A 72,089-nucleotide genomic window follows, 5' to 3' on the forward strand; every position below is an offset into this window, starting at 1 on the left:
AACCACTGCTTCCACTATATGCTTTTTCCCCATAATTCAATAATGACTAGCACCAACATCCCTATGCACTCACCTCACCTTCACCAGTGGTGCATGTCCCAATGCCCTGCATTAAACCAGTCTTTTATAGATGGGGGTCTAGTTAAACCCTGAGACACAAGGCCTGGTGTGTACTGTCTTGTATACTCACACTGACACATGGTGTGTTTATGCTCAATTAGGAAGGCCTGTAGTGCATCAGGGATCAGGATCAGCAGCGTTCCTGCTTCTATACGGGAATGTTGATCCTGCAAATTCCTGGCAGAAGGTTTTACATTTTTAGAGACAAAGACAGTGAAGATGTCAGACGTGAAGGAGAAGCTGCAGGAGGAACAGCTGGGAGGTAAACAGGTTTAAAGGGCTGGTTTGAAGGGAACCGTACCTCAGTGCTGGGAAGCTGGGATCAAGTAGGAGGAAAGAGTAGGATAGTGAGAGAGTGAGAGAGTAAGGGAAATGAGAGATGCCTGTAGCAGTGATTGCTGTCACGTGATCCTCCATCCACTGAATGGCTTTGTCCAAGGGCCAGCTCAGTGACCTGAGATTGGAATTTATGGCAGGTATAAATTATTTTATACCTGCCACTAGTTCATAAACAGTGCATTTGGGATTCAGCCAAATGTCTGAGTATTTCAGGCAATGAAATTTTCATTTCGTTAAAATATAGTGCATTTGCTCTTATTGATCAGTAGGAATTTATTTGGTTGTTCTGCTCATGTGGCTTTTATTTGTCATATTCTGTGATGAGGTCTGTGAGAGATGATGTAATGCATATTTAAATAAGCAGCTAAAGCAGGAAACCCTTTCGCTAGCTTTCTGTGAAGAAACAAATTAACATAACTCCCACACAAAGGCTTAGCTTGAAACTTAAATGAAACATACCGAGCACCGTGAATACCAAATCTGTTCTAGTGCATTTACAGTATAGAGGAATTCCGTGCATTTAACCAGGGAGCCATTATTTGTGGCTTAGTCTCTACTGTAGTCTCTACAGTTATTTAAAAAGGCCAGCTTTGAGGTAGCGCTCCCATAGAAGAATAACGCTTCAATGACTTAGGCATTGCTCAGGCCTGTTCTTTTTGAGACTGTTTGCTCAAAGTAATTATTATACACACAGTAAAGTGACAGTGTGTTATTTATGTGATAAGATATTCACAGTAGCAGTAAGTGGGTTGAGGCTAAAAGCTTCAATGTTCTTAAAAGAGAAGGAGGTTCGAAACTCACTATGGAGGATTAATATGGGGCCAGTAGTTCTGGACATCTCTAGGTACTAAGTGTGTAATGTTATACATGAAGTCTGATTTAGAACGAACATTTTTCTGTGAAGCTCCAAATCGCAGGTTTATAAAAATATGTACTCAATCTAATATGTTATCGTTTCTATAGCAACAGTGATTACTATGACTGGAGCAGTGATTTAACAGTGATTTTTAACTAATTTCTCTTCCATAAAAAAGATGAAGGGCTTCATGGATTCTCTGTAACATGACAAGCTGCATATTTGAAGTTGCTCTGCAATATTGAACATCTATAAATGGCTAAAAGTGTTGTTTTTATTATGTAGCATTCATTCTTCACATGTAAAATTGGCAGTAATGGTAAGAAACCTCAAAGAGAAGCATTGGTATTTATCTCCATTTAACGCTGATCATGTTTATTGATCTGAACACCAATGCATTAAATATTAATCACTGAAAAGCACATTGTAGCCTCCTAAGCATTAAATATTCTATTTTCCAGGCACACCAGTGACCCTACACAGGATTATCACACTACAAATCATGTATGTGTTTAATCACAGACTATCCTTCTGCTCTGATACGAAATCCACAAACTGGGAAATGGCACAGTTCCAGGAAGGTCTTTTGTTTCCTTTAACACGGATCACAGTTTGTCTCCAAATCAGCACTGTCTGGGCTTCACATAAAGGCTATTGATGTGCCCATAAAGCAGATAGACAGACAGGACACAAAGTGGCAGAAGATAACGAGGTGGTCTGGATGCCATGTGATGCAACTACCATTTCTCGTGATTAAACACGTATATTATAGTTCCAATATGTCCACAGATCATAAGTTTGCTTTTCTGTCTTTTGCTGCACAAAGTGTGTGTGTGTGTATGAGAGAGAGAGAGAGAGAGAGAGAGAGAGAGACAGAGAGAGACAGAGACAAACAGAGAGAGAGATAGAGAGAGAATTATTTCCACAGTAAAATGGCCAAGATTTGTGACGTGAATGGTTGTCATTGTTGGTCAGGGTTAAGTATAATGGTTTACAGAAGCTGACTAAGTGGATGAGTCTCAATTTTGTCATGAAGCATACAGAAAAGTGTATGCATACAGGAAAGTGTACACACTACAGGCACTGTATTTGGACCATCCATGATATGGAAATTATTTACTGTACATTCAAATAATATGAATATTAGAGAAGCTTGTTGGTTTCTGAGTTCAGGAGATGTCGTGCTGGTATAATGGAGTCTCATTAGTAAGCGATGGTGTGTGTTAAAAGGAGAAGCACTAAGCCATGCTGTCATTACAGTTCTGTTTAACTCCTGTCCATCATGTGTGTGTGTGTGTGTGTGAGAGAGAAAGAGAGAGCTGCACACTGCCAAAGTAAAAGTACGCTCATGTAACTTACACAATGGCAGGAACAGTATTAGACTACCAAAGAAGGGAAAAGATGATGGAATGAGGAAAGAAGGTTGAATGAGAAGAATTTACACAAGGACAAATCAGTAAAAGTCAGGAGAGCATTTTCTGCCCATTCATCTGTCAGGACTCAGGGCATGGTTTCATTTTCATAAGTAACCTACCAAAGGAATTGGCTGGCTGTAAAAAGATGTAAATCTCTCACACACATATTTCTCTCTCTCTCGTTCTCGCTCTCTCTCTCTCCCTCATATATATATATATATATATATATATATATATATATATATATATATATATGTGTATATATATATATATATATATATATATATATATATATATATATATATATATATATATATATATATATATGTATACCACCTGCCTAATATTGTGTTCGTCAGCCCTGACCCATCATGCACTGTGTATTCTGACACCTTTTTATCAGAACCAGCATTAACTTTTTCAGCAATTTGAGCAACAGTAGCTTGTCTCCCCACTAACCTTCACTACCCATGCATCAGTAAGCCTTGGCCACCCATGACCCTGTTGCCGGTTCACCACTGTTCCTTTTTAGACCACTTTTGATAGATACTGACCACTGCAGACCGGGAACACCCCACAAGAGCTGCAGTTTTGGAGATGCTCTGATCCAGACGTCTAGCCATCACAATTTGGCCCTTCGCCAAACTCGCTCAAATCCTTACACTTGTCCATTTTTCCTGCTTCTAACACATCAACTTTGAGGACAAAAAGTTCATTTGCTGCCTAATATATCCCGCCCACTAACAGGTACCATGATGAGGAGATCATCAGTCTTATTCATTTCACCTGTCACTGCTCATAATGTTATGGCTGACCGGTGTATATACACATACACTACTCACAAAAAGTTAAGGATATTTGGCTTTTTGGTGAAATTTATGGAAAATGTAAAAAGCTCACGCTACAGTGATATTATATCATGAAAGTAGGGCATTTAAGTAGAAGCATGCAATGGTGATTTCCTCATCTCAAACAATTTATTAAAAGCCAACAACAGTGGTGGGTATACCACAACAAAAAATGTCAATGTCTCAATAATTTGTTGACTTATTGTCTGCTGAGGCATGGCATTCCACTCTTCTTGAAGGGCGGCCCTCAGTTCATTGAGGTTCTGGGGTGCAGGGTTATGAGCCTCTACACGGCGACTCAGCTGATCCCATAGGTTTTTTATGGGATTCAGGTCTGGAGAAAGTGCAGGCCACTCCATTTGAGCCTCCAGCAGTCGTTCCCTAATGATGCAACCTCGATGAGCTGGAGCATTGTCGTCCATGAAGATGAAATTAGGCCAGTGTTGTTCATGCAGGGGCACAATGACTGGATTAATGATGTTATTCAGGTAGTATTGGCTTGTCACTGTACCATTCACAAGATGTAGGGCATTTCTGTATTGAGTAGACACACCTGCCCAGACTGTAACACCACCACAACAGTGGCTGATGCATAGCGCTCTCCTTGACGTCTCCAACATCATTGGTGGCCATCATTTCTGCGCAACATGAATCGACATTCATCAGAGAACAGCACTGAGGCCCACTGGTCCCTCGTCCAGCGTAAATGCTCCCTGGTGGTGCCTGTGCCTGGTGGTGTGGTCAGGTACCCTTGCAGGTCGTCTAGCACGCAGACCATGCTGATGTAAATGGTTTCGAATGGTCTGATGTGACACTTGGGTGCCTCTCACCTCCTTTAAATGTGCCTGGAGTTGAGTGGCATTCATCATCCGGTTCCACAGGGCACTGTTCACAATGAAGCGGTCATCAGCGTGGGATGTGGCCAAAGGACGTCCACTTCTATGCCTTTCTGTGACTCTTCCAGTCTCTGTATCTCTGTCGCAACCTGCTGATGACACTCTGTGACACTCTAAGCTCAGTGGCCACTTCCCTCTGAGAACATCCTGTTTGAAGCCTCACAATGGCGAGGTACTGTTGATCAATTGTTAGGTGTGGTCTTGGTCTCATGATGTCAAAATGTGAACAGCATGATGAAGAGACTGTTTAAATACCAATTCTAATTCAACCAGAAAATTTATTGGTCGATTCATGGATCAAACACCAGTTGTGAATTTTGCCGTTAAGCACCTTGTTAGAGAACAGCAAGTTATGCAAAAAGTACTGAAACACTGAACAGTTGGACATGTGCATTCAAAAGTGTATAGTTTATAGTGCATTTTAGGTGCATCATGAATTTTCACCTGAAAGCCAAATTTCCTTAACTTTTTGTGAGTAGAGTAGTTTTCTTAACCTTCTTGTAGGAAATCTCCACAACAAAATATTTCTAGTGTAATAGAGCTGGATAAATCAATAAAGCACCAAAGCACTGCTGCAGCTCTCTCTTTAGGTAGAGAGGTAGAGCTAAATCCTACTGCACTGTCAGCAGGAAGCTGAAAAGCATTCTGGGTAATGTAGGAAAATGTTAACCAAAGTGAAAATGGTCTGATTTGACAATCAAAGGAGTTTAAACAAAAAAAAGTCATCTTAAAATTTTTAAAACAAAACAGATATTACTCATAAATGATCACAGATGAATTAGAAACATAGACATGTAAGTCATTCAGGGTGGATTTTTCCTTTAATATCAACTAAGACACACCATCGGCTTTGAATGAAAATCTGGCGCCACCAACTGGTAAAACCTTGCTTCTGAACCTTCAGCTTAGAAGCGTGCTGTAGAAATGTATAGAAATGACAGTTCTATGATGATTCTTTATTGTATTTATTCTAGAATCAGATCTACAATTTATTATAAATTTATTATTTACTATTAAAAAATTAAAAGTAAGAAATGGACAGATGTCCATTAGCGAAGTCGTAAAGTCGCTAGTGTCATTTTATTTGTAAGAGATATTTCTCTGATTATGATTTTTAAAGTCTCGAGATTTAATAAATAAGAAGCTTTAGCCTCAAAAAGACTGAAAAACAAACATTCCCACCTTTATTATGACCACAGTTTAAATTAAGAAATATTTCTTATATGACTTTCTTCTTCTTCTTCTTCTTTTGGCTTATCCTTTCAGGATTTGCCACAGCGATTCATCTCTCTCCACCTATCCTTATCTCTGCATCCTCAACACTTGCAACCACTAGCGTCACACCCTAATTTATTACATCCATATACCTCCTCTTTGGCCTTCCTCTTTGCCTCCTGCCTGGCAGCTCCATGTCCAACATTCTCCTACCAATATACTCACTTTCCCTCCTCTGAACATGTCCAAACCATCTTAATCTGGCCTCTCTAACTTTGTCCCCCAATGTACTCGTTCCTAATCCTGTCCAACCTTGTCACTGCCAAAGAGAACCTCAACATCTTCAGCTCTGCTACCTCCAGGTCTGACTCCTGTCTCTTCCTCAGTGACACTGTCTCTAAACCATACAGCATGGCTAGTCATGTCACTGTCCTGTACACCTTCCCCTTGATTCTTGCTGAAATTTTCTTCATATTGCTGAAAAATCACACAGAACTCCCGACACCTTTCTCCACCCATTCCAACCTGCCTGCACTCGCTACTTTATCTCTTTCCCACACTCTCTATTACTCTGGACTGTTGACCCCAAGTACTTAAACTCACTTCTTCACCTCTTCACCCTGTAATCTTACTGTTCCACTTCCCTCCCTTTCATTCACACACATGTACTCAGTCTTACTACGACTGACTTTCATTCCTCTTCTCTCCAGCACAAACCTCCACCTCTCCAGCTTTTCTTTCACCTGCTCCCTGCTCTCACTACAGATCACAGTGTCATCTGCAAACATCATTGTCCAAAGAGACTCCTGTCTGACCTCCTCTGACAACTGGTCCATCACCATAGCAAACAGGAAGGGGCTCAGAGCCGATCCCTGATGCAGTCCCACCTCCACTTTGAACTCTTCTGTCTGACCTACAGCACACCTCACCACTGTCCTGCTCCTCTCATACATGTCCTGCACCACTCTGACATACTTCTCTGCTACTCCTGACTTCCTCATACAGTACCACAGCTCTTCTCTTGGCACCCTGTCATACGCTTTCTCCAAGTCTACAAACACACAGTGCAACTCTCTCTGACCATCCCTATACTTCTCCATCAACATTCTCAGAGCAAACATTGCATCTGTTGTGCTCTTTCTGGGCATGAAGCCATACTGCTGCTCACAAATTTCCACTACCTTCCTTAACCTAGCTTCCACTACTCTTTCCCATAGCTTCATTGTATGGCTCATCAACTATCCCCCTATAGTTGCTGCATCTCTGCACATCACCCTTATTCTTAAAGATCGGCACTAATACACTTCTTCTCCATTCCTCAGGCATCTTCTCCCTCTCTAAAACCCTGTTAAACAAACTAGTTAAAAAATTCCACTGCTGCCTCTCCTAGACACTTCCAGACCTCCACCGGGATGTCGTCAGGACCAACTGCCTTTCCACTTTTCATCCTCTTCAAAGCCTTTCTGACTTCATCCTTTCTAATCTTATCTACTTTCTGTTCCACAGAGTTCACCCCTTCTACTCTTTCTTCCCTCTCATTTTCCTCATTCATCAGCTCTTCAAAGTACTCCTTCCATCTCCTCCGTACACTCTCCTCACTTGTGAGCACCTTTCCATCTCTATCCTTAATAACTCTAACTTGCCGCACATCCTTCCCATCTCGATCCCTCTGCCTAGCTAACCTGTACAAGTCCTTCTCTCCATCTCTAGTGTCTAACCTAGTGTACAACTTGTCATATGCTTTCTGCTTGGCCTTAGACACCTCCCTCTTCACTCTGCACTGTAACTCCTCCTCTATTCTCTTCAGTCCTGTCCACGCCCCACTTCTTCTTGGCTAACCTCTTCCTCTGAATTACTATCCTGAACTTCCTCTTTCCACCACCAAGTCTCCTTTCTTCCTGTCTCCCTGATCACTTCTGCTGTAGTTTCCCAACATTCCTCCTTTTTCAGCTTCCACCACTTGGTTTTCTTTGACCTCTTCTTCTTACAGACCATCAAGGTCTACGCACTCTCCTCCCTCCTCTACTTCTTCGACCAACAGTAGCCCAATTGGGTCGTTGTTAACCCAGGCCTCGACCGATCCAGTATGAAATTCGGAGTACTGACGATTCGTGTGATTAAATTTGCCAATGTTTTACACTGGATGTCCTTTCTGACACAACCCTCTCTATTTATCCGGGCTTGGGACCGGCACAGAAGTCATTGGAATGTGACCCCCATGGCTAGATTTCTTATATGAATATGCATCTTTTTAAAATTCCATATCATATTAAGAGTCATAATAAGTCTCTCTCTCTCTCTCTCTGTGAGGAAGGGAAATAATGTTCCAGAGTCTCAGTATAGAACGGCACCTGTTTGCTCTCATAACATGGAAAGGTCAGGTGCAAATGCTATTTTGGAATGTGCACTTTGTGTGTGTGTGTGTGTGTGTGTATGCTTTGTTATGACTTATACATGTTCACTGTGAATCAGTGGAATAAATGTCACAGATGTTTGCACATTTTTTCGTTTTCTCATCACACGCCATTCATTTTAGTGCATCTCTCTCTCTCTGAATGTTATTGTTAGGGAAGAATTTAAATAATTCTCTGTTTAGAAAGTCTAAATTCACAGAAATCTTTAAGTATTTAATATTAAATGTAGGAGTAATGCGTTTTCTAGTTCATAAAGCAAAGCAATCTTCATCTATTGAGTGTAGTGCAGCAGGCAGTGGGATGTGAGACCAAAACTAGTCCAGGTAAAAACTTCAGTCCTGTTATTTAGTTGCCCTTAGACATGACTGTATAATGTTATTTATATCACCAAGATAATAGATATAATGTTATATATACACCAAGACTGCAGTTCATAAGAAAAGTATTTTAGTCTGTCTGTCTGTCTGTCTGTCTGTCTATCTATCTATCTATCTATCTATCTATCTATCTATCTATCTATCTATCTATCTATCTATCTATCTATCTATCTATCTATCTGTCTGTCTGTCTGTCTGTCTGTCTGTTTGTCTGTCTGTCTGTCTAAAATTAACACACAGATGTTTATGTATCCAGTCCAGTCTGATCACTGAAGTGAAAAAAGGGAGAAAATTTCACACCCAAAGTAGATTATTTAATGACAGTTTTTGTGCGGTAATTAAATTCCTGTCATCTGTATCATTATTAATTCAGGAAGAAATATAATGAATTTTAATAGTTCTGCATAGTTATAGCATTTTTTTTTAAAACATGGCATGCATACAGTGTACACACACACAAATGACAAAACCACCTCATAATTCTACCATTTATTAATTCTATTAAAATCTGGTTAAATATTTAGTCAGTGGCTTTTTTTTACTTCTTATTCTACTACATACAGACATCATGGTTAAAGAAAATCATTTGGATCGCATGTTCAGCATGGCGTATTCTGCTTTTTGCATGATTCCAGTTGCAAATCTGTGCAGCAGAGTGCATCTTACAATATCAGGATTTTTTCAGGACATGTCCAGCAAACTGCACGAGTGTTTCCCTTCGAGACATAGATCATACTTGAATATACAAATACATTGTGTTTTATGACTAAACACACACACACACACCATCATATCATGTCTTAATACTCTGAAAGACGTTTACACTGTAATATTATTGGTGTAAAATTTTTCATATAAAGGCACATCTTCAGTTGAGTGTAGATTGGCCATGTGACTACCCTTCCTGCTACGTGATGCTGAGTCCAGTCCGGTGTCCATCAGCTGTGAAAGCAGAAGGAATTTGTTTAGGATCTGCTTTATGACTGGATTAGTAACAACTCAAGCATGCTGCAGGAAAGCAGTGCGGCTTAGAAATTAATGTACCATGCATCAAATGCCTCTCTCTCTCTCACACACACACACACACACAAACACAATTTGCTTTGCTACAACCAAACCTCCCAAAACTAACATTAAAACAGATTAAAAGGGATAATCCAGATCTCTGTAACCCAGACAGTGTGTGACACAGACAAGAACTGCTTACTCATTAGAAATAAATACAAATAATTGTAAAAAAATATATATTTTTTTAATTTAAAAAAATGAAGAAAAAAAAATGTGTTTGTATATTTGTATATCTATAAATATACAAATAAACTGAAAAATAAATCTGAACTTTTTGTTCTATATTTCTTATATTTCTATAAAGCTGCTTTGAGACAGTGTCCATTTGTTAAAAGCCCTATACAAATAAAATATAATCGAATTGAATTATTTGTTTGAAATTCAGCCATAATGGCAGGGGAGATGATAATATTTCACACACCAATGTAGTGCAAACTGTAAGTACAACATTTATGTCAAAGGTCTGAGAATGAAACAGAGAAGACTTTTGTGAAGGATTGGTGACATTTAAGGCAACTGAAGCAACAGAGGAAAATATAATTCTATAATTATTCACACTTTATTAAGATTTTTTTTTATTATTCTTGTTTGTTCAGGGTTAATTCTACAGGTTTATAAAGATAAGCCACACAAGTGATGAGTGACGTCCTAATAACTGCCCCTGGAGATCTGTTGAACTTTTTAAGTTTCACTCATCCTGACTTTTCTCTTTTTTCAAGAAAATGTCGAGTGAAATTGGAAATTCTTGTCAATGCACTAAGAAAAAAAATTCCAGTACATTACATTAAAATACACTGGATTATCCCTTTGTCTTCTATATGAACCATGCCATTAACTTATTAGTATTCCACAATCTCTAACAGGACACTTTCACATGTCTGAACCCACCACAGGAGAACACACACACACCGAGCTGTAAGCCAACGCATGGTTAACGAGACACAGTGGTTACCCTGCGGTCTCCCACATCTTCAGAAGTCAAACACTTCATCATCATCATCATCATCATCATCATCATCATCATCATCATGAAGAGCCCAACCCCAGGCCTTCAGGTCAAACTCTATCACGCTGGAACAGGAGCAGGGGAACGTGGGTTATGGAAAAGCTCCTTTCTTTATCTTGCATTAAATAATCTGCTGCTGAATTTTTATCATTTTATTTATTTACTTTTTATTTAATACTCTGTGTGGGTGGGGTTTTTCAGTGAAGGTCGTTTATTTTATTTTAATACAATGGGTTTAATGATGCTTAAAGAGGATGTTTTAAACTAAGCCAGTGAATAAATACAGATGTTTTGGGATTAATTTTACTCAGCCCAGTGTCTGCAGGTGATGTTAGTGAATTCAGTTCGTCAGGCAACATGGACAAGCAAGCAGCCAGGTGGCACTGCAGTTTGCAGCATACTTACTGTCCAAACACACATACACAGCGCCACAGAGTGAAGGTGAAAGGTCAGTGGAGTCAGAGGTCAGTGGAGAATGATTCGGAGCATGGGGCCAGAGCTATAAGGAGGTTTGCAGCACAGAGAGTGAATCAAATGGCACCGATTCAAAATCATCCAAAAAATTTTTTCTTTTACAATCTAACAATCGTTGTGTTAATAGTTTGGATAAATGTGTTCCAATTTGGATGTATACAGAAATGATGGTGATTGACTTTCAGGGCAAAACATCTGTACACATCAGGAGAAAAAATCGATTTTAATTTTAAAAATTCACATCGGATCACAGTTACTTGATTTTGTCTTTAATTTCTACATTTAATTTTCCCTATTTTTCTCTATATATTTTTAACTATATCCCTTTACTTTTCATGTCCACATACTTTAATTTTTACTCTTTTCTTTCTTCAAATGTAAGACAGTCATAAAAAGCATTTCACTACATGTCATACTGTGTGTGATTTTGTATGTGATGAATAAAATTTGAATTTGAATTTGTCTTACACCGGTCAGCCATAACATTATGAGCAGTGACAGGTGAAGTGAATAACACTGATGATCTCCTCATCATGGCACCTGTTAGTGGGTGGGATATATTAAGCAGCAAGTGAACATTTTGTCCTCAAAGTTGATGTGTTAGAAACAGGAAAAATGGGCAAGTGTAAGGATTTGAGCGAGTTTGATGAAGGGCCAAATTGTGATGGCTAGACGACTGGATCAGAGCATCTCCAAAACTGCAGCTCTTGTGGGGTGTTCCTGGTCTGCAGTGGTCAGTATCTATCAAAAGTGGTCCAAGGAAGGAACAGTGGTGAACCGGCGACAGGGTCATAGGCGGCCAAGGCTCATTGATGCACGTGGGGAGTGAAGGCTGGCCCGTGTGATCCGATCCAACAGACGAGCTACTGTTGCTCAGATTGGTGAAGAAGTTAATGTTGGTTCTGATAGAAAGGTGTCAGAATACACAGTGCATGATGGGTCAGGACTGTTTTGGCAGCAAAAGGGGGACCAACACAATATTAGGCAGGTGGTCATAATGTTATGCCTGGTCGGTGTATTGATCTCTGATATCTGTATAAATAATTTAAATGTAAAAACTACCATCTCTCCAGTTTACCATAAATAACACAAACTTTTATAAAAACTAAAGTAATTTAATCAGTTGTAATTATTCCTGGTTCTTTTTCTACCTGTAAATTTGCTAAATGATTCAGATTCCTTTTTAAAGATATAGATACACGTGAAATTTGCACATTTGGAGTTTAAAGAAAATATGACTCTACATTAGAAGGTAAATATTAGATGTTGGCTTAATAAGGTGAGATGAAAATCTGCTGCATATTTTTTTCTGTGAAGATGAAGCATCCAGCCAAGTGTTATTAAGCAGATGCATGACATTAGGAGCTAATACTGTAGAGAAAGGAAAAAGCAGTTCACCTTGGATTTAAGCTTTAACATGAAATACTCTACAGCTGCTGGTGATTACACATCAAGTGACTGCTGCTATGTGTAGAAGTAACTATTTACTATAACTACAGTGAGGGGGAAAAAAGTATTTGGTCCCCTGCTGATTTTGTACGTTTGCCCACTGACAAAGAAATGATCAGTCTGTAATATTAATGGTAGGTTTATCTGAACAGTGAGAGACAGAATAACAACAAAAAAATCCAGAAAAACACATTTCAAAAAAGTTATACATTGATTTGCATTTTATTGAGTGAAATAAGTATTTGACCCCTTTGCAAAACATGACTTAGTACTTGGTGCCAAACCCTTGTTGGCAATCACAGACATCAGACATTTCTTGTAGTTGGCCACCAGGTTTGCACACATCTCACATCTCAAGGAATTTGGGCCCACTCCTCTTTGCATCCACGACCCATTTTCAATGCCCTGGCTGAGGGAAGGAGGTTCTCACTCAAGATTTGACGGTACATGGCTCCGTCCATCGTCCCTTTGATGTGGTGCGGTTGTCCTGTCCCCTTAGCAGAAAAACACCCCCGAAGCATAATGTTTCCACCTCCATGTTTAACGGTGGGGATGGTCTTCTTGGAGTCATAGGCAGCATTCCTCCTCCTCCAAACACGGTGAGTTGAGTTGATGCCAAAGAGCTGGATTTTGCTCTCATTTGACCACATGACCTCTGAATCATTCAGATGTTCACTGGCAAACTTCAGATGAGCCTGTACATGTGCTTTCTTTAGCAGGGGGACCTTGCGGGCGCTACTGGATTTCAGTCTTTCATGGCGTAGTGTGTTACCAATTGTTTTCTTGGTGACTGTGGTCCCAGCTGCCTTGAGATCATTGACAAAATCCTCCAGTGTAATTCTGGGCTGATTCCTCGCCATTCTCATGATGATTGAAACTCCATGAGGTGAGATCTTGCATGGAGCCCCAGACCGAGGAAGATTGACAGTCCTTTTGTGTTTCTTCCATTTGGAATAATCGCAATAATCGGGAATAAACTGTTGTCACCTTCTCACCAAGCTGCTTGGCGATGGTCTTGTAGCTCATTCCAGCCTTGTGTAGGTCTACAATCTTGTCCCTGACATCCATGGACACCTCTTTGGTCTTGGCCATGATGGAGAGTTTGGAATCTGATTGATTGCTTCCTTCTGTGGACAGGGTGTCTTTCATACAGGTAACGAGCTGAGATTAAGAGCACTCCCCGAGCATTAAGAGCTCCTTACCTGTATAAAAGACACCTGGGAGCCAGAAATCTTTCTGATTGATAGGGGATCAAATACTTATTTCACTCATTAAAATGCAAATCAATGTAGAACTTTTCTGAAATGTGTTTTTCTGGATTTTTTTGTTGTTCTTCTGCCTCTCACTGTTCAAATACACCTACCATTAAAATTACAGACTGATCATTTCATTGTCAGTAGGCAAACGAACAAAATCAGCAGGGGATCAAATACTTTTTTCCCTCACTGTATTTTTTATTCATTTAGTTAAAAGAAAAGGAAAACGTTCATGGATTTCTGGAATTGCTGGGATTTCTGCACTTGTAGTCTTCATGCTCAAACACAACTCTATGTCTGAAGAGGAAAAGAGAACTGCATGTCTTTGGAGCAGCAAAAAGCATGACGGCTGGGGTCAGCTTTTACAGCCTCAGGACCTGGACAACTGCATGATGCAACAAGACATAACTCAAAACACGCATGAAGTGATGCAAGATATTCCAGAAATACTGATGAAATGGAGAAATGCTCTATAAGTGAATGTAAATGTAATGATCTATAAGTGGTCATATGCTCGGTAATGGAAAATATTTTCTATAAATTTCGAATTTTTCCTCTCTTACCATTTACTTCTTTCCTCAGACTGGAACCTAGATTCAGTTTATCATCTTACTGATACATCACTTACATAAACTAAGGCATTTTTTTATGTAAATTAGATGTCTATGAGTAAACAGGGGGATGTCATGTGTATCAGTAATGAAAAAACGTAAATAACGGGTTAATGAAAGCGTCCATGCAACTGAAGCTCATCGGTTATTCTTCGTTATCAGTTGAATGGCAATGTTGATGTCGTAGCACTGATTTGTACATCATTCAGTGTGCTTCAATAAACACGACAGCTTGTCTATCATTTTGAATTAGTATGAAATGAGTGCAGTTGGTAATTAATGGAGAAATCAAGGTAATTACTATAAGATTCCTCACTACTGCATGCCGACATGATCACCCAGGACCGTAAATACTGATCACTATACTGTACTCCTGGGTGTTAGATAAAGCTAAAAACTCTCCCTGACTTATCATGTAGTTTCAACAAAACCCTGTGGAAAACATAAGGGTGGAAAAATACACTAAAACATCACAGCCACACAACATGAAGAGAGAACCAGACAACTGAGGGAAGTTACTCTATGGCTACAAAGCATTAATCAATTACTCTAATAATAGTTGGAGATTATCGTTTAATGTTCTAATAATTAAAATTTGAGGCAAAGCTTCAACAGCACAAAAATACAGGACTAACAGTAAAACAACAAATAATAAATGTACACAGAAATACCAAAGATGTGCTTTGAAAGTGTTTATTATTGCTAATAATGTTGATGAAGTTAAGGTATATTGGGTGTTTTAACATACATTTTCTACATCTCATATAGGAAGAAGACTGACCTGGGCTTGCTGTTGGGTGGTGGGCCTCTGCTGTGCACTCTGATGGCTCCTCTGGAGGTGAGTTTGGGTGAGTTTCGTGGAGAGAGATGGGGCGAGGGAAGCGGTGAGGGCAGTGTCACCACTGGAGACTCTTGAGGGGCTGCTGCACTCTGGGTAGGAGGTTTGCGTGGGATTCTCTTGAGAAGACGAGTGATCCATTTCTGCTGCTCAGCTGAAGAGCTAGCCAGCAGTAGCAACTCTTTTGCCGTGCCATAGTTCACTGCAAATGACAAGGAAAAAGAATTACACATCATTTTAAATCCACATGTATCTGATGGTAGTGGCTGAACCATTGCTGTTCCTTGTTGACGTTGTTGTGAATTAAAGGCCTTGAGAAGCTTGTGAAGCTTCCACACCATGGTGACCTTGAGGATGCCTTGACACCAAACCCATCCATATATGTGCCAAGAAGAATCATTTACAGTATTATTGAATCATTTAGCAGATGTTTTTATCCAAAGTGACTTAGAAATGAGGATAGGTCAAAACCTGCATTCTTTGGGTGTGAACAAGGAATCCTGACCACTAGACCATATTGAGTTCTGATGAAACCCTCATAAATACAGAGGTATACTTTCTGATTAATGACTAAAACAAAAGATGACATAACAGCCATCTGAGCAGGTCACCTATGGTCACAGAAGATCCAGGAACAATTAACAAAGCAAACACTATGGGAGTAAAGTCACTAATCAACCTGAAACTAGTGATGCTTCACTTCATGATTTGGCTTTGAGCAATGCATCACTCAACACATCAGCTACCAAGCCTGCATCTCTTCCAGGTGAACAGCCACTATCTGTTGACAGCAACAGATGTAATCAGAACTCTGCAGAGGGTCAATCCATTTACGGCTGCTGGACCAAACAACATACCAGTCCAGGTACTCAGAGAATGTGCATGCCAGTTCTGACATCCTGATGGATATATTCAACCCCTTACTTGCTCAGGCTTCATGTTTCATATCAACAAATCATCATCATCACTGTTCCAAAGTCCTAAAGTCATGGCACCCATTAACAATATGCACTATTCCAGCCAAACTGGATATTCATCACTCTGCATCCAGACCAAACCAATCAACCTCAGATGCCATTGCAGCAGTTATGCAGAAAGATCTCCCCTGGAAAAGTCCCAATACAGGAGCTCCTCAAGGTTCTAACTACTTTAATAAGCTGCAGGTCACACATGACTGCATGGCCAACACCCAAATTTGTTAGGTTTGCTGATCCTAAATCTTAAAAACGATGAGAAAGCCAATGAGGAGGAGGTGAGAGAACCAAAGAAAGGGGGCAGATACAAAGTAAACTAACTCAGGACGACTTCACAAACCACCACGACTTCACAATCCTCAGTATCAGCAGCAATGGAGGTTGAAATGCTCAGCAGCTTCAGAGTCCTGGTGGTCCCAGAAAAAGGCCCACATCAAGTTATTATATTGTCTTGTGGATTGTATGTAAAGATCTATTATGTGAAATAGATTATTCAGGGCATTTTGCAGCAGATTAAACACCATGCACATTTTCCCCCCACATGTACACTGTACACACCCGTGTATGCAGTTTGACTGATTCAATCTTTCTAAATCACAGTCCATAGCTATTATGGCTTTCTGACCTTTGCAGGGTGCAAGCACTTCCTCCTTGAGGTCTAGGTGGTCTTTGTGGCATTTGACGTGACAGCGACGGCACTCCACAGCTGGTGGGGGCTTGAAGACATTCCAGAGGGGTCGAGTACATGCCTCACAGTTGGAGGGGAAGTGGTAGAGCGTGGTCACAAGCTCATGGCCTTTGTAAGAGATGTAGGCTGACCTCTCGGCTGCCAAAAGCTCCACGCCTGCTTCCTGATTCTTGCTCTCACCCTCGTTGGCATATAGGATCTAAACAGAAAGGGACAAAAGATGTTAGAGATCAAAAAGTCAATCAAATATATACATACAATTAGGCCTGTTTACTGTTGACACTGCATAATGCATAATTTCACTAGCCAATTTAATAGGAACACTTATACTCCTGCTGTTTCATGCAATTATCCAATGTGGCTGTAGCATAAGATCACCTAGAGACAGGTCAAGAGCTTCAGGAACAAATATGTTCATTAGAGAGAGAAAGAGAGGTTTGTCTTTTTTTGACTGAGAATGATACCAACTTTGGAAGTTCGGGTTGGAGCACAGGGTCAGCCATGACACAGCCTTCCTGGAGCAGATAGGGTTAATTGATAGGCCTTGCTTAGGGGCCCAACGGTGGCAGTTTGGTGGTGATCTTCCAATCAACCACCCATAGACTTAACCACTTGAGCTACCACTGTTCATGCACTAGTGATTAATGCAGTAGTGCAAGATATATAATCGTGTAGAGACAGGTAAAAAGCTTCAGTTAATGTTTAAACACCAGACATGGGAGATTATTGTAATCTCAGTGACTGGAATATTTCATAAAATTGCTGATGGTTCCTGGAGTTCACACAAACTGTTGCGTAAAACAAAAAACATCCAGTGAGCAGCAGCTGTGTGGACAACACTGGTTCCAGGTATAAATAAAAGCTAAAGACCTAAATGGTCATCAGCAAGTAACAGGTCATCTGTCACTTTGAAAAGAGAAGATGCAATACTGTAAACTGTCGACCAATACCTGGAAAATGCGAGGGATCTCTTTAATATCTGCACGATAAACATCTGTTTGAGTCACAGGTCGGACATGGAAGAGTTTACTGAGAGAAAACAAAAGGAAAAGGATTAAATAACGCAATATTTATGGTAATGCTCACATCAATATAACACAGCACGCAACAGAACAAGTTGGTAGAACAGAAGCTATGGGTCATATTCAACAATTATATTAGAGTGAGTGAGACACAAGTTCATACTAAACACATGAAGAGGTGTGAAGACATGATGCGTGTAAAACTGCTGCAATTTACAGTTTGATTCAAGAAAAAACACAGCTCTGTTTTATTTAAAATGAAAAATCAAGTGATAGGCAAGACCTCATTAACAGCATTCAGTTTTACCTTCATTACCTTCACCACATCAATTTTGACTATTTCATCGATAAAACTTGCTATAAATTGCATTATATTATTGGCATAACTCTTTGTGCTAATAGAGAAATAAATGATACGGATATGAAATACTGATCCTAGCACATGGACCTGGTATTTATTTGATTTTTACATGACAGTGATGTGTGCACACTCACTCGATGTCCAGGATCATGAAGGGTTTGGCCAGATCCCGGTCTTCCTCTGAGTCATAGAACAGGATCTTCTTACTGCTCATCACCACGAACTACGAGTGACACATGAATAACACACACTCAGAGAGGTCAAGAGGATAGAAATACATTTATAGTTAAGATGTTTATGATGTTTTTTACCTTCTTATCCCATCCAAACCTCTTGGTGTTCTTGCTTGGAAGAGACAACCAGCCCTGCAGACTATTGTCTGTAATCGACACGAAGAATAATGTGTGGATTTAGGAATCATTACAGATCACAATCTGAGGTAAAAACACACCTGTGAAGGATTTTAGTCAGCTCCAGATTATGGGATAAGGTTTGTCCCAAATTGCAGGACATGAAATTAGATGCGAGAGCTGAAAGCTAATATTTTATCTCATAGCTCAGTAATGAAGCTATTAAACAATTCACTATATGACAAGATTTCTGTGATGGCATAATAAGAGTGATGTAGTGCAACTTACGGTTCTGTCTCTCTGAACAAATAGTTTGTTGATACAACAATAAAATAAATATTTGAAAATATAAAGTCAGTATACTTTTCCAAACACATTTGTGGGGGATGAGTAAATATTTCACATTGTTCATACGTTTATCTTTTAAATTTATTCATGTGTTATAAATTTTTAATGGGGCTGAAAAATACTAAAAATTAAAATAAGTTGTGTTTCAACTTTGTGAGATCAACTAACATGACTGTTCCAAATCTACAGTCTTTAAGGATATCAGCCCCAGCCTCGCTTCATTGTAGAGTATTGTGTGTTTTGTCTATAATATAATTTATGGATGTCTGTTTGGGGTTGTGTAGATATAAAGGTATGCAGTAAGGACTAGGAAGTCAAGAAAAAAGCAAGTCTACTTTACAGCAGAAATGATATAGTTTTTAAAATTGAAGACAACACCATTCTGTTCTCATGTTAGTGGTTGTTAGTCATGGGGACTGGAGTGTGATCTTAAAGGCATTTGCACACGTGCACAACTCCATGCAGGGTCACCTGCAGGTTCAACGTCCGCCGGCCTCTCGTAACACAAAGCCAGCCGAGGCTGCCCCCTCTCTTCCTCATCATCCTCTTCATCAAGCTCAGAAGGGAAGAGGGGGCACATGAGACTCGGCCGGGTGTCTATACACACCCGCTTGGAGCTTCGCTGGTATGTGAACGACATGGACTCTGAGGATTGTGTTTGTGTGATGCGCACTGCCGTGCAACCACAGGGACAGGAGAAGAGATAGAGAAGATGTTTTAAATAAAAGAAACAGGAAACATCATAATTAGAGCTTCAGTGTGGCTAGGTAGAAGATGGAAAGACTCGGAGAGAAAGACAGAGGAGCAAAGAGGGGAATTGTGAATCATGTGTTTAGTGTGTGTGTGTGTTAACTGATACCTGGGTAAGGCTCATCAGTGTCCGGCTCATTGCTCATGCTGCTGATGCTGGTTGTGTCTAAGGAATGGATGCTAAGTGAAGTTAACTGACTGCGCAGACGCTCGATATCGCTGTCCTTGCTGTGCAAAGCCATCTGCAGCTCCACACGGGTCTGCGACTCCTCTGTTATTGTCTACAACAGGAACACAAACACACACACATTCAGAATTCTACTGAACGCACAGATCCACAGGAAATGAGCCCTTGGCCCATATTTTATATATAAAACCATGTTCTGAGATATTTTTACTTACAGCCTGCATCTCACTGATCTCTTTCTGGTATTTGATGATGGTACTGTTGAGCTTTTCTCGCTCAGATCGCAGTTCTAGCTGCAACTTCCTGTTTTCCTTCTCCTTCCTTCTCAGACTGCCGTCATCTGCATGGTGAACGCCGCGCACCAGATCCTTCCTGTTCATTATCTCTGCTAGCTTGTTAACAGCCTGAACGGGGTGAGGAGAGAGTAGAGCATCAAACATGCTAACATTACACAGCTTCAGCAACATGACACAGAAAGCAAGGTGATCCTGACTGCCACTGCGGAGAGAGTGACTCATTTATGCATGTTTCTCAAATCCAGTTACCTTTAAAAGTGAGAAAACAGCTGGATTGATTAGGCTTTGTCCATTTTACTAAAGCACATAACTATCCAACAACATGACCTAAACTGGACATTCACTTCCTTACATTTTGTTAGCGAGGATTTCGTTTATTTACATGTGTTTTATTGTGACTGTTTTTACCACAGTGTTTGTTAAGCTGGTTTCCAACATGAGCTCAGCAGGAAGCTTATAAAATATTTCCACATTATTTCTGTGTTTCTTTATGTATGTTTTCTTAAAACAGACGTCAAAATAAAGAAACAAATTCACCAACACCTAATTTTTCACCTTTTTTTTTTTTCATTCAGCCATAATCAGATCTGATGTATTTTCCAGGCTACAGACAACAAAACCGAAGTATTTAATCTTTTGAGTGTGTTAGGTTTCACCTGATCACAGAATCACCTGATCACAGAAAGCCAGGCTGCTGTGAGGAGTTCAGATTGATGCCTTTGAGTTTTGATAGGGATATTATTTTAAAAATCTAAAAATACAAATGTTAATAAAAAAAAATGGTCTGTCCACCTTTATTAAAGATGGACACTGACTGCTCACTTGAATTACACAGGTTTTAAAATTAAATCTATTAGAGTTATTGTTGGTTCTGAAGTAAAAAAGCTCCAGTAAATAAACAAACTTTCTGTACACATTTAAATATGTTTTTGAGATAAATCTGTTTATGTCACTTGCATATTATTACAGGGGAATAAATCAGACCCACCTGGATCTTGAGTGTTCGCTCAGTCTGAAGTTGCTTCTCGAAGGACAGTTTCATGATGCTAAGCTGCTTCTCATCATCTTTGGCTTTTTCCAGCTCTGTTTTCCAAAAAAACATCTTAACATTAGCCAGAAGAATATGTTTATTATTTATGTTTATTATATCCTTTAATGCACAATCAACCTTTCTACAACAAACCACCACTTATTACTTTCTTAAAAAGGTTATTTGGGGATAGATGATATTATGTATGGAAAGAAAAGCACTTCTATTGTATGGGTATTTTCCTGATATAGCACACACTAAAAAAAGAGTCACTGGGCTCAAACTGCTAAGAGTACTGTTCTATATTTTGGACCAATTTTGGACCTTTTAGAATAAAGTGCTGGTCCTTAAGGTTGAATTATGTATCTTAAATGTATAAAGATCCACACAAAACATCTGTATAAATAAACATCTATAGAAATAAACACAAAAAGTTGAAAGCTGATAAATCAGAGAATTCTGTATTTGTTTCAATTTCCCTTTATTTCTATAGCGTTTCTAACAATGTATAACATCTCAAAGTAGCTTTAAAGAAGTATAAAAACATAGAATAAAATTATAAAATTTAAAATTAAGCTGCATTTATCTCTAATATTTATCCCGAATGTCCTATGTGTTGGATAAAATGCTGCACTCACGCTGTTGAAGATCTTTGAGTTGGTTATTGAGCTCCTCTTTCTCATTGGCCAGGTTGGCTACATCCACTGTCAGAGTGCGGTTCGACTCCTCTAGCTACACACACACACACACACACACAGAGAGAAAGAGAGGTCCGGATCAGTTCCTCCATTTAATCTCTTTCTCTTCTGTTAAACTGCAGTCCACTGCAGTCCTCCACTTCTCAACAGAAAGTGCAGACCTATGTGCACTAGAAACATTTGGGACATGAACCTGCTGCGTCATTACTCATTCATCTGCTTGTACCGACGAATTGTGATAGTCAGTTCCACTTAAAGACAAACGGAGAAAATGTTTTTATATTTTTCAGAAATGTTTTTCTCAGACATGGTTTTCTGTATGCCACTCAACATCCATTTCTCTATCATTTCATTTGATGTCATTGCATCCACCATAAGACTGCTAACTCAGAACGAAACCAATGCTTTACATGACGCCTTTATCACCTCAGAGTTTCATTTCTATTTAAACAGAACATAAATGGTTTGTCCACTAATATAGCCCCACCCACAAGGACCTGGGAAAAGCCTGGGCTGTGCAGCAGGGAACCTGTGTATTTCCAGGATCAGCATTCCCTCCTGAAGTAGGAATACTGATCCAGATCCACTGAACCGTCTGAACAGGAATAATGTGACACCATGTTCTTTTTCAATCACAAAGAATTAATAAAATAAAAAAAATAACTATATTTACATTTATTAAATCTTTATGAGATTACAAAACAAATATAAGCTTGTTTAACTTTAAACTTAAATTTCTTGAGATTTGATCAGATGTTGTGCTTGTGATTGTCTGTTATTTACGGATAAGTATTTATTTGAGTGAATAAAGCTGTATTTTAACATATTTTTATGTGCAAAAAAAACCCACAAAACTTTTTAAGACAGTGTTTATCTCTCTCTTTGTCTCACCGAACTGATAGTGTTATCCTTTTCACTGAGCTCCTGCCGGTGTCTGGCCATCATGTCTTTAATCTCCAGCTCTTTCATGATCTTCTCTTTCTCCAGGTCTGAGTACTGCTCCTCAGCAATGGAGCGTGCCAGCTGCTCCGAGTCGGCTTTTGTCAGGCTCGCCTCCAGCTGTGAGGCCAGAGAGTCCCTGCAGAAATCCACACACTTCATTACAGCTTGTCTTAGGGAGGATTTTCCCGACTTCCTGATTACTACCCAATGGATTAGATTCATTAGTAGACTGTATCTCTGCTGATTAACGCTGAAAGCCACTAGATGGAGTCAAGGGAGTTGTGTTACATTCAGCAAATAAGTGTGATACATTTTGCAATCAAACCAACACAAAACTACTGTGGAATTTGACTGGATGAAACTAATAACACATCTAATAAACTAATAACATAGTATTAAGTATTTAAATATTTTCACATAATTTCAATTTCTACTAAGAGATGGTAAATATAACCAAATTTTTATTCAAATAAATGTTAAAATACTCGTCTGAATAAATACTCGGTTAATCAAATGAGTAAAAATATAATTCCTGTACCATTTGGAATAAGTTCAATTAAAGGAAAAACTCCCGGAGACGACATGAGGAAGAAACCTTGAGAGGACCCAGACTCAAAAGGAAACCTCATCCTCATCTAAGTGGCTTGAACCTTTGTAGTCTGCAGTACCTGAGGACCCACAAGCCTTTACAGTGCTTTCCCTGATCGAATTATTACTAACCCTAACCCTCATGGCACATTATATGTCAGTTAGGACAAAAGGGACCTTCTAACAACAAAAATATAATTCAGTATGTACTGGATCTTAAGTCAACTGTCAGAGGAGAATTTGCATCAGGCTCAGGAACATCAGTCCTGACTATATAACAGGGATACTTTTGTGATATTAGAGCCAGATGTATAAAATTATGGCATAAATATGATAGGACGTGTTTCAAGAAATAAATAAATAAATAAGTACAGATAAACACACCTTTCTTCCTGAAGGTCCTCCAGTCTCCGCTGTGTGTCCTGGTAGAGTTTAGTCTTTTCATCACAGTCTTCCTTCAGCTCTAGGATCTGAGTTTTGTATAGTTTCTGTAAGAACAGAGATGTTACAGACAGCAGTAGTGTAACAGTCCAATTATTTCAGATTTATTTACATCTGTTATTGGACTACATCTGGACTATAGGAATTTGTTTGGTTTGCCACAGCACTCTTGAATACTGGATCCTGATTGGTCAGAAGCCTTTGGTGAATTTTTTTTATTACAGTTTAATAATAAATCAAACTGCAGATTTATTGAATGCATTAAAGCATTACAACAGGGGTCCCCTACCACCGGGCCGCGGACTGGTACCTTGGCTGTGAATCATTTGGTACCAGGCTGCAAAGAATCAATAAACTTATCATTTTCTATATATAACTTACGATTATATGTGTTTTATTTCAAAAAAATTGCCACTTCCAACCGCACCACACTTCTGAATTTGACTCAGTTGGGGGTTTTTCCATACATCAGTCTGCAAGCTAACCCACGCTAAAATGACCCAAAAACAAATGTCAGCCCCTTGACCCCCCCGCCCCCTGGAAAAATGGTCCAGTATCAAACCGATCCATGGTACAAAAAAGGTTGGGGACCGCTGCATTACAACATAAAGAGGACACAAAACATGCCAAACATACTGTGAAATACTGTTCTGTCTCCAGCTGGTCCTTTAACTCCTTCACATGAGTCTCAGCAACTTCTCTCTCCCTGATTGGACAAGGACAAAAACTACAGTTAGCAGCATTTATAGTCTTTCAATATTTAAAACAAAAATACTTTACATGTAAAGGAAGTAAAGGAAGGTGTGTGTCTTGCTTTAATCAGATTTCAGATTAAAAAATTAACTTCTGTGTACACATTCATCCATGGCTGAATGGCATGATTATGAATCATGTGATTCTGTGTCCAAGTTAAGATGAAGCATCCATTAGATTTAGTGTTTTATAAATCTCCTGGTTTATGATGATAATAGAGATAAGACACTAAAGATATCGTGACTAAATCTGAGCATTTCTCATATAACATCATTAAATTTGATGATGGGATAATAATGAAGCTTGAAGCTTTGGAAACTGATCTGCTGATCTGCTGCCGTGATTAAAGCAGAGGTCAATACATGCTAACATGAGACAGGTCAGGTGTGACATCAGTAACATGTCTCTTGTCATTTGTGTTTCTGCTTCTATCCCATTTCTGATGCCAGCACATGAAAAGCTATGTTGGGTCTACACACACACATACACACACACCTGCGTAGCTCCTGGTTCTGTTTCTCCATGCTGAGTTTGAGCTCCAGCAGGTGGTTGAGTTCTTGTTTGAGTTGTTTTTCAGAGGTGCGTAACTTGCTGACTTCTTGATTCTGAGCCTTCAGATCAGCTTGAGACAGATTCCGCCGCTGCATTTCCTGCTCCACTCTCACAGACAGCAAATCCACCTGTACCCCCCCCCATACACACACATGCACACACACACACATTAAGACTATTTGACATGAGGATGCTGTATATCAGTGAACACTGATTCCTCTGTCACTTTGCAATAACATTACATTACTACTAAACTCTTCCAACCAGGTAAAGTAAACAGACTGAGTGCTCACATCATCCAAAAAAAACACACATTACTCAAAATGACTAGTGCCATAGTGACATGTTTTTGTTTGATTTGTTTTCGCAACTTAGAATGAATTGCTCAACTTTAATATTTTTATTGTCAAGCTAATGATAAATCTTACAAATTATTAGCCTTTGCATATATCATAACTGGCCATAACATATAAGTACACTGGAAATAATCTGATTACAGTCAACATATTACAGTCAAACAGACAGACAGTCAGACAGACAGACAGACAGTCAGACAGACAGAGAGATAGACAGTCACACAGACAGACAGTCATACAGACAGATAGACAGACAGTCAGACAAACAGTCAGATAGACAGACAGTCAGTCAGACAGACAGAGAGTCAGTCAGATAGACAGATAGTTAGACAGACAGTCAGTCAGACAGACAGACAGACAGACAGACAGGCATTCAGACAGATAGATAGATAGACGGACAGACAGACAGAGAGTCAGACAGACAGACAGACGGACAGACCTCCTCCGTGAGCTTGTTCTTGTGTGAGCGCAGCTCGTGGAGCTCGTGCTGTGCCTGCTTATAATCACAGTCCAGGGCTGAGTGATGTTTCTCCAGCTGCATCAGCTTACTCTCTAGCTGCTGTTTAGCCGAGCGTTCGTCCTGTAGCTTACGCTCCATGTCTGACACACACATACACACATTATTGTACCTTTAAAACGCACCAACACCCATCACACTGCACGTCGTACACTTACTGCTCTACAGTTTATTCAAGGATTTCAATCACATGCCTCCACATACATATGATTTCTAATGTTTTCTCATTCACTTTTATTCATCATTGTAAGTGTAGTGTGTCTGAGGTAAAATACTACACCAGCATCCAGTGACTGGGAAATACAGAGAGAGATTCTCCTTTTTTTGTCCTATGTATTGTATCCTAAAGCATCTACATCTGTTATAACGTGTATTGAATTATATAGAAGGAGCATAACTGTCTTTTTTAATAAATTAAAAAAATTTAATTAAAATTAAAAGCTATTCAAAAATTTATTTGATTTAATTTATTTTGCTCTGATTTAATTTATTTTGCAATTTATTTTGCTCTGAATTTTCAAAATACAGATAAATTAGTGTGATAATGTCATATCTCGTGTGATTCATGTGGAATTTATTTTTTTATAGCTTTTAATTTTAATTAAATTTTTAAAATTCATTCATTCATTCATTCATTTATTTATTTATTCATTCATTTATTCATTTATTCATTTATTCATTTATTTTATTTATTTATTTTTCTATTTTTTTACACCACAAATGTAAAACATTATTAAATATTTGGAAGTAATCACAACCTCTGCAGCCACAAACCACATTAAAAGAAAAAATATTAATACACGGTTAATTTATATTGAATAAAAAAAATTAAATAAATAAATGTCAATACCTAGTAATGTCATCTTTGGCAGAAATGACAGGCAGCAAATGCTTTTTGTAGCCAAATAGAAATATTTCTGTTCTTGTTTAAGGAATTTTTTCAACCACACGTCCTTCTAGACTGCCTCTAGTCCTGCAATATCCTCAGGCCATCTTGTATGCACACCATTTAAGATTTACCCACATATACTGTATTTAATAATGTTCATGACCCAAAGAAAATACAGGAATGAGTAGGAATGAGTATGATCCAAGAGAAATGATCCAAGCCAAAACCTGTGGAGATATTTGTGTTTCTTATCTCAGCATCCGAGTCATCCGCTAGCTGTCTGAGCTCAACTATGGAGTATGAAAGTCTTGTATTAAACTTAAGATGTCACTTCAGTGTTTGAAATAAATCTAAATGCTGCTATATCCTGAGGCAAAGCTCAGGATAATGTGACGTGACATCCTAGCTAGATAGCTAATAATGTAGCTGTAGGAGTCAGTTAGCCAATATACAGTATCTCACAAAAGTGAGTACACCCCTCACATTTTTGTAAATATTTTATTATATCTTTTCATGTGACAACACTGAAGAACTGACACTCTGCTAAAACATAAAGTAGTGAGTGTACAGCCTGTATAACAGTGTAAATTTGCTGTCCCCTCAAAATAACTCAACACACAGCCATTAATGTCTAAACCGTTTGCAACAAAAGTGAGTACACCCCTAAGTGGAAATGTCCAAATTGGGCCCAAAGTGTCAATATTTTGTGTGACCACCACATGGAGGTCACCAGAGCTTCACAGGTTGCCACTGGAGTCCTCTTCCACTCCTCCATGATGACATCACAGAGCTGGTGGATGTTAGAGACCTTGCACTCCCCCACCTTCTGTTTGAGGATGCCCCACAGATGCTCAATAGGGTTTAGGTCTGGAGACATGCTTGGCCAGTCCATCACCTTTACCCTCAGCTTCTTTAGCAAGGCAGTGGTAGTCTTGGAGGTGTGTTTGGGGTTGTTATCATGTTGGAATACTGCCCTGCGGCCCAGTCTCCGAAGGGAGGGGATCATGCTCTGCTTTAGTATGTCACAGTACATGTTGGCATTCATGGTCCCTCAATGAACTGTAGCTCCCCAGTGCCGGCAGCACTCATGCAGGCCCAGACCATGACACTCCCACCACCATATTTGACTGTAGGCAAGGCACACTTATCTTTGTACTCCTCACCTGGTTGCCACCACACACGCTTGACACCATATGAACCAAATAAATTTATCTTGGTCTCATCAGACCACAGGTCATGGTTCCAGTAATCCATGTCCTTAGTCTGCTTGTCTTCAGCAAACTGTATGCGGGCTTTCTTGTGCATCATCTTTAGTAGAGGCTTCCGGGACGACAGCCATGCAGACCAATTTGATGCAGTGTGCGGCGTGTGGTCTGAGCACTGACAGGCTGACCCCCCACCCCTTCAACCTCTGCAGTAATGCTGCCATCACTCATACGTCTATTTCCCAAAGACAACCTTTGAATATGACGCTGAGCATCTGCACTCAACTTCTTTGGTGGACCATGGCGAGGCCTGTTCTGAGTGGAACCTGTCCTGTAAAACCGCTGTATGGTCTTGCCCACCATGCTGCAGCTCAGTTTCAGGGTCTTGGCAATCTTCTTATAGCCTAGGCCATCTTTATGTACAGCAACAATTCTTTTTTTCAGATCCTCAGACAGTTCTGATGCCATGAGGTGCCATTTTGAACTTCCAGTGACCAGTATGAGAGAGTGAGAGAGCAATAACACCAAATTTAACACACCTGCTCCTCATTCACACCTGAGACCTTGTAACACTAACAAGTCACATGACACTGGAGAGGGTAAATGGCTAATTGGGCCCAGTTTGGACATTTCCACTTAGGGGTGTAGTCACTTTTGTTGCCAATGGTTTATACATTAATGGCTGTGTGTTGAGTTATTTTGAGGGGACAGCAAATTTACACTGTCACATGAAAAGTTATAATAAAATATTTACAAAAATGTGAGGGGTGTACTCACTTTTGTGAGATACTCTATATCAGTGGCCTTCTCTGCTGGCCTAACCAGCAGTTATCTGAATCACTAACTTGCATTTTAATATATTTAATATATTTTTCCATGAATGTGCATTAAATTATTCCCAATAGTCTATTCTCTACATTTCATAGCTTTTCTCTTGGTTCCACTGCTTCCAGTAGTGTATATTTATGATAAGAGTATTTATCCAATCATATTTCAGCCAGTGGCTGACATTATGTGTTTCCAGAGTGAAAATCTGCCTTAAGGCCTTCAGAATCAATAGTGCAGGCGCCCGTAGCTTAAAATAAGTGGCAATGAAATTGTTACATTAACCAATCAGATTTCGAGCTGGTGTCACTGGGGCCATCTAGCAGGCATATGATTATGTCAGTGATTTCCCGTCCTATGATTGGATAATTGGAGTAGTCAGAGGCAGCGACCCGCCCATATACATTGTTTCTATATTCTCTGCGCCTCATTTCGGATGCTGCGTCCTCTCGAGAATGTCTTTATTGAGAAAAGTAACCGTAATAAAATGGACTATTCCTTGTGAGGTGTGAAATACTTTAGCCTAATTTCTTTTTTATTTTGCTATTTAACAGTTGATTAGTATCTATTGCCATGGCGTCCAGGGGAGATTCTAGAATTTTCATTTAAGGGGGGCTCAGCCCCCAGTAAGGATACGGGTATAATAGTAAAAAATAAATAAATAAATAAAATAAAGTTTTGACTAACAGGGTAGGATGGTAAACTTATTGCAGCATTTCACTGTATTGCCTAGATGTGTATAACATATACATATATATGTATATATATATATATATATATATATATATATATATATATATATATAGTGATGATAATGGAGGGGCTGTTTATTTCAGCATGCACCTATGGAACATTTTCTGTTTATTAATAAATTTGAAAAGACTCAAGTAGATTATGAGGTTCACATGGTTTCTTGAACACTCAAGTGGATTTTTATAACAGTGCATTTATGTGAAAGTGTTGTGTTTTCTTTACCTCTCAGCACTTCAGACTTGGCTTCTTCGATGGACTCGTTGAGTTTGCTGTGGTCAGCAAGTCGGGTTTTGGCAGCATTGTGCTCCTCTACCTCTTGCTCTAATCGCTGCTGAACAGATTTGAGCTTGAAGGTAAAGTCAATCTCTTGCTGACTCCTGACCTGTATACAGAGAACACACACACACACACCCCACACACACACACAGAGTAAATATACACAGGGCAGCCTGATTATCTCTACAACACCTTAATGTAGATGTACACACACACACACACACACAGAGTACACATACACAGAGCAGCCTGATTATCTCTACAACACCTTAATGTAGATGTACACATACACACACACATACACACAGAGTACATATACACAGAGCAGCCTGATTATCTCTACAACACCTTAATGTAGATGTACACATACACACACACACATACACACAGAGTACATATACACAGAGCAGCCTGATTATCTCTACAACACCTTAATGTAGATGTACACACACACACACACACATACACACAGAGTACATATACACAGAGCAGCCTGATTATGTCTACAACACCTTAATGTAGATGTACACACACACACACACACACACACACACCTTCTCCAAGTCAATCAGTTCCTCCTGTAGCTGTCTCTTCTCTCCCTCAGCCTTAGAGAGCAAGTTTTTCGTTTGCTTCAGCTCTTCCTCCAGACCCGAGACGTGCACTGAAAGAGACAGAGAGAGAAAAACCTTTACTAGGTACGTGAAAAAATTCTCCAGCCTTTGAGACGTAACGTCAGATACCTGCCAGGACCAGGCACCCAAAATAGCAGTGTTTATTCTCCACATGAGACACTCCACCCAAACACAACAGCACTACACAGCACGGAGAAACAAGGGCCCAGTGTGTGTGTGTGTGTGTGTGTGTGTGTCACAGGCAGAGGAAAAGAGGAGGAACACATTACACACTCATTTCTACACACCAACCATAGCACACAGTTACAGCCGTGTGGTTTATTCTCATTCAACCTCCTCTGCATTTATACTCACAAATCCCTTTATTTTATCATCAATCTCATTTACCTTCTCACTTCCTTCTTCCTTTTCCCAAACTCAGTGTTTCTCACATATTCCTTCATTTTATCACTTTATGTAACTTCCTCTTTAATTTCCTTTCCAACTCTTACTCTTTTCCTACCTCTGTGCCCCTTTCTCATTCACTCACACTCTCTTACTCACTCACTTACCCACTCACTCTCACACTCTCTCATTCACTCGCTCACTGACTCACATACTCACTCACTCACTCACTCTCACCCACCCACTCACTCTCTCACCCACCCACTCACTCTCTCACCCACCCACTCACTCTCTCACCCACTCACTCACTCTCTCACCCACCCACTCACTCACTCTCTCACTCACTCTCTCACCCACCCACTCACTCACTCTCTCACTCACCCACTCACTCTCTCACCCACCCACTCACTCTCTCACCCACCCACTCACTCTCTCACCCACTCACTCACTCTCTCACCCACTCACTCTCTCACCCACCCACTCACTCACTCTCTCACTCACCCACTCACTCTCTCACCCACCCACTCACTCTCTCACCCACTCACTCTCTCACCCACTCACTCACTCTCTCACCCACCCACTCACTCACTCACTCACTCTCTCTCTCACTCACTCTCTCACTCACCAACTCACTCTCTCACTCACCCACTCACTCTCTCACTCTCTCTCTCACTCTCTCACTCACTCACTCTCTCACCCACTCACTCACTCTCTCACCCACTCACTCTCTCACTCACTCACTCTCTCTCTCACTCACTCACTCTCTCACTCACTCACTCACTCACTCACTCACTCTCTCTCTCACTCACTCACTCACTCACTCACTCTCTCACTCACCCACCCTCTCACTCACTCTCTCACCCACTCTCTCACCCACCCACTCACTCACTCTCTCACTCACTCTCTCACCCACCCACTCACTCACTCTCTCACCCACCCACTCACTCACTCTCTCACTCACCCACTCACTCTCTCACCCACCCACTCACTCTCTCACCCACTCACTCACTCTCTCACCCACTCACTCTCTCACCCACCCACTCACTCACTCTCTCACTCACCCACTCACTCTCTCACCCACCCACTCACTCTCTCACCCACTCACTCTCTCACCCACTCACTCACTCTCTCACCCACCCACTCACTCACTCACTCTCTCACTCACTCTCTCACTCACCAACTCACTCTCTCACTCACCCACTCACTCTCTCACTCTCTCACTCACTCTCTCACTCTCTCACTCTCTCACTCTCTCTCTCACTCTCTCACTCACTCACTCTCTCACCCACTCACTCACTCACTCACTCTCTCACCCACTCACTCTCTCACTCTCTCACTCACTCTCTCACTCTCTCACTCTCTCTCTCACTCTCTCACTCACTCACTCTCTCACCCACTCACTCACTCACTCACTCTCTCACCCACTCACTCTCTCACCCACTCACTCACTCACTCACTGACTCACTCTCTCACTCACTCACTCTCTCTCTCTCTCACTCACTCACTCTCTCACTCACTCACTCACTCTCTCTCTCTCTCTCTCACTCACTCACTCACTCTCTCACTCACCCACCCTCTCACTCACTCTCTCACCCACTCTCTCACCCACCCACTCACTCACTCTCTCACTCACCCACTCACTCTCTCACTCACCCACTCACTCTCTCACTCTCTCTCTCACTCTCTCTCTCACTCTCTCTCTCACTCACTCACTCTCTCTCTCTCTCTCTCTCTCACTCACTCACCCACCCTCTCACTCACTCTCTCACCCACTCACTCTCTCACTCACTCTCTCACCCACTCACTCTCTCACTCACTCACCCACTCACCCTCTCACTCACTCACTCACTCACTCACTCACTCTCTCACCCACTCACTCTCTCACCCACTCACTGTTTCACTCACTCACTGACTCACTCTCTCTCACTCACTCACTCACTGACTCACTCTCTCTCATTTACTCACTCACTCTCACACTCTCTTACTCACCCACTGACTCACTCTCTCACTCACTCACTCAATCACTCACTCACTCCATGCTTCAATCCTTCGTCTCTCCTCCCACTCTTTTTACTCCTTCACACTCCCTCATTCCACACTTAATCATTCAGTTTCTCCTCTTTCATGTAAACAAAAATTGTCTTAATCCCTGATTAATCCTCCATATCAACCTCACCTACACCTCATCCTCACTGCCTCCTTTACTGAAAACTTCCTTTCTCATTCCTTCACTGCCTTCTATACCTCCTTTTCCTCCCTTTCTCACACCCCTCAATCATTTCCTCCTGAATACACATGCCATTAAGTGTAGAACAGCCCAGAAATCCCCTTTCTTTCCTCACTACCTCATGACCACAATCCCTAGCTTGCTTACTCATCCTCTCCCTTACAGTCTCTTTAATGATTTATTCTTTTTTCACCTTGTAGATCAGTGATTGTCTCAGAGCTGAGACTGCGCTCCCTCTTCTCACTCTCTAGTGCACTCTGTAGGCTGAAGTTGTCCTGCTCCAGGCCGAGGCGGCTGCCCTCCAGCTGGGCCAGTCGCTCCTGCAGCTCCCTGAGTAAAAGCTCCAGCTGCTGTGCTTGTCTTGCGGCCTCGGCCTGAGCTTTCTTCACTCGGCCTGACTCCTCCACCTCGGCCTGCAGCTTAGCGCTCACCTCCTCCAGCTACAGGGGAAGAGAGAAAAAAAGTGAAGGAGAGAAGGGCGGAAAGCAGAGAGCATAAGTAACCCTATATTTTATATTAAGTGGAGAGCAATTTGAAAAATAATTGATTTTTTTAATCTGAAATATTTTTATTGCTTAAAATGTGAAGGAATATGAGCTACAGGTATGCTTCTGTTCTACTAGCATGTTTTACATAATAACCAAGGTACACCAACAAAAACCCCTGGAAAACCTCAGTGATCAAAATTAAAGAACAGTAATCAGTGTAACACAAAAGAAGATTACAGCTAAAATTGAGGGTTACAGCTGACAAAAATTTGTAGAAAATGTATAAAGTCTTGCTGTATAAAAGCTCCATCTCCTGCTGCAGAAAATATCCCCAAACTATTCAGAACGACATTTAGAGCGAGTGCATTAATAAGGACTTGTAATTTTCCTTGCAGCTGGAACTACCCTCAGAGCTGCATTTATAAAAATTGTTTCAGAAAGTCAGTATCAAGAATTAAACAGCGTTATTTTATAAACTGGTGTAATAAATACAATTTTTGGAAATGGCATGCTAACAGATTTCAGATGACCCTTACATCAGCACAGACCATTAGACCATGATTTCCAACCCATCCAATTCAGCATCAAGTTACACTTCCATCATCACACAGACAATACAACACAGAGCCTTCTGTGTGCTAATAATAGATGATGTTTGTTCCTGGGGAATCTTTCAGCACACACTGACCTGTCTCTCTAGATGGATATTTTTCTCATTGGAGATCTGTGAGTTAAGGCTCTTCTTCTTCAGTTCAGCCAGCTGATCTTTCAAGTTGCTCACTGCAAAACACACAGAGTATTAGAGCTAATTCTGTAGAAATAACCGCTAGCGAGTGGACATCAGCTAATATTATTCTCATCATGAAGAGGAGCAAGCAAGTGGCTGATTGACCAGAACAGCTGGCTTTGTGTTTAGTGTTTAATTCTCATGTGACAGTAATGGTCTTTAAATTATAGTCAACAGAAGAAGGTCAGTGTGTTGATTAAATCCTTTCTCACCTTCGTTTTCTAAGCTGCGTTTTCGTTCTGTCTCGATTTCAGCCTTCCTCAGGCTCTCAGTGTTCTGGTGCTGCAGCAGGGCTTTCTCTCTCTCCAGTTTCCTCAGAGAATCCTCAGCAGTGTTCCTCGCACTCATCTACACAAAAAAAAGATTTAATTACTTCCAAACTTTATTAAATACACAACAGATCGTTTAAACGTGGATAAAAACACCACAGTTGAGCCCAAATCTAATCTGCTTTCACTGATGGCTGCATTTATGGCACTTAGAATATAGTTATAAACTGAGAGCTTGTAGCATTCCTCAGTAAGGAGCTGACATTCCTCACTCAGCTGACACTTCCTGGTCATGAGAGAGCACTAAAATCCACCCCACCACCACCACCTCCTCCACCATCACACAGATTTATCCATGACCTTGTGCTGCACAGTAATTACTGGGTTCAATATATGAGTTATGAAAAAGCATAAATATTAATTTAAAACAGTAAATACACACTTATTGACATTTTGATCCAACTGAGTCTTCAAATTTTTTTTACTTGTTATAAAGCATAACCGCTTCTGCCTTCTATAACTACTGTTTTATTACTTTAAATGTTATTGCAGATGATTATAGCTGCACTCCTGTAGGATTAATCTCTGTACTTTAGATAAGCATGATGCAGCAAATCAAAAGTTTGACTAAAATCAGGAATAAAACACTTCAGGACATGCTGTTAAAGAAAAATAATCCATTTCAGGATGATACTGACGTCGTACTACATTACACCTTTTGTATGTAAACGTTTCACTCCTTATATTTTTTATCCATTTTTATGTGTGAAACGTCCACAAATCATGTTGGTAAATAAACTCGGAGATTCAGCAGTAGTGTCTTAATGGTTAAGCCTCTGGGTTACTGGTCAGATGGTAGCTAAGCTGCTAGTGTTGAGCTTTTAACCTCTCTGCTCCAGGTCCAGTACCATCAGCTCCATTAATGGTTCCTCACAAAAAATCTTCACCAAACACTTGATTTTGTTGTATGATAATTGCTTAAACTGAAGAAACTACTCTAGTTAGAGATTTTACTGCTTTTCTGTAGTAAAGGTCATAGTGTGAGTAAGTCGTGGTTGTGTTTACAATTCTTTAGCTGTATAATGGTTTGAGCATCACCTTACCTCCTCCTCAAGCTCCTTGGACAGCTTATCTAGTCGCTCGTTTGCATTTCTGTTAAAAAATAAAATGTAAAAATCAAAGACAAACAGTATCAGCGGATCATTTTAAGGTTTCATTTATTTAGAAGGCTCCTCTCAAGGTTTCTTCCTCAAATCCTTTTTTTTTTTTTGAGACTGTCGCCTCAGCCTTGCTCATTAGGGATAAACATTAGGGATAATTAGCAATTTAAATAAAGTTGATCAATTTTATTTATATTCTATGTTTCTATTCTTCTGTAAAGCTGCTTTGAGACTATTTCCATTGTTAAAAGTGCTATAAAAATAAATTGAATTGAAATTAAGAGAGAGAGAGAGAGAGAGAGAGAGAGAGAAGTAGAAGAATGAAATTTAATGGAGGAATTGATCTGTTTGTGTGTGTGTGTGTGTGTGTACCTGCATTTGCTTTCCAGTTCATCCTTAGCTTGCTTCTCATGTTTGTACTTTTCTTCTATCTTAATCAGCTTCTTTTGCACGTCATCGGCCTAAAGAGCAGCAGAAAGGGAGTAGAAACAAACAGATGGAATGAGAATGATAAATGAAAGGAAGTGTCAGGTGGCAGATCCGGACGTGAATGCAGATCCGTGTTGGTGTTGACGTGACAGTAATATGCTTTACTTTTTAATAAACAATTCTAAATAAGGATCAGAAACCAAGTCATCTGGTTACAGATGCAATACACTACACAGCCTAAAATTTGTGGACCATCACATCCAAATGTTCTTTATGAAAGTCCTGTTCCAGATTTATTCCTTCTATGCGCTTATAATAAGCTCCACTTTTCTTTTCTGGAAGGTTTTCCACTAGATGTTAGAATGTGGCTTGTGGGGATTCATTCAGCTACAAGAACATTAGAGATCAGACTCTGATTTTGGGATGTTTAGGAGCATTAGTGAGATCAGACTCTGATGCTGAGGAGCATTAGTGAGATCAGACTCTGATTTTGGGATGTTCAGGAGCATTAGTGAGATCAGACTCTGATTTTGGGATGTTCAGGAGCATTAGTGAGATCAGACTCTGATGTTGAGGAGCATTAGTGAGATCAGACTCTGATGTTGAGGAGCATTAGTGAGATCAGACTCTGATTTTGGGATGTTCAGGAGCATTAGTGAGATCAGACTCTGATGTTGAGGAGCATTAGTGAGATCAGACTCTGATGTTGAGGAGCATTAGTGAGATCAGACTCTGATGTTGAGGAGCATTAGTGAGATCAGACTCTGATGTTGAGGAGCATTAGTGAGATCAGACTCTGATGTTGAGGAGCATTAGTGAGATCAGACTCTGATGTTGAGGAGCATTAGTGAGATCAGACTCTGATGTTGAGGAGCATTAGTGAGATCAGACTCTGATGTTGAGGAGCATTAGTGAGATCAGACTCTGATGTTGAGGAGCATTAGTGAGATCAGACTCTGATGTTGAGGAGCATTAGTGAGATCAGACTCTGATGTTGAGGAGCATTAGTGAGATCAGACTCTGATGTTGAGGAGCATTAGTGAGATCAGACTCTGATGTTGAGGAGCATTAGTTAATAGTGATAGTAATAATTAATAGTGATGTTGGGATGTTGAGGAGACTCCAGTTCCAGTTCATCCCAAAGTCAGGGCTCTGTGCAGGACACTCCAGATCTTCATGTCTTTATGGATCTGCTTTGTGCACAGGGACATTGTCATGCTGGAGCAGGGTTTGGGCCTTTTAGTTTCAGTGAAGTGAAATTTTAATGCTACAGTTTGGGGAATAAACACATAGAGGTGTGATGGTCAGGTGTCCACCAACATCTGGCCGTATAGTGTACGCATGGAAAGTTAAAAACAGATTAATAAATTAGTGAATAATAATTAAAATCAAGCTCGAGGGTAAAAAGTGCCATCAAGCTCGAGGGTAAAAAGTTTAAAAGTTTCAATATTCAGGATTTTAGGAAATGCTCCCAGAAGACAGAGCTGTAGTGTTAAAAATGTCCTAGGCATATAAGAAAAAAAACAAGCTATAACACACATTAACATTTGGCTTCCATTAAAGTCATTTAGAATGCTATTATTTAAATGAATGCTATTACTGCACATGAAATTCCTTTACACCATCACATAATAACCCTGTAGCCCCAAGGCCAGAGTCCATCTTGGTCAGTTCACTAAATGTACTAAATGCTGTACATTTCTCGGTTAACCTCCACAAAATGTATAAACGTAAGTGCTAAACTTGTTAACGTATTAGTTATTTCATAAAGTAAATAAACACAATTCTGGTTGATTTAAGGGTTACTTGAAACTCATGACATCAAATACAAATTAAGAGTCCAGAATCAACAGCAATATTTATTCTGGGAAAGTTGCATGTGTTTATCGTTGAGTTAAGAAACAATTAAACAGGAATTTCTGTTGCCCATTGCTCAGATTATTGCAAAGTATCAGCATGATGTTCACACCTTTTTTTTTGCACCTGAAGCCTTTAAGACCAAAAAACATCAGGGATAGAAAATGCAGAAATGTCACTCACTCGTGCGATATCTATAAATAAATCTTTAAAATAAATGTAGTATTTTATAACCTTGTTTTGTTTTGTCACATCCACACATCCAGCATATAAGTATAATAATTACAGACACACACACACACACCTCAGATCTCTCGGAATGGTCGTCCTTTTCTAGCAAAGCATCAATACAGATGTCAGCTTCATCTCCATCTTTTTCTTTTTTTCTCATCAACCTGAGAGAAATCAGAAGTGATGAGTGGGTGAGATGGAGAAAAGACAGAGAGATTGTATGTGAATGAATGCAGTAGTCATTTTTTTTAGCTAACTTCCTTCAAACACAAACAGTCCACTTCCTGTCTGCTGCCTCAATCACTTTTCTAATACAAGAGCTCACTGGTCCTGTGTGTGTATGTAGACATTTGAGAGCAGACTTTTCAGCAGCGTATAAGAAGCACAAGCTCAAGCCAGCTTCATGCCAGTCGGAGTAAACTGGAGGATATTAAACGAATATTTGTATTTTATGTAGTTTGGACATAGTGCATCTACGTCAGAAAGATTGTGTTGACAACCAGTGCAACAAAAATGTAAATGCAGCAAATAAGGAAAAAAAGACAGGTATAACTTTCTGCTGCTTAACAAAGGTCTATCTGAATAACTACAGCAGCTATGATGATGAGGAAACATCTGTTAGCTAAAGTGTTAGCCAATCAGGTGAGACTGTCATGTTTGTTTTGTTCATTCTAACTCACAGCAACAAGAAAGCACTTTTTTATACGCATGTTCATTTCTTTTCATCATCAAGTCACTTGGTCATTTATTTCTCCCTTAAATTTTTCCACAGAACTCAATCTGAGAGAACAGAATGAACCATAGTGTCAAAATATACTGGATTATTATATTTATTTATAGTATTCTTTTGGCTTTCTTTTTTAAAACATTGCAAATTAATATGTCATGTATGTCCTCACCTATGAATATATATATATATATATATATATATATATATATATATATATATATATATATATATATATATATATATATATACAGAGAGAGAGAGAGAGACTTACTGGTCCTCCCTGTAGTAGGTAAATCCAACAAAAGGTAGCTGGTTGCCTACAAAGGCACGAGGAGGTGGGAAAGTCTCCACGTCTCCTTTCTCTTCCTCGATATCATCAAAATTGCTCGTGTCAATGTCACTTCTCAACTCAGGCACCACTGGAGCCATGGCTGAGAGAGGGAGAGAGAGAGAGAGAGAGAGAGAGGGAGGGAGAAAATAAGATCAAAATGTACCCTTTTTCATAGGGGTGTGCGCATATGTGTGTGTGTGTGTGTGTGTTTCTGAAAGGCTCAGTGTGTGTTTCACACAAAGCAGACAGTGTAGTTAGCAGGAAGGAGTGGCGTCCGCCGCGGCCCCTGCTCCCTGTTCACCTATCTACAGTAGCACACGACTTGGCTCACACACTAACACACCTTCTCACTCTTTCTCCTACCCACACACACTGCACATTTTACAAGAAAACACACAAACCCAAACCCAAGTTCCATAGCTCTAGTCCTACTCTCTTTACACAGCAAGTGTATTTAAAGTATTTAAAAGAGTTACACACTTTCCCTCTAACTCTGGCCAATTTCAGGTTGGACTCGGCATTCTTCATTGGAGCTCTGAGACGAATGTAATATAAAAGGAATGGTGAAGGTAATGGAAGTTACACACAAAATTCTTTTCCAGAATCACATGCACTTATATTTTTATACTCATCTCAGTTCAGTGCAGTTTACAGGACGGTTGTGAAACAGTTGTGTGTCTCTGTTGTCACTGTGTGTTGAATGACACCAGGGGCTCCATGATGACATCATCACTTCATCACTTGAGAACTATCTACCTGATGTAGGTGTCTTTAATCTACACCACAAAATTAAACTATACATTTGGGGTAAGAGTAAAAATTGTGTACATGTTATATTTTTTTCCTTCCCTGTAATAAGAAGCCACTGCAGCTTGACTGGTTGAGGCTGAAAACAGAGCCAGAGGGAAGAAAGAAAATGAGGAGAAGTATAGAGTTCATGGGGGGGGGAGTGGAGGAGAAAGAGGAGGAGCAGAGTAGAGGAGAGAGATAAAGAGAGGGGAAAAAGGGTTAGACAAAGTGTAGTAGAGTAGTGTAGTATGAGAGAGAGAGAGAGAGAGAGAGAGAGAGAGAGAGAGAGAGAGAGTGAGGGGGTGGAAAAGAGAGATGAGGAGAAAGAGGGGAGGGTGGAGGAGAGAGATGAGGAGAAAGAGGAGAAGGAGAGGAGAGAGAGAGAGAGAGAGAGAGAGAGAGAGAGAGAGAGAGCAGAGGAGACAGAGCAAGAGAGAGAGCAAGAGAGAGAGAGAGAGAGAGTGAGAGAGAGAGAGAGAGTGGAGGAGACAGAGCAAGAGAGAAAGAAAGAAAGAAAGAAAGAAAGAAAGAAAGAAAGAAAGAAAGAAAGAAAGAAAGAAAGAAAGAAAGAAAGAAAGAAAGAAAGAAAGAAAGCAGAGGAGACAGAGCAAGAGAGAGAGAGAGGGAGAGAGAGAGAGAGAGAGAGAGAGAGAGAGGCCCCACAGCGGTGGTTTTGCATCACTCCTCTCATTAGAATCTCCACACAGGCCACAAGTTCCACCCAGAAAACGCATCCAAAAATGAACACTACACAAACTAACAACACAACAAGCAGTTGACACACTCCAACACTACACAGGACATGCAAGAAAGTGTCACGCAATATAACACAAAAAACTAAGTTTATAATAATCATTATCATTTTTTAAACAGATCAATGTAACACATGAATGATATCAGGATCCTCTCTCTGTCCCTGAACACTTGACTAGAAATAAACAGCTTCCTCCAGCCGACCGACTCACTGCAGAGTTAAACACACTGATATCAAAGTTCTTACAACTACATGAATAACAGCACTCCAGAGACATGAAAACTCATTCTAAATATATATAAAGCTGTATATTGTACAACTAAATAATTCATAAATCTTAGAAGTGGACAAACACAACGCTTACTGTCTCGTATGGTATCGAAGGTCCATTGGTCATTCTTGAAGAAGGGATGATGTTTGATTTCCTCCACTCCTGTCCGGCCAAGCCTCACCTCCCTGAACAAATCAAAGCACATATCAATACACATGTACACAGAGCCAAAACCAAACAAGACAACCCCTCACTCCCAAAACACACACACACACGGCTCCTACATGGACAGGTCTGTAGATCTGATTGTGTGCTTGTGACTAACATCCAGCTGCTAGAGAAAGTGAGCAACAAGCAATGCAAATACACACACACACACAGCTCCCCTCCCTAGCTCACTTGCACATGCTGAGGGGTTCTGCTGCCACGTGTGGTTCATTCTAGCTGAAGCCAGAAACCGAAAGGGAGGGCAATGGCACTGGTGTGTATATAAGTGTACATATATAAACACTACTCACAAAAAGTTAAGGATATTTGGCTTTTGGGTGAAATTTATGGAAAATGTAAAAAGCTCACACTACAGTGATATTATATCATGAAAATAGGGCAATTAAGTAGAATCATGCAATGGTGATTTCCTCATCTCAAACAATTTATTGAAACAAAATCCAACAACAGTGGTGGGTATACAACAACAAAAAATGTCAATGTCTCAGTAATTTGTCATGTGCCCTTGACCATCAATTACAGCTTGACAACGACGTCTCATGCGTTGGCGGCCATCATTTCTGCTGAACGTTAATCGACATTCATCAGAGAACAGCACTGAGGCCCACTGGTCCCTCGTCCAGTGCAAATGCTCCCTGGCCCGACGCCTGTGCCTGGTGGTGTGGTCAGGTACCATTGCAGGTCGTCTAGCACGCAGACCACGCTGATGTAAACAGTTTTGAATGGTCTGACGTGACACTTGGGTGCCTCTCACCTCCTTTAAATGTGCCTGGAGTTGAGTGGCATTCATCATCCGGTTCCACAGGGCACTGTTCACAATGAAGCGGTCATCAATGTGGGATGTGGCCAAAGGACGTCCACTTCTATACCCTTCTGTGACTCTTCCAGTCTCTCTGTATCTCTGTCGCAACCTGCTGATGACATGCTGTGACACTCTAAGCTCAGTGGCCACATCCCTCTGAGAACATCCTGTTTGAAGCCTCACAATGGCGAGGTACTGTTGATCAATTGTTAGGTGTGGTCTTGGTCTAATGATGTCAAAATGTGAACAGCATGATGAAGAGACTGTTTAAATACCAATTCTAATTCAACCAGAAAATTTATTGGTCGATTCATGGATCAAACACCAGTTGTGAATTTTGCCGTTAAGCACCTTGTTAGAGAACAGCAAGTTATGCAAAATGTACTGAAACACTGAACAGTTGGACATGTGCATTCAAAAGTGTAGAGAAGGTCAAATTAAGTTCACCTGTAAAGGTTATATGCATCCTGAAATTTCACCCGAAAGCCAAATATCCTTAATTGTTTGTGAGTAGTGTATATGTGTGTGTGTGTAGACCCAGCATAGCTTTTCATATGTGCTGGCATCAGAAATGGGATAGATGCAGAAACACGAAGGAGTGTGAGAGTGAATGAATGAGTGACTCACACCTTCACACGAGAAGGTTACTGATGTCACACCTGACCCGTCTCATGTTAGCATGAATTGACCACTGCTTTAATCACGGCAGCAGATCATGAGAGCCCTTTCCAAAGCTTCAACCTTCATTATAATCCTCAACACCATCATGACATTCGTTTTACAGAGCACTAACTATCTAATGATGTTACATGAGAAATGCTGAACATCACCAACAACAGATAAACATCACTGAGTCTTCTTTTTTAAAAAATTAAAAAAAAAAAAAAAGCAAATTGAAAAAAAATTATTTAAGCTAAACATGGTTGAACTTCAGTTGGAACTGGATTTGTAGGAATTGACCATTATGCCTGTTGTTTATTTTCTTCCATGGGTTTATCCTGCTGAATTTATACAAATATTCCATAACCTATAGCTATCTATACAGGAACCAAACAGGAACTAATGAGTAGTTCTTCATTAATACCTGGCTTACTGCTATTACTACAAAATATTAGTTAATTGCTCAGTAGATATGATTAATGCTTGCTGACTGACTAATAATTGCTAAAACTTGCTTAAACAAAGGATAGTAAAGTGTACGCTTCCTTCTTGTTGGGGTTTTACTATCATCTTTTTCTTTTTTTTACCCTGGAAAGATAGACATAGTGCACCTTTAAATGCAAAAATGGTGCAGAATGAACATTATTTGCATGTTGCATTATTTGCAAATTTACCACCTCAGTGAGATATTACTAATATAATATACAGTTACCACATCAAATATCTCAGTGTCTAAAATGTAAATGTTTACGTGATATATTAATGTCCACACAAAGAAGTGTAGTTTTTTTTTTATTTTAACTAAAGACCTAAAGAGAGAAATAGACCAGAAAACCCAAGTGCTGATCTTCAGGAATTAATGATGATCTGGAAGAGTATTATGCAGTAAATATATATTAAATTATCAATTAATTATGTCACTTTTTTAATTATGGAAATTATTTACAACACATTTGAAGGTATTTTAATGTAGAATATTTGTTTCTCTTTGCTACATCACAACCTTATATTTTTTTAGGTTATTGTCTGTTTCTCATTGATTTTAGGAGAAGTGTAAGACTCAGTAATTACTAATTATTTAACTCATCTAAAAGTACTTAATTATCTATTGAGTAATTATCTAGAATCCCACAGTAGTTAATAATAGTGACCTATAACGGTGTTAATGAAAAACGACACATTCGTTCTGGTTCAGTTCTGTGTTAATCAAATCCGTGTTATGAAGTGTTATGCATGAATTTGGAAAATTTCCAAAAACCTGTCAGTGGAATCCTTGACTCTTTGTCTTTTTCTTGGTGTAAATGCAGAATGAGAGACAAAATCATCCCTCTCTCTCACCTGTCAGTCAAAAAGGCACAGATAAGGTCTTTGGCCTCTTTAGACATTTCCATATCATCTGGGAAATTCAGACTGTTTTTGTGATTCATGATCTTTCCATAAGTTCCCACCAGTGACTCGGCATAAAACGGAGTTTCACCTGCAGCAAAACAAAACAACATTCATGAAGAGAAGAAGAGAGGAGGGGAGGGGAGGGGAGGGGAGGGGAGGGGAGAGGAGAGGAGAGGAGAGGAGAGGAGAGGAGAGAAGGGGGGGAGGAGAGGAGAGGAGAGGAGAGGAGAGAAGAGGGGGAGGAGAGGAGAGGAAAGGAGAGGAGAGGAGAGGAGAGGAGAGGAGAGGAGAGGAGAGGAGAGAAGGGGAGAGGAGGGGAGGGGAGGGGAGGGGAGGGGAGGGGAGGGGAGAGGAGAGGAGAGGAGAGGAGAGGAGAGGAGAGGAGAGGAGAGGAGAGGAGAGGAGAGGAGAGGAGCTACTCACCAATCAGCAGCTCATAAAGAAACACCCCCACAGACCACCAGTCACACTCGCGTCCATAATGACCAGTTCCACCTTGTGACATCAGCACCTCTGGAGAAATGTAATCAGGAGTTCCTACAGCTGTGTCGCACCGAACCATCCCAGACTGGACACAGACACACACACACACACATACACAATTCAGTATAGTATACATATATACAGTATTTTAGATGACAGGAGATTCTTGTCAATTGCCTCATTTCTCACTTTATTGAGAAAAAGAGAAAATAACTCTTTAAATTATAAATGAAATATCTAAAATTTATGTTGAATTATGACACTCCTAAATGCATCTCAGTGCACACAAAACATTAAACCATCAATAGGATCAGCAAGAACAGCAGAAGATGAGACACACAAACTGACACAATACATAATTTGTGGTTTGTTATGTTTCTGTTGAACTCCACTGTATCACACATCCATGGTGCAAAACTGGACTAAAAACCCAGCAGCAAATATTCAAATCCACTGGTCATTAAATGTATTATTTTTATTACAGCTGTGTCAATGTTTCCTTTTTTATTCTGGCCAAACGCTTCCCCAAACACCCAGAAATGAGTTCCTGGCTACGACACCGTGCATGTAACAGACTGGAGACCAATCTGAGGAAAATGTTGCAGCCTTGTGCCCAGTTTTCATATAAAAATCAACAATTCAGAGTACATTTAATCTTCTTTCCACAAGATGGCAGAAAAGGGAAACCAAATAATTTTACTTTTATTTTATTCAAGCTTTGAATTTATTAAATTCTCCTGAAATGTACATTTTCAGAGACTGACATTTTAAATTTCAGATTTTCAAAAAAAATAAATCAACTATATATATACAGCTCTGGAAAAAAAAATTAGAGACCACTGCAAAATAATCAGTTTCTTATGTTTTTTTTCTGACAGGTTCATGTATTGGTGAGATGAACAGTTTTGTTTCATTTTTTGTGAACTGCTGACAATATTTCTAATATTCTAAATTCAAAATATAACTATTGTTATTTAGAGTGTATATTTAAAGGAAATGACAACACATCAAAATAACCCAAGATCATGCAGTATCTGCAGAGCTTTAATAACTCAAATAAAACTGCAAATAATTTGTAAACAAATTGTGTTAATGCTTTGGCTAAATAACATTAAGAAATCAGTATTTGGTGGAATAACCCCGATTTGCATGTGTTTTGGCTCCATGCTCTCCACCAGTCTTTCACATTGCTGTTGGGGAACTTTATACCACTCTTTTTGCAAAAAAGCAAACAGCGCAGCTTTGCTTGATGGTTTGTGACCATCCATCTTCCTCTTCATGACATTCCAGAGGTTTTCAATAGGGATGATATTAACTATATAATATAGTTATATAATATATAAGACTATGTTCAACATTTGTGTGCACACAAATTCAGATTTAATTTCATTCAGTGTCCAGATATAACTGTAACTAAATTTAGATTCAGCCAGTTAAATTCAGATTGCAAAATTCCGTATAAAAAATTTAACATCCGGGTTTCTCGGGTCGGCAAAGACACTGAACCTGGACTGAAATCTAAAATCTAACAACACTAAAAAATGATAAAGCAGTGCTGCATGTATTTTAATGTTTTCCTTTTCTATTTTATAGATCTTTAGAAGCAAAGTTAAAATAAAAAATTAAAAAGTTCCTGCTAAATTAAGATACTGCATTTATACTCGATTTCCTTATGGGTCTGAAGAATTTAAAATGATTTTATTTTGAGCCTTATAGAAGCATAGTTTTTTAATAGTTTTTGCTTTGCTTTAAGGTCTACAGTGTGTGTGATGATCTATTTTGCATGATCAAATATGTGAAGTTTTCTTAGTTAAATAAAATTATTTTAATATTTTGCACATCAAGTACAAAAACACACCCCAACTCTGTAACTTCATGTTAAAGGATGCAGCCATTCTTGTGTCTTTTCTGCTCACAATAAATAAAAACCTTCAGTTCTCACATATTTATTTTACTCTCAGTCACATCACTCTACATGGACCCCCAAAAAGCAGCTAATGAACACACTCACCTTATCCATTTTCATGCATGTGCCGAAGTCGGCTAGTTTGAGGTGGCCGCAGTGATCCAGCAACATGTTTTCAGGTTTGATGTCTCTGTGGATGAAGCCCATGGAGTGGATGGCATCCAGCGCCAGCACTACCTCAGCTGTGTAAAAGCGCGCCCATTCCTCAGGCATGTCGTAATTCATGGTAAGGGTTACCAGATCTCCACCTGCCATGAACTCCATCACCAAGTAGAGGTGGCGCTCGTCTTGAAAGGCACAGCACAGCTATGTACAGAGAAACCGAAGCTTTTATTTATCACTAAAGGTCTAATCAGTACCTTAAAAATTGAATCCATTATTAATTACCCTCATCTATCACTCATCTTCATTTCCGTTGTTGTCAGTATGATAACTGTCACACACAATTATCACAAAGTCCAGTGATTTTCAGCTTCATTTAAGCTGAACCCTCTACTAGTACTGGACAAGCCATGTACTATAAGTGTTAATAAAACAATGTAGTTATTGTTACTAATATAATTACTCCAACATAGCCAAAATATCAAACCATCAACTTAATGTGGTACTGTGTGGTCATCTGACCATAACACCTATATGTGGTTCTTCCCCAGATTTGTTCCAGCATGACAATGCCCCTGTACACAAAGCAGCTCTATGAAGACATGAAGGTTGGAGAAGATCTGCAGTGTCCTGCACTGAGCCCTGACTCTGACTCAACCCTACTGAACACCATTGGGATGAACTGGAACTGGAGTCTCCTCAACATCTCAACATCAGAGTCTGATCACACTAATGCTCCTCAACATCAGAGTCTGATCTCACTAATGCTCCCTGAATATCAGAGTCTGATCTCACTAATGCTCCTCAACATCAGAGTCTGATCTCACTAATGCTCCTCATCATCCCAAAATAAGAGTCTGATCTCACTAATGCTCCTCAACATCCCAACATCAGAGTCTGATCTCATAAATGATCCTCAACATCACAGCCTGGTCTCACTAATGCTCCTCAACATCAGAGTCTGATGTCACTAATGCTCCTCAACATCAGAGTCTGATCTCACTAATGCTCCCTGAACATCAGAGTCTGATCTCACTAATGTTCCTGTGGCTGAATGAATCCCCACAAGCCACATTCTAACATCTAGTAGAGAACCGTCCCAGAAGAGTTCAGTGTAATATACAACAGCAGAGAGGGAATACATCTGGAATAAAATATTCAACAAGCTCATACTGTTATGATGCTCAGATGCTTGTGAATATATGACACAGCTAAATCATTTCCAAATACTGGACTAAAGCTGCCATTATTTAAATCTCAAGGTCGACACTTCTATGCAAAAAAAACAAAAAAAAAACTTTTTGCTTTACTACATATCAGTTTTCCAAACATATGAATTTAGGAGCCAGTTAGTATTTGAAACAGAAATCAGTCACTTAATTAATCAGTTATTCATTTATTCTGTTTGATTAAAAATTCAATTGAATATAAGAACACAGTTTATGACTATGTGCAAATGATAATTTTTGACTGAATTATTTTAAATAAACTCTGACAGATTAAAATAACAGAACCATTGCACATTCACTACCACAGTGATGTTTATCATTTCTCTTCATATCTTTTATTTTCAGATTTTCTCCTTAATCAAGTCTTCGCCAATTTCCTCGCACAGCAACCAGCTCAGGTAGGTGAAGGCTAACATGTGCTTACTCCGTAATGTGAATAAAAAAAAACTTTTTGAAATGCTGCTGTTCAGACTGAATCACAGGGCAATATTCATCCTCTTATTAATGCATTTGATTGATGGGGAGAGACAGTATGCCATCCCTCCTGCCCAGAGGCTATGGCATGGCCAGTGTAGAGATTTGAGCTTGTGATTTCTCTATATTAAAGTAAACACATTTCTGTTGCACTACTAGCGAGCCCTCAACCAAGATTTCTGACAAAACATATGTTTGTTAACCAGTGCAAATTAATTTCAAATGTGTGTGTGTGTGTGTGTGTGTGTGTGAGAGAGAGACACATAGTGTGCAGGTGTTGTATATTTTCATTCTACCTGCACTATCCAGGGGCTGTTTGAGAAGGCCATGATGTCCCGCTCCTCCCAAAAGAAGGCAGAGTCTGAGCGCTTGATCATCTCAAACTTGCTGAGTTTCTTCATCGCATAGACTTTCTTAGAGACCTTGTGCCGCACCTAATCACAGAAATACAAGCTCAGTTACGTCAATGTACAGATAAAACTAGTCCATATGTCATCGCTGTGGCAAACTTAATATCAGCAGAATGTAGGACAGTAGAAAAGTAGAAAAGTTTGTATTTTTCAATATATTGTACAAAAAGCGGAGCAACTTTTTTCCCCGCAATAAAGCTAATTTTTTTACCATTAAAGTTAATCAGTGACTGGAAAAGGTTCAAAGATCTATAGGTTAGAGTTACACTAAATCAATGCTGTCTTTGTAGACAGTTTAAACTCTGCACACGTGCAACCCCACTACAGTTTCACAATCATCACGCCACAACACTGTACTTCTGTCCTACAGGGCTCTAATAATCATAAATGCTGAGATTATGAATACTTTAAACAATTAATGGTAACCAATGGCAACAGTAATGGGTTTAAACCAAGTAATGCCAAAAAGAGTTTGTTCAAGGCATCGTCTATCTAAAGTCATTGGAAGTATCAGCCAAATCCGAAAAGAACATAAAAATGAAGTTCCCATCTAAAATGCTAATGCTATGCTGAAATATCGCATTTCTAAAACAAGACATTTTAAAATTTCAATTCCATTCATTACCACGCATTATATCTATTACACAATCAAGTTTCAAAACATTAGCAAAACTGTTAGAGATAGTAAAGAACTCATTGAAGTTTGAGTGAAGTGTGTGGTCTTGTATTTAGACCATGTACTTTACACAATGCCAAACTGGTATTTATATGCTTCCCTTCAATGTTATGTTTAAACACATTAGGATTTCAACACATTAGGATTAATTACACTTTACTAAGTACTGCAATTAAATAGGGAGCCCAATAACCATTAGCTACATCGTTGTATTTAAGGACACATTAATTGTCCACTCTCAGATTCTAACAGCACTGTAAATTCCTTTCTGAAGTACTGTAGCACTCTAAATTACTGTAAGTTTGTTTTTTTAATCTTATGGTTCATATTAGACCGTATTACTATCAAGAGTAAGACTAATATTCTGTACGCTGTGAGATAATAAACCAGAACAGACTAGATCCATTTTTTGTAAATATTTCATTTCATTTCATTGTCTGTACCGCTTATCCGATCTATACTCAGGTTTTTTGTAAATATGATAAAAATAAATTCACAAATATCTTTCAGTTCCTGTACACCTATTTAACTTGAAACCATATTAACCAAAAATGTTAATAAAAAATGTTTAAATATATTAATGTGCGAAAGAGGTAAAAAATTACATACTTCTTAAAAACTTTGATCTGGTTGATAAAACATTTATTTATAAGGTGTTAAAACTGATCCATGCTGCATTTGAATGCATAGCTTTTTTATATGCTTATGAAAAAAGTTTAAAGTCCATTTTACATTTATATTTCTGGCATTTAGCAGACACCCTTATCCAGAGCGACTTACATTTTATCTCATTATATACAACTAAGCTATTAAAGGTTAAAAGCCTTGCACAAGGGCCCAGCAGTGACAGCTTGGTGGACCTGGGATTCAAACTCACAACCTTCAGGTCAGTAGTCCAACACCTTAACCACTTAATTTTACATCATGACATAAAATTATGCACTAAAATGATGCACTTTGGGGAGGCCTGATTCAATCACATTTGAAAAAGCCAAACCAAGCTGCCAGCTGTTGAGCAAGGCCCTTAACCCTCACTGCTCCAGGGATGCTGCATTATGGCTGACCCTGTGCTTTGACCTCAACCTCCAAAGTTGGGATATGTGAAGAAAGAACTTCACTGTGTTGTAATGTGTATGCGACCAAAATAAAGGCTTCTTCTTTTAAAACCTGCCAAGCATCTGGGGCAAAAGTGAAACAGATATGAACTGGATAGCACTAAAGTGAAGATGTGCATTGTAGTGTCATCTTATAGATGTCTTTATACAACAGGGGAAAGAAAACCATGTTAGCAACCACCGTATATCTCATTCTAGAGAGGTTTAGTCCCAGATATATACTTATTATTTTACTCTCAGTCACATCACTCTACTTGGACCCCCAAAAAGCAGCTAATGAACACACTCACCTTATATATAGTGATGGTAGATAAAAAGCTGAAAAATAGCTGTAACTTTCAGATCTGCTATGGCTGAAATATTAACCAGTTAGGCAGAAAAGTAATCTGTTAACAGGAGAACTGTGTTAATGAGAATCTTAAATTATAATTATATCCTTGAGAAATATGTTTAAATAAATAGAAATAAAATTTTTGGATTAAAATCGTTTTTACCTAATTGTATTCATATATATATATATATATATATATATATATATATATATATATATATATATATACACTATATTGCCAAAAGTATTCGCTCACCTGCCTTGACTCACATATGAACTTAAGTGACATCCCATTCCTAATCCATAGGGTTCAATATGACGTCGGTCCACCCTTTGCAGCTATAACAGCTTCAACTCTTCTGGGAAGGCTGTCCACAAGGTTTAGGAGTGTGTTTATGGGAATTTTTGGCCATTCTTCCAGAGGCGCATTTGTGAGGTCACACACTGATGTTGGACGAGAAGGCCTGGCTCTCAGTCTCCGCTCTAATTCATCCCAAAGGTGTTCTATCGGGTTGAGGTCAGGACTCTGTGCAGGCCAGTCAAGTTCATCCACACCAGACTCTGTCATCCATGTCTTTATGGACCTTGCTTTGTGCACTGGTACACAGTCATGTTGGAAGAGGAAGGGGCCAGCTCCAAACTGTTCCCACAAAGTTGGGAGCATGGAATTGTCCAAAATGTCTTGGTATGCTGAAGCATTCAGAGTTCCTTTCACTGGAACTAAGGGGCCAAGCCCAGCTCCTGAAAAACAACCCCACACCATAATCCCCCCTCCACCAAACTTTACACTTGGCACAATGCAGTCAGACAAGTACCGTTCTCCTGGCAACCGCCAAACCCAGACTCGTCCATCAGATTGCCAGATGGAGAAGCGCGATTCGTCACTCCAGAGAACGCGTCTCCACTGCTCTAGAGTCCAGTGGCGGCGTGCTTTACACCACTGCATCCGACGCTTTGCATTGCACTTGGTGATGTATGGCTTGGATGCAGCTGCTCAGCCATGGAAACCCATTCCATGAAGCTCTCTGAGCACTGTTCTTGAGCTAATCTGAAGGCCACATGAAGTTTGGAGGTCTGTAGCGATTGACTCTGCAGAAAGTTGGCGACCTCTTCGCACTATGCGCCTCAGCATCCGCTGACCCCGCTCCGTCAGTTTACGTGGCCTACCACTTCGTGGCTGAGTTGCTGTCGTTCCCAAACACTTCCACGTTCTTATAATACAGCTGACAGTTGACTGTGGAATATTTAGGAGCGAGGAAATTTCACCACTGGATTTGTTGCACAGGTGGCATCCTATCACAGTTCCACGCTGGAATTCACTGAGCTCCTGAGAGCGACCCATTCTTTCACAAATGTTTGTAAAAACAGTCTGCATGCCTAGGTGCTTGATTTTATACACCTGTGGCCATGGAAGTGATTGGAACACCTGATTCTGATTATTTGGATGGGTGAGCGAATACTTTTGGCAATATAGTGTATATATACACACACACACACATATGAATACATATGTATATATATATATATATATATATATATATATATATATATATATATATATATATATATGTATATATATATATATATATATATATATATATATATATATATATATATATATATTGTACACTATATGTACAGTATATATAATGTTTATGTGAACTGTAAATGTAAATATTTTAAAAAATGTTTTTTCATGTGTAAGACTCTCCTAGGTTTTGCTAAATTTATTTATTTTAGTAAAAACCCAGTTTATTACATACTCTAAAGTACATTAAGAAAATATATGTTTTAAATAGTTAATCACTGACACATTAGAAGAATCAACATTTTTACCTAATTTAGTCTTGGCCTTGCCTCTCCCCTGTTATAAACAGCAGAGGAGGAGGTCAACACGCTTCCTCTAAGACACATGAAGCCAACAAACTTTTTATCTAGCATCCCTGGACGATAAAACAAAGCCTTTTCTATTTCACCTCTCGGGAGCCCATGTGATCATTTTTAAGACCACGGGTAATTAATGTTTATTAATGGTAATGGTTTTTTTATTTGTTTGTTTGTTTGTTTATTTAAATATGTTACTGTTATGTGTATACAACATGTACGCAAAAATGTGCTTGATATCTTTATTTTAACATTTGCCCTGTCAGATTCCTTATTGAGAAATGATGCATCTGTGCTCTATTGTCATACTGAATCTTATCATTTGATGGTTTGGAGTTAATTTTGTGACATATAATGTAGGTAAAACTGGAGCATCTGCAAACATATGTTGAAATTGTTCAGCTTTCTGACAGAAAATATTGAGTTTTATTTAAAAAGCTGTCATGAAAATAGAATCATAAAATTATATATTATTTATAGCATTATTACACAATATTCTGATTCAAAGTAATGGAACAGATAGTCATGAAAACCTAAATTCTAACCAAATCTGTTTAAGATCTCACACAATTCCAACCCACACACTCTTGCAGTCTCTGGACATGTGCAGACTCGTGCAGGCTAAGAAGCTTCACCACAACCAAACAAAAGTCCACGCTTCAAGGCAAATAGCATGTCGTTTAAAAAAAGCCTACACATTCCCCATATTTCTCACTCGCTCTCTCTCACTCTCTCTCTCTCTCTCTCTCTCTCACACACACACATACTCTCTCTCTCTCTCTCTCTCTCTCTCTCTCACACACACACACACACACACACAGCTCAGCAGTTACTCACCAGTTGCACAGCTCCATAGGCTCCTTTGCCGATTAATTTGATTCGGTCGAAGTCATCAGGTCTCACCTGCAGTTCCCTCAGACGGTTTACAGCCTTCTCATCTACACAATAGTGCACAAAAACTCAGCTTTCTTACTGATACAACCATGTGTTCAGAAATGTCTGAAAGATATTAAATGATATCTCAAGTATTCTTATTATAAATCATGCACAGACATCTAGAAACAATGAGGAAGTGGTCTTGATCCGAATGCCGGCTAAGTTGTGAGTACGTCAAAACTTGTTTGCGAAGCCAACTGAAGCAAGTTTACAAATTTTACAAACTTTTTTTCAGTCAGTGAAAGCTGCTTGGAAAGAGTCAACCAACGTCGCCTTCAGCATGCGTTCAAAAGCTAGGTGATTTTTCGGGTGTTTTTTTGTTGACAGGTTGGTGGCACGACTTCCTGTGAGACCCTTAACATGGAATGCTTGGCTTGGGTCAGTTCTTTGTAAGCAGCCATATGCTTCATATTGGTCATATTGGTCAAATTTTTGAATGGCTGGAACAGATTATCTGCATTTACATTATTTCTTATAGGAAAATACAAAATTTCACCTTAAGAACTTGACTTCAGAACAAATTAAATTCCTATGCCGAAGTTCCAGTGAAAATCAGAACTATATTTTCATCCAAAAAATATTTGGACATTTAGCTGTACTATTTGTTTAAAGTTGCTTACATCTGTTTAGGAAGACATCAATGTTTTTGTTCTTCCGCAGCGCAGAGTGATTCAGGTCAAGGGCCAAGGCATTTATAGAATCCTGCACAAATTAAAAAGAAAAAAACATTTAAACCATTAGAAAGGCATCTGCATTCAGGACAATCTTCATTCACCTACAAGGCATGAGAAAGCTTTTAGACAACATGCTTATTTAGCTTCACTATAGACATAAGCTGGAGGTTTTGATTTGCAAATTAATTGTGGCTAAATATGAATATACATCTAATAAAAAGCTGAACCAGGAAGCTAAAGTTCTAAGAGACCTACAGTTTATGAGTGTGACATTAGAACAACTGTTATAAGGAAATATGCTAGAGATAGAGATATGCTAACAAAGCAGATTATGTTGTTACAAAGCATTTCCATATTGTGGTGATTGTGCATTCTTTGACATGTGCTGCAGTTTAAATTAAAGAATGCACCTGCAATTTTACAAAGCAAGTAAAATATGCTAACGTGAAGTGTTCCATCATGTTAGCTTATACCCAGATAGGCTGAGAATAATAATGTTGGGTTAAATGATTATGTAGTGCGTCCTTCATGCTACAGAGTTGCCACTAAAGGTATGCAAAGAGAGAGATAAGCAGAAAGCAAAAGTCACATTAGATAAACAAGAATGTCAAGAATATTTGACACAAGACATCCACATGTGCTTGTTCAACATCCAATCTGATTTTACTGTTTTAATAACATCAACACTTCTCTGAAGGCTTTCCACTAGATTTCGGAGCATAGCTGTATGGATTTGTGTTCATTTAGCCACAAGAACATTGGTGATCATTAGTGAGGCTTTGAGTAGGACACAGTGGAAGGAGTTCTTCCATGGTTAATCTTGGCAAACCATGTCTTCATGCACCTTACAGGGTTTTCTGTGCACAAGAGCACTGTCATACTGGAGCAGATTTAGTACCAGTGAAGGAAAATTCTCTTAATACATCATACAGCGAGACTGTAGACAATATGTTTCCAAATTTATGATGACAGTTTAGGGAAGAACCACATATGGCAGATGGTAGGAGTGACGCAGGTCAAATTTGGTGAAGATGGAGGTTCTCTGTAACAACTTAAAAGTTGTAATGAGTACTGGATCCAGACCGTGAATTTATAAAAGAACTAGATCATTCGTAGTGGACCGGATGTTCGCCCTATTTTAGGCATTGTGCAGGTCAAGTTTGGTGAAGATGGAGTCTCCCTGTTACCCCTCAAAAGTGGTGGACATAAGTGGAAATGGGGAGTAATTCCAGACCTTAATGTACTAAAACATTAGTAATCTATGCATGGGCAAAGGCCTGCATCTCTCTTGCCCACGAAAGCCTTGTGCCAGGGGGGCAGGTGGAAGGAAAGTAGCAGTGAGGGCTTCCTTGATGTATTTGGCCATTGCTCCCCACTGCCTGCCTGGGAGCAGGTCAATGGAACCGTCATGCAGATGGTGTGAAGGTAAAGTGGTGGCCCTCTGTTGCTGAAATCTGCCTTGAGATCATGGTACTCAGGAAGAGACACTTGAGGATAGTGCTGGTGGACCAGTCAATATATGGGGTGTGCCAGGAGTGACCAAGGATAATGGGAAACTCAGAAGACTGTACTAGAATAAATTTCAGCTTCTACTGGTGTTGGAGAATGGCAAGATGTAGGGATGAGGTTAGGTGTGTTAGCTTCTCCTGGCAAAGGGGTCTTCCATTCAGGGCTGTTTTCATTAGAGGAGAAGAGAGGGGTTCAGAGGTAATCTGCAGAATCTTGGCTAGGTGAGAGTCCAGTCCACGAAGCCACACAAGAGTCCACCAAGGCAGAGGGTGGGGAGGGGATGGCTTTCCATCCTCTGAGAAATAAAGAATGTGCCCAGGCTGACTACAGTAAAGACAAGCAATGGTCACTGTCTGCCAGAGAGGTCAGAGTATTACCCAGCTGCATTCTTTTGGAGGGAGCTTGGAATGGTTGTAATACAGGAGGAGCTGGGCAACCTCATGCCTTGGGGCTTGCTGGGGACTTGTAGATCCAAAAGCTAAAAAGATGTCAGAGCTAAATATATCTCCAAATGAGTCGTCAAACTCTTATAACCCCAACAACCCTCCCATTCACTGCTTGTTACTTTCTCCAAAAACTGATCATCATTTAACAAACAAACAGGAGGCAAAAAAATAACTACATTCAGCTCTGCCTTTCAGCTTCATGTGATGAGTTTCTGTCCCAGTTTTCCTCTACACCATGATGTTTGCTTCTACAAATGAGTTGTAGCATGACCAACATGTACACACACACAAGCAGGAAGTGGTAGCCATTCCACACGCTGGATTCGGTTATCTCTCCTCTGAATTCGAGGATGTGACCTCAGCTTCCTGAATATTCTATTCCCTTCAAACAACATGAGGGGTGAAGAAGGAGCCGGGTGGATTCCTGGAGTAAGTATAATCAAGTCTGGTCTTAGCTTTAAAATATCACGATTATTAAAGATTCTCCATTTGAAATCTGTTACACTGGACTGGTGATTTAATACAATGACATTTCAAAATATATATTTTAAAAAAATTAAATTTTATATAGTTTAAAAAATTTTATTTATTAAAATTTAACCCAGATTTACTGTACATTCCTTTTATTCCTTTCTTTTTTCATCATGGCAAGAGGCTGAGGTCATCCCAGACATCTCTAACCTGATCTGGGTTAGAGATCTCTAACCTAATCTGATTTTTGGGTATAACTATACTTGGAGCAAAAAACTGAGCATCTGTGACAGTAGATTTTGTAGCTGTAGAAAATAGTCACATATGTGAATCAATAATTTTGAAATCATGGATAAAAAATACTTTTGGAGCTGCAGACTCTTTTAGTGGATTTTTTTTTCTCTCCCACAAACACAACAGTTCTCAAATTCTTCCTCAGAAAAACATCAGGTGCTGAGCAAAAAAATAGCATTTGAGACTCATTGTGGAAGATTCAAGCAGTTTGTGCAATAAAATATCTAAGAAAAAAATTCAAAAATTTTGTGTGTATATATTACAAGTGTGCATCTCTCACTGCATGAATTCACAGACTGATTTGCATTTTTGCAAAAATGTTTTATGCAAATGTGTTATTTCTTGATGTGTCTGAATGTGTTTTTGCTCCATATTTACTGCAGAAACTGTATCACAAATGTGAACCTATACATTTCTCGTAGAATCGGATTTGTGCACCAATGAACGATGAACAATTTGAGGAGGTGTAACTAATCTATTTGTGGGCGAGAGAAAAAGTTTGCAACTCCCAAAGCCTTTATCACTGTGACTTATTTAACTTACTTATGAATTATTCTCTACAGATTCCACTGTCACAGGTGCTCAGTGGTTTTGCTCCAATAATAACATCATATCTTTGTTCTACCCTGGGAAAGAACCTCTGCTGCTTGGACAGTCGAGCTCCTGCTGCATAGCACTGCCACTGTAACCCTGCTGCCTTTCTTACAGTGAGGATGAGTTAATTACTTAAGACTGCACCAGTAATGAAGGAAGTGCAGAAAATAATTAGCAGAGGAATTTAAGGAACGTTCAGGTGGCATATAAATTCCTGGCCTTTTATTAAAACATAACTCTCATACTTTAAACAAAGTGTTTTCATATGGAACAAATATCCCAAAATAAGACCAAAGTATTGATCAGATAGTCAGGGGAAAAATGTCTCCATTGATTTTGCTTCCAAATAGCTGGATGACCGTCAACTGACCTGACATTTATTTTCATTTATTTTTTCATATAACCACAACGTTGGTCAACATGTGTCGCAAAGCAAATGAGCCTGCAGAGAATGTCAGTCAATTATTTTGATAACGAATTCTGTTAAACAGAAAGGTCATCATTGAGCAGTAAAGATTAAGACGAAATATTAATGAAATGTTTTGTGGTACTTAGCATGTATTCAAACCTGAGATGGTATGAGCCATGAGAAACACCAGTAGCTAAATCCTTGGTCATCTTTTGAACACACACACACAGTAATTGCTTATGAGTAGCTATTATTGCTCAAAGGGCATAAGTATGCAATGAGGATAGAATCAGGAAGTAAACATGAGGTATGAATATGACGATAAGTATGTTTGATCCATGTTAGTGTTTTAAACATTCACAGTAAACTTTTTACTGGTGCATTTGATGTCAACACTTTTAACTACCTATATGAGTTTTCACATACACACCCTAGTGACTTATTTCTTCAGAAATTCTGACTAATTTGAATTGACTGGAGGTGTTCAACTGAACACCATTTAGTTGGTTTCAACACAGGCGTGTTCTGCAGCTCCCCCCAACTACAGTGCATCAAAGGCAAAGGCATGACATTAAATATCCAGAGGGATAATTATAGTGGAATGATGCTATTTGATCAGTATTATGCAGTGTCTCTGACCTCCAAGGGTTTTTTTTTCCTACTTTGACTCACCCCCTGTCAGTTCAGAAAGAGTTTGTCAATCAGCAAATTGTGTGTGAGCATGAAAAATAATAAAAAGTGCAGGACAGGGGTACTCCAGGACCTCAGTGCAAGTTTTCTTTTAAAAACACACAGACACTGATTGGGAATAGAGCACTTCTAGACAGGCACATTCCTGAGGAGAAGGGTGTGTTCCTTCATACACATAGATTATATCACACAAAAGCAGATAAGACCCAAAACCACCAGCTTGTCCATCTGCTTGTTTACAGTACTAATGGGTTAGTTACAGCTGGCTTCTCGTGATTTATTCACAAATTAACCAGATATTCAGTTTCATGTTTTTAAAGGTGGTGTAATATAAGATGAGGACTGAAGCTGGGATATTTCACAGACGTGGTGGTAGAGGCAGTCCTGTCAGACTGGTTTGAGGATTTGGTTTGCTCTCTCTCTCTCTCTCTGTATTACCTTTCCTTTTCTGATACTAGTTCTAGGCTCCAGAAAGTCAAAACAGAGCAATACATTAATAAAACTCACTACACTGCACTACAGCTCTTCACTGATAAAGCTTGTCTGAGCGTAAGGGATTATTCTATTCTGAATCACAAATTACATTCAGAAAAAAAAGTATAAAATCTAAAGTTTGTTCTCAGGGTGAACTTAAGATTTAGCACACCAACTTGGCTTGGAAACTAGTACTCTTAAGTGATTCAATGAAGGGAATTAGGAGCAAAATTCCTTGGATGAGGAATAACAATATTTAAAAAATTAAAAATGTCTTGACTTCAGTGACCTGGGTGACTGATAATTTTTAGATATTTTGTTTAGAAAAACATTAAATAGAAGCATTTACTCCGTGTACCTTTAAAGCAGGGACAGATAATAGACATGCAATACCATACAGGGTAGTCTTCAAATAGTTACAGCATGCACTGTTAAATCAGCAGCACACTAATATACCAAAGCCGCACGTTGTTCTTACCAACAAACTCGCCAGATTGAGGGCTGACCGCTGGTCTCTGATCATGGAATCCAACATTTTCAACTGAGACTCGAGTCTTTTCTCCGCTCCGGGCGACATGGTGCCAGTTAAGACAGGACAAAATCAACACAGACATGAGACAGAGAGGGGGGAAACAATCCGCGGTGATCTCAGGGCTTATAAAGTTCCAAAGGAAGTCCAAATCCAAAGATCCAACTACATATCAGCTCAGGCAGTCAAGCAGAACTCCCCTGCCGGTGTCCTTATGAGTAAAACACGATCAAAGTCACGTCTTCCTACGTCCTAAGTCTCGGTCTGGGACGGAAACAACAAAGCCGTGCGCGTGAGCTTACCTACAGTGCCTTTTTTTGGAGACTGACGCGTAAAATGTGGATCAGGTCTCCAAGAAACGAAAGAAAGTCGGGCGCGCGCGCGCGCGCGCGTGTGTGTAGCGCCGTATTGTGGCTCCTTGCTGAGCTAAAGGCGGAATTCCTGCTCTCTGACCTCACATGACGCTTTTAGTGCGCAGTGTCCGAGTGCGCTACAAATAAGCGCTTACGAAGTACGGCTTAAAAAAGACAATTACAGATGTACACTTCGACTCTGCTGTATTGTGTTTTAAAAGCAGCACACCTTTATCTTCACATATTTACCACTCTATTATTACAGAAATCTGCATGACCTTCTGTGTGGGGAAAAAACATGACCTTAGTATAAGAATAATATGAGTTAAGAATGGATGAAACTTATAATACGAAATGTATCGTGAATTTAAGACTTTAAAATTACATATTTTCTTAAATAAAAATATTTAAAATAAATGTGTAAAATTTGGGATTTTTACCAATATAAATAAAATTACATTACATCTACACAGTGAGACGTGAAGGATAAAATTGTTCAGAATAAAATGTTAAAAGGTAAAATATTCTAGCCTTTAAAGCCTCGACTTTCATCCACAGTGACATAATTTAATCATTATTTATTTGGAGACGAAATTTTAATTGGACTCATTAAACATCTAAATTCATTAAGATATTCTAATGTCACATCATATGGCCAAAAGTATGTGGACACCTGAGAATCACACCTATATGTGTTTCTTTCCTACACTCTTGGAACCTCACATGTAGAATGTCATTGTTTGCTGTAGAAATACAATTTTCATTCACTGTAACTAAGAGGATAAAACCTGTTCCAGCATGACAATACCCCGGGGCACCAAGCACTCCTGACCCCCAGGTCTACATACCCCTAATGCTCTTGTGGCTAAAGGGTCAAATGCTCACACACTGAAAAATCTAGAATTAAAAAAAAGTGTATGCAAACTGCTGTGATTTTTGTTTATTGAGTAAGGTTTAACCTATTTTAGCAAGTAATATCTAGAATGTAAAATATATCTACAACATATATTTCATCAATACATTTCACTCCTTTTTTATTGCAAATGTGCCTTTTTCAAATGTAAGTAATACTCAAAAAAATCCAAATTGTCCTTTTCTACTTTATATTTTCTAACCCTAACTTAATCTAGATCTAATATAGAACTTAATCTTTTCTAGACCTATCTAATTCTATTACTGTTTTAATTACTCACACTGTTTAGTGTCAATATTTCTTAGTGATTAAATTCTCACACATATCCTCCACTCTGCTTAAATGAGCCTAAGCAGTCATGTCTCCAGTACAGGTTTCTGGTGATAGTGGTGTCTAGTGGTGTTGCAGAAATCTATGGAAGAAGTAAAACATTTCTAGAGTCACATGTCACAAGTCATATATAATAGTATATAAGTATATAACAAAATTGGTGTAGCATATTATTGGGTTTGAATGCGCTAGTCATATTGTTTCCTACAAGTCACCATGTTTCTATTGAACCATGTTAACAGTTACACTTATATTTAAAATCAATTATCAGTGCTAGTGCTAACATTTTAATTTACATATCAATTATGCTATGTCAGTTTTTGCATAATTATTATAACCTAGTTATTATCATTAGGCTAAGGAGCAGTAGTGTACTAGCTAGATATAACTTAGCTGCAAAAACTGCCATTAGCTTACTATTTTACAATTTTACAACTTACTAATTTCATGGCAAATTATGTAGTTATGTAGTTAAAAATTATAATAAAAGCATATGTGCAAGTATGTGTATAGAATCAGCTATGCTTGAGTCTGAATTTTAGTGTAAATCAAAGTAACAATGTGCTATGTCAATATTCCAAAGCTAGCTGCTGAGCTAATTCACTGAAGGAAGGCAATTTATAATTAGCAAACATGTTCACATTAGCTTAGCAACAGTTATGCTAGCATTTTTGCAGCAACGCTAAAATAAAAGGATTTGATTACTAAAAACATTTAGTCCATTGCAAAAGCTTCATAATACTGTAGTCTGTATATGAAAAACAAATTCATACTGGTTATGTTGCATCAGTCGGCGCATGTGGCATCACGTCAAGTGTCACATTAAGACGTAATTTTCAGCTAAAAATGATCTCAGTGCACATCAGCAGTGTGTTAGAGACATGACAAATTCTGGCTTGTGCAAAACACAGACCCTGTTTCACTCTGAGGGTTGATTATTTATGCTTTACACACGTGAGTGAGACATAAACACCATAGAATCTTTACATTCAGTATGTTACTGAACACACAACACAGTCTAAAAAACATACAACTACAGATACGAATAGTAGATGGATTATTGTGAAAACATTTGCATGAGTGAAAATGGAGAATATTACTATCTTGTGACATTGGCCCATGCTCAATTGGCCCAACTGGCCCATTGAGCATGAAGCTCTTGGGACAACAAGATTATTTTCAACATGAATATACAACATTCAGCTTTATCACCTGAACAGGGTCACTGCCTAAAAATCTACAGCACCAAAGGGGGGTGGGGGGGTGTATCCGATGGCATGAAATCAGACCTAAAACAACTTCTATAAACAAAATAAGATCAGGTGACAACAACAAAACCAAGAAAAACACGAAGGATTCAGAAATCAAGTGGAAAAAAGAAGAACATAATTTAATTCAGTAACATGTAGAACACCTTAAAGAAAAAACTTAAAGTAAGTAAAGAGAAGTTTATCAGTCCCTCACATCGTTCTGAAGAAATTCCACTCTTCTTTACATTGCTTCAGTTCTTTGTTGTTTGAGGACATTAAAGCCAGAGCTCTTCTAAGATCCCACCACAGCATCTCACTGGGGTTGAGCTCTGGATTTTGACTTAGATGTTCCAACACCTTGATTTTTTCTTCTTAAGTCGGTCAGATGTTGATTTGCTGGTGTGTTTGAGATCGTTGTCCTTTTTCATTAAAATTGATGGACAAATGGCCTCACATTTATCTCAAGATTTTTTTAGTATGAAGTGGAGATCATTGTAGTCTCAATGACCGCAAGTTTAAGAGGTTATTCTGATTCTGCTGCCATAAACATAAACATAAATGTACATTTACTGTCCTACCAGAAGCTTGTAGGTCACATGATGTAGCTCTCTGAGTTTTCTTTATATCTCTGAACATTAATGCTCTGACCCTGGACTGAACTGCTAGGACACTCACTTCTGGGAAGTCTGGCTGTCTTGAAGACTCACAGTTCTTCTCACTGCTAAATCGTTTATTTCAAATAGTTTGGAGACGTCTTTGTGACCCTTCTCAGATTGATGAGCAGCAACAAATTGTTTTTCTTGCCATGACGCACACGAGAGCGCTCCAGAACATCAAACCACTAACTTTCCTGCTTTTATAGTAATCACTCTTCATGATGATTATCTAATCTTGTGCATTACATTAAAAGTAATTTGTAAAAGTAAAAGTAAAGTTTGTTTACTTTGGGGAGAAAATAACTTTCATGTTGAAATCTGTTCATAGAAGTGGTGATGACCAGACTTTATTTATTCCCTGATTCATAGAACGCATAGAGGATGTACTTTCTTTTTGCTCTGAATACATGTGATTAATATAGCTAACAAGTAATAGAGTTCTTTTCTATACATAACACTTGCTAATCTGATTAAAAATATCAACAATATAGCAAAATAGCTATTTTTGGAGAGGGGGCTGTAATTTACATATCTAAGCTTAAAATAATTATAACTACAATCATATCCAAAGAGATTTCAAACTGTGTGAACTTTGTGGGAGTTTTTAGTTGTAAAAATACTCATCAGAAACATTCCACATTTGTCACTACACAGAAAATTCAACTTATCTTTAGTCAAAATTTAAAAAAGAAAAAAAAAATACAGGTTGCGATAAACACACTGGCTTTACAAAATTCTTAAAGCTTCTGAACATTGAATGAACCAAAACATTGTTGAATTAATCAATACAGTGTGATCGACATGTGACATTCAGAACGTAAATAAATAACACTGAGTGAATTCAACACCGGAGAAAAAAGGGAAGTTTGTTGTACTGTAGGGTCTCAGATATAAGACAAAAAGTCTTTGTTTCCAAAAAACTAAATGATTTGGGACCTAGTGTTTATTTATTCAATTCAGTTTAATTTGTATAACACTTTTAACTATGGACATAGTCACAAAGCAGCTTTACAGAAATAAATTGTTTCAGGAAATAAATTTGAAATGTATAAATGAATCCCTAATGATTAAGGCAAAGGTGAAGATGATGAGGAAAAACTCCCTGAGACGATATAAGGAAGAAATCTATAGAGGAACCAAAATCAGTCCTTAACTGTGTGACACCGGAGAGTGTGAGCATAAATAATTCCATTTTATATCGAAATACTATATGGTCAAAAAGTGCACTTGTGTAACCAGGAAATACATTCTAGACAAATCTAAACATATCTAGATTTTATATGAACACTATGAAGCACTCTTTGTTTGCTGGATGTTATCAGGAATCAGTTTCTGTGTCATCTTAGCTGACTTTGTTCTCTTCTGGTCAGAGGTAAAAGTTGATGATTCAGCAATTTTTTATCAACACATATTTTTTTAGCTTGTCTGATTTTAATGTTATTGTTAATGATCACCAAGCACCGTTAGAGAAATATAGTTTTACTATAAAGATATTATTCAATATGTGAACAGCAGCAGCGACACAAAACACGTTTTAAACTGTATTTTAGTTCTAATGCAATAAATCTCAGCAGATAAAAATCTCAGTGTGTTTAAAGGCGTGTAATTACCTAAGCATGCCAAAGGCTTTTAGTTCAACATGCCAGGTGACCTTGTGCTGGCATACAGTAGTCAAACATGCTGAGTGATGTCATCAGTGAGCGTCACAGCAGCTGTCGACACAGTCATCCTCTCACTTGTGGATTCATACCATAGGTTAGGTCTAAACACAGTCTGAGCTCTGCTGCTGGGAGCTATCTATTTATGCACAGGAATATTTTTAAAGGTACTCATGTGTCAAAATATGATGAGCAGTTCATACATATAATGGAGCAGAAAGCTTAAGGCAGGTCACTGCAGAATCCTGAGCCAACACCCACTTCAAGAATGTACACAGGGATATAAATTATTACAGCTGTTTAGTGTGAAACAGGATTAAACAAATTAAACCCAGTCTGAATGCAGTGAGAAGAAGGAATGATTTCTAGTCCATGTATATATCATTCAAATATAATAAAATAATAATAATAACAATAATAATAATAATAATAATAATAATAATAGGCCAATAATGTCATTATTGGAAACAAAAGCTTAACAACATACAGTATAGACTCTACATAGACTTGTTTTTATGTAACTCCATCCTTAGGTTCCCTTTTCCTTTTATTTACTGTCTTACACTAAACAGGCATAACATTATGACCACCTGCCTAATATTGTATTGGTCCCCCTTTTGCTGCCAAAGCGGTCCAAAGCAGTTGCTTTGCAAAGGAGATGCTCTGATCCAGTGGTCTAGCCATCACAATTTTGCCCTTTGTCAAACTCGCTCAAATCCTTATGCTTGTCCATTTTTCCTGCTTCTAACACATCAACTTTGAGGACAAAATGTTCACTTGCTGATATATATCCCACCCACTAACAGGTGCCATGATGAGGAGATCATCAGTGACTTCACGTGGCACTGCTCAGAGGATAAAAAAAAGAGATATATACCAGTCTCAAATACACTTAAAAGACCTTATGTACATTATTTACTGTCCAGTGTCACCCAAATGAGGATGAGGTTCCCTTCTGAGCCTGGTTCCTGTTAAGGTTTCTTCCTCATATCATGTCAAGGAGTTTTTTCCTCACCACCATCACCTCAGGCTTCTCATTAGGGATAAATGTTAGAGATAAATAGTAACTTAACATTAAACAATCATTTTTTTCTAGGTTTCTATACTTCTGTAAAGCTGTTATGAGACAATGTCCATTGTTAAAAGTGTTGTACAAATAAACTGAATTGTATTGAAAAATGAAAAGATCATTAAGCAGAGTATAAAGGTAGTTCCCATGTTATATGACCTTCTCATTTTATTAAGGAATCAATAGCAAAGCTCATTTCAGACTCTACAGTGCCCTCTACATAAAAAGGACAGTATTTTAGCCTTATATCTTATTTCTCCCTCATTTATTGCCTCTTTTCTCTATTAAAAAAACTGCATACACAAACATCATTCACATATTTTTACTACACACACTCTTCTCTAACCCTGTTATTTCTGTGGAACCTGTACACAGTGCGCATGGATAATGTCCAACTTCCACTCTAACTACAATATCAGTGTACTCTGCTGGATTCTTTCTTATCTTTCTTATCTCACAGAGAGTGCCTTGTGAAATCTTGTATGTCTGACCTGTCCAGGGTTGATTAGTTCTGTAAACTTTTACCTGCACATTAATAAATCCATTGTACTGACAATGAGGTTGGATGCCGTTGCTGTGGTTCTGTAGCTTATTCAAATCGAATGGTGTTTAATAATGTTGTTCCTGTGAACTTTAGGAAGCTTCTTTACATTCAGTGTGATTCTTACTGCATGAAATCTTCCCAATTAATGGTAACATGTTTCATAATGACACCATTTGAATTCAGTTCTATTTATCTGTATAGCACTTTTAACAATGGACATTGTCTCAAAGCAGCTTTACAGAAGTATAGAAACATAAAATAAAAATTATAAAGTTTAGAGTTTCAGCTTCAGCTTTAGTTAGGCAGCAAGTGAACATTTTGTCCTCAAAGTTGATGTGTTAGAAGCAGGAGAAATGGACAAGTGTAAGGATTTGAGCGAGTTTGACGAAGGGCAAAATTGTGATGGCTAGACGACTGGATCAGAGCATCTCCAAAACTGCAGCTCGTGTGGGGTGTTCCCAGTCTGCAGTGGTCAGTATCTATCAAAAGTGGTCCAAGGAAGGAACAGTGGTGAACAGGCGACAGGGTCATGGGTGACCAAGGCTTACTGATGCACGTGGGGAGCGAAGGCTGGCCAGTGTGATCCGATCCAACAGACGAGCTACTGTTGCTCAAATTGCTGAAGTGTTCTACATTTTTTAAAAGTATCGCAGCACAAGGATAATTGCTGATCAAGCAAACATTACAGTGGAAAGAATTTCTTCCATTAAAATGATACTTTGCTCTGCTTTGGGGGAAATCAGCCCAGAAATCTTGCTGACTATTTACTGGTCAGAAAGGTACATTTGTTGAACAGATGTTCATTCAGTAAAGTATTTATAAACAAATCTAATTTGTTGTGCAGTTTCTGCCTTCTCACTCAACTTCACATGATCCTTAATATTCTTGTCTAGCCTGTTTCTCTCGGCTAAAGCTACAATGACCTACAATCATTAAGTTGGTTTTTTTCGTGTTTTTTCCAGTGTCACCATCAATAGAAACATAAATAGAATAAAAATTCTGTAGCTGTAACAGCAGACCGCTGGAATGGAGCTGTAGGAGTGGACACACTGCGCGTGAATGCAGAATGCTGAGAGAGTTCTCGCGCTCGCCTGGAGTACGTTTCCGGCCGTAGGCGTGGAATAAGTTTCTGCTCTGGAGTCAGTGAGGACTTCGTCAAGCGAACATGGCGACAGTGGCCAGTGATACATGTGCCACCCCGCAGCCCTCTGTGTGCCACAGAGTGCCGCCACTGCTCACGGACTTGTACCAGTTCACTATGGCATATGCCTACTGGCGAGCTGACAGGCACAATGAACACGCCGTGTTCGAGCTCTTTTTCCGGGACAATCCGTTCAGCGGCGGATTCTCACTTTTTGCAGGACTGAGCGACTGTTTGCTATTTCTGCGCGACTTCCGGTTCACAGATGAAGGTTAGTGCTGTCGCATTTTATTTGTGTTTGTGCTGCGAAAGATAAAATCTCCCAATGCTTTAAAAAAGACTTTTATGTTAATGTTGCGCAATAGACGGCTTTACAAACCCGTTTACTCACCCTGACTGTAGTCAACTCTCAAACACCAGCAACATGAGCGCTTTTTTATGCTACTAAAGCCAAGAACCAAGTGTGTGTGTTCGTTCCAACGTCTGAATGAATATGTGACCTTCAGTCTCCGTCGTGAAACGAAGTACATTCATTGGGTTTGTTAATATCAGAGCAACAAGTCAAGGATCAAAAATATCCAACCAACTTAATTTCTCACAGAGAAAAAATACAGTCAAAGAACAGAAATTTTCATCCTTAGGCAAATGTTCTCCTGTAAAGACATTTTAGGATTAAACATTGTCTTGTAATCTGTCGTATTTATATTATTAAATTCAGTACTTTATGAGTCAGTATTTAGTAATTACAGAAGTATTGTCTATTCAGAATCATGCAAATATACTGCAGTGTTATGCATAGATATGTTTTAAAAGTTGACCGTTTCATGTGTGTTAATGTTTTTTGTGTGTTATACAGATGTGGAGTACTTGCGCACTGTCTTACCCTCAAACACACACCCTGATTTCTTCACCTACCTGAAAGGGTTAGACTCCTCCGCCGTGTCCGTCAGTGCAGTAGCCGAGGGCGCTGTCGTTTTTGCCCGGGTATGTGCAAAACTCATCACCCATCAAACCCACACACCCTCACGCTCATCGTACTCATCAAACCCACACACCCTCACACTCATCAAACCCACACACCCTCACACTCATCATACTCATCAAACCCACACACCCTCACACTCATCAAACCCACACATCCTCACACTCATCATACTCATCAAACCCTCACACCCTCACACTCATCAAACCCACACACCCTCACAATCATCATGCTCATCAAACCCACACACCCTCACACTCATCACCCATCAAACCCACACACCCTCACATGCATCATACTCATCAAGCCCACACACCCTCACACTCATCAAACCCACACACCCTCACACTCATCACACTCATCAAACCCACACACCCTCACGCTCATCATCCATTAAACCCACACACCCTCACGCTCATCACCTACCAAACCTACAAACCCTCAGACTCTTCACCCATCACACCCTCACACTCATCACACACCAAACTCACACACTTTTACACTCATCACCCACACACCCTCACTCTCATCACCCATCAAACCCACACACCTTCACACTCCTCACCCACACACCCTTCCAAGATTCAAGAAGCTTTATTGTCATTTCAACCACATATAGCTGACGCAGTACATAGTGAAATGAAACAACGTTTCTTCAGGACCAGGTGCTACATAAACATACAACAACAAAGAGTTCAACACAAAACAACACCAAAGAACTAGGACAGAAGTTTGTCTTAGCCACGTAGCCCAAGTGCACAGTGTGCAGCTAGGTGCAAACAGAGCATAGACAAGACAGTGCAAAAGACAATAAATACAAGAAAGACAACACAAAAAGAACACAGGACACTTAACGTCGAAAAAGAAAGAAAAGAACATGTGTAATGGAGTGTAAGTGAAATAAAATAAGATAAAATGAAATGATGTAAAAAAAAATATTGTGCAAAAGTACAACAGCAGTGGTTGAGGTAGTACAAATAGAAATAAACATAAATATAACTATAGCAGCGGATGACAGGTAGAGGTAGTGCAATAAGTAATGAACAATATAAATTGTGTGTGCGTGAGTGTGCGTCCACACAGTCAAGAGAAAGAGCGTGTGTGTATATGTGTGTGAGAGAGACAGAGAGTTGTATACAGTTCAGTTCTGAGTGAGAGTGTGTGTGTGTGTGTGTGTGTGTGTGAGAGTGTAGAACAGTTCAGTCCTGGTTGTTGAGGAGCCTGATGGCTTGAGGAAAGAAACTGTTACACAGTCTGGTTGTGAGGGCCCGAATGCTCCGGTACCTCTTTCCAGATGGCAGGAGGGTGAAGAGTGTGTGTGAGGGGTGTGTGGGGTCAGCCACAATGCTGTTAGCTTTGCGGATGCAGCGTGCGGTGTAAATGTCCGTGATAGAGGGGAGAGAGACTCCGATGATCTTTTCAGCTGTCCTCACTATCCGCTGAAGGGTCTTGCGATCCGAGACGGTGCAGTTCCCAAACCAGGCAGTGATGCAGCTGCTCAGGATGCTCTCCATGGTCCCTCTGTAGAACACAGTCAGGATGGGGGAAGGGAGATGGGCCTTCCTCAGCCTCCTCAGGAAGTAGAGGCACTGCTGGGCTTTCTTGGTGATGGAGCTGGTGTTGAGTGACCAGGTGAAGTTCTCCGCCAGATGGACACCAAGGAATTTGGTGCTCTTGACGATCTCTACCGAGGATCCGTCGATGAACAGCGGAGAATGGTCACTCTGTGCTCTCCTGAAGTCTCCTCCAGCAACCATCTTTTTGGTCTTGTAGACATTCAGGGAGAGGTTGTTGGGTCTGCACCAGGCTGTTAGATGTTGCACCTCCTCTCTGTATGCTGACTCGTCGTTCTTGCTGATGAGACCCACCACGGTCGTGTCATCGGCGAACTTGATGATGTGGTTGGAGCACCCACCAAACCCACCCCACCACCAAACCCACACACCCTCACACTTATCACCCATCAAACCCACACACCTTCACACTCATCACCCACACACCCTCACACTCATCACACTCATCAAACCCACACACCCTCACATGCATCATACTCATCAAACCCACACACCCTCACAATCATGCTCATCAAACCCACACACCCTCACACTCATCAAACCCACACACCCTCACATGCATCATACTCATCAAACCCACACACTCATCAAACCCACACACCCTCACAATCATCATGCTCATCAAACCCACACACCCTCACACTCATCACCCATCAAACCCACACACCCTCACAATCATCATGCTCATCAAACCCACACACCCTCACACCCATCAAACCCACACACCCTCACACTCATCACCCACCAAACCCACACCCCTTCACACTCATCACCCATCACACCCTCACACTCATCATGCACCAAACTCACTCACTTTTACACTCATCACCCACACACCCTCACCCTCATCACCCATCAAACGCACACACCCTCACACTCATCACCCACCATACCCACACACCTTCACACTTATCACCCACACACCCTCACACTCGTCACCCACCATACCCACACACCCTCACACTCGTCACCCACCATACCCACACACCTTCACACTTATCACCCACACACCCTCACACTCGTCACCCACCATACCCACACACCCTCACACTCGTCACCCACCATACCCACACACCCTCACACTCGTCACCCACCATACCCACACACCCTCACACTCGTCACCCATACTTCTTTTGGTAGATCAGTGAGAAAGTAATGGTGATCTTTTATGTGTTATTACGTAGGTTCCACTCTTGGAGGTGTCTGGCCCACTGGCTGTTGTTCAGCTGCTGGAAACCAGTCTTCTCTGTTTGGTCAACTATGCCAGGTGTTTTTGTTGTTGTTGTTATGATGATGATGATGATGATGATGATGATAATTGTTGTTTAGTTGCTAAAAGAAACTATTTTTTATTATATTTTAACTGATGCCCGAAATGCTTTACGTGTTAAATGTTCCAAAATGCAAGTCAATTTTAAGATTTAAACATAAAACTCATGCAACTAATTTTTAAACTTATTAGAGTTTAAAGTATTAAAGTAAACTCTATTTTTATAAACATTATTAACAGTTAAATGCTAAT

The 72,089-nt window shown here is 39.4% G+C and overlaps 2 protein-coding genes across 5 annotated transcripts in view; one reads left to right on the plus strand and one right to left on the minus strand.

Annotated features, from left to right (window-relative positions):
- Positions 1–8,772: 8,772 nt before the first annotated feature.
- Positions 8,773–60,528, minus strand: LOC131355265 (rho-associated protein kinase 2-like). 4 transcript variants are annotated; one of them, XR_009204844.1, is made up of 34 exons: positions 60,047–60,528; positions 54,628–54,709; positions 53,909–54,009; positions 48,952–49,089; positions 46,896–47,156; positions 44,825–44,969; positions 44,351–44,489; positions 41,416–41,507; positions 39,449–39,608; positions 38,521–38,611; positions 36,303–36,391; positions 35,874–35,922; positions 34,714–34,849; positions 34,403–34,494; positions 33,420–33,666; positions 30,538–30,644; positions 29,930–30,089; positions 25,958–26,118; positions 25,106–25,290; positions 24,494–24,563; positions 23,801–23,904; positions 22,778–22,964; positions 21,827–21,920; positions 21,147–21,241; positions 20,078–20,266; positions 19,785–19,956; positions 19,397–19,597; positions 18,539–18,606; positions 18,362–18,450; positions 17,795–17,873; positions 16,782–17,043; positions 15,126–15,384; positions 10,960–11,053; positions 8,773–9,422 (listed from the first exon to the last, which is right to left on the minus strand). XR_009204844.1 is itself a non-coding variant. In XM_058393603.1 (33 exons), exons 1-33 carry the CDS (start codon positions 60,143–60,145, stop codon positions 9,419–9,421), a joined length of 4,407 nt encoding a protein of 1,468 aa, XP_058249586.1. In that variant the 5' UTR covers positions 60,146–60,528; the 3' UTR covers positions 8,773–9,418. The 4 variants fall into 4 exon arrangements, 3 of the variants coding, with proteins under 3 accessions (XP_058249586.1, XP_058249585.1, XP_058249587.1); XM_058393603.1 differs by lacking the exon at positions 10,960–11,053; XM_058393602.1 differs by lacking the exons at positions 8,773–9,422; positions 10,960–11,053 and adding an exon at positions 9,833–10,619.
- A 7,419-nt stretch (positions 60,529–67,947) lies between these two features.
- Positions 67,948–72,089, plus strand: part of naprt (nicotinate phosphoribosyltransferase) — a 16,864-nt gene continuing 12,722 nt past the window's right edge. The window contains exons 1-3 of the mRNA XM_058393613.1: positions 67,948–68,282; positions 68,868–68,995; positions 71,752–71,834. Of these exons, the coding sequence (XP_058249596.1) occupies positions 68,036–68,282; positions 68,868–68,995; positions 71,752–71,834 (458 nt within the window). The 5' untranslated portion in view covers positions 67,948–68,035. The remainder of the gene's footprint in view (positions 68,283–68,867; positions 68,996–71,751; positions 71,835–72,089) is intronic.

This window comes from Hemibagrus wyckioides, linkage group LG06, assembly GCF_019097595.1.
Source record: "Hemibagrus wyckioides isolate EC202008001 linkage group LG06, SWU_Hwy_1.0, whole genome shotgun sequence".
Taxonomy (NCBI): Eukaryota; Metazoa; Chordata; class Actinopteri; order Siluriformes; family Bagridae; genus Hemibagrus; species Hemibagrus wyckioides.

Excerpts from the sequence above, each read along its gene's own strand:
- LOC131355265 (XM_058393602.1), bottom strand. The coding sequence starts at position 60,145 with ATGTCGCCCGGAGCGGAGAAAAGACTCGAGTCTCAGTTGAAAATGTTG. Across the intron at positions 33,667-34,402 it reads ATATCCATCTAGAGAGACAG|CTGGAGGAGGTGAGCGCTAA; the intron begins GTCAGTGTGTGC and ends CTTCCCCTGTAG. Across the intron at positions 22,965-23,800 it reads GAGGACCTTCAGGAAGAAAG|GGACTCTCTGGCCTCACAGC; the intron begins GTGTGTTTATCT and ends GGATTTCTGCAG.